At 40.3% G+C, this 72,089-nt stretch overlaps 1 protein-coding gene and 1 long non-coding RNA gene across 2 annotated transcripts; one reads left to right on the forward strand and one right to left on the reverse strand.

The window, feature by feature from the left end:
• The first annotated feature begins 17,769 nt into the window (after window positions 1-17,769).
• Window positions 17,770-18,685, forward strand: LOC133780675 (uncharacterized). Its single transcript, XM_062220262.1, has 2 exons — window positions 17,770-18,119; window positions 18,580-18,685. The coding sequence occupies exons 1-2, from the start codon at window positions 17,790-17,792 to the stop codon at window positions 18,586-18,588; spliced, it is 339 nt and encodes a 112-aa protein (XP_062076246.1). The 5' UTR covers window positions 17,770-17,789; the 3' UTR covers window positions 18,589-18,685.
• A 6,012-nt stretch (window positions 18,686-24,697) lies between these two features.
• LOC133780676 (uncharacterized) lies at window positions 24,698-27,908 on the reverse strand. Its single transcript, XR_009869502.1, has 3 exons — window positions 27,609-27,908; window positions 25,994-26,059; window positions 24,698-24,942 (listed from the first exon to the last, which is right to left on the reverse strand). It is a non-coding gene; the product is annotated as an uncharacterized LOC133780676 (long non-coding RNA).
• Window positions 27,909-72,089: the final 44,181 nt, after the last annotated feature.

Consider the following 72,089-nt stretch of genomic DNA (forward strand, 5'->3'; position numbering starts at 1 on the left):
TCTGAGGTAACCAGAACTCACATTTCTTGAAGTTTGCAAATTGTCTATGTTCCCTCAACCTTTGTAGAACCAACCTTAGATGCTGCTCATGTTCTGACTCTTACTGAGAATAAAGCAGAATATCATCGATAAATACGATCAAAAATCGATCTAGATAATCTTTGAACACTCTGTTCATCATATCCATAAAAGTAGCTAGGGCATTAGTCAACCCAAAGGACATGACTAAGAACTCACAATGCCCATATCTGGTGCAAAAAGCAGTCTTTGATATATCTCTCTCCTTGATCCTCAGTTGGTGATAACCAGATCGAAGTATCTTTGAGAATACCATCTTATCCTGCAACTGATCAAACAGATCATCCATCCTTGGTAGAGGATACTTGTTCTTGATTGTTAACTTCTTCAGTTCTCTGTAGTCAATACACATTCTCAGCCTTGCTTCAAAATATCAAAGGAAAAAGAAGAAGAAAAATGATCATGAGGAAGAAGGAGAAGAGGCTCTGTTTTGCATATGTTTTCTACAGCCTTCCTTAGTTAAATATATCCCTTGGTCAAGTGACCAAAATGCCCCTAGGTTAATAATTTCCTTTCAAGGCTAGCAAGGGTAAAATCGTCCTTTCCCGCCTATCTCGTTAATTATAACTAACATCCTCCAATTCCTGTTATTCCCAATATTCTCAAATAGCAATAAATCATATCCCATTACCCTATAATTTTCGGTAATGTACTAAGCATCAAATTACCCCGAGACTCACCCCGAGCCCAGAAAAATAACCCTGTTACGACCAAACCGCTAACTTGTATTCAAAGATCGTCTCATACTGAATAGCTAGAACAAATCCACGTTATAATGGGGCCTCATCCATAATTCACCAACATGCATGGAAATATACAAATATGCCATCAATGGGCCAAATTACTAAAATGCCCTTATAATAAAAAAATGGACCCACATGCATGCATTTATCATCATATAATAATATAATTCACATAATCATTTAATGGCATAATAAATCAATTATGGCCCTCCCGACCTTCTAATCCAACCATTAAACCTCATTAGGGATTTTGGGTCGTTACAACTATCCCCACCTTACAGAAATTTTGTCCTCGAAATTTACCTGAACAGCTCGGGATACTGACTTTGCATATTTGACTCCAGCTCCCAGGTCGCTTCCTTGACCTTGCTGTTCCTCCACAATATCTTAACCAGAGGTATCATTTTTTTTCTGAGGACCTTGTCCTTACTGTCTTGTATCTAAACTGGTTGTTCCTCATAGGAGAGATCTGCCTCAAGCTCCAGATCCTCATAACTCAAAACATGGGTCACGTCAGATACATATCTCCGAAGAGTTGAGATATGAAACACGTTATGCATGACCAACAATGTCAGTGGTAAGGCCAACTTGTAGGACACCTGATCAATCCTCTTCAGGATCTCAAATGGACCTACAAACCTAGGGCCCAACTTTCCCTTCTTCCCAAATCTTCTCACCCCTTTCCATGGCGAGACTCTAAGGAAACCATAGTCTCCTACCTGGAACTCTACGTTCATGCATTTGGGATCTGCATAAATTTTCTGTCTACTTTGAGAAGAAAGCATTCGAGCTCTAATCTTCTCAATAGCCTCACTGGTCCTCTGAACTGCCTCAGGACCCAAGTATCTCCTTTCACCTATTTCATCCCAATGAATGGGAGATCTGCATTTCCTACCATACATCATCTCATAAGGTGCCACTCCAATGGTAGACTGATAACTATTGTTGTAGGAAAACTCTATCAAAGTTAGGTAGTTACTCCAGAATCCACTAAAGTCCAGCACACATGCTCGCAACATGTCTTCTAATATTTGGATCATCCTCTCAGATTGTCCATCTGTCTGAGGATGATAAGCAGTACTGAACTTCAATAGTGTTCCCATGGCCCTCTATACACTTCCTAAAACTTTGAAGTGAAAGTAGGGTCCCGATCTGACACGATCGACCTCGATGCTCTATGGAGGTGCACGATCTCTCTCACATAGAGCTCTGTGTATTGGTCAACTATATATGCAGTCCTTACTGGTAAAAAGTGAGCTGACTTGGTGTACCAATCCACAATAACCCATACTGAATCATGTTGACCAATAGTTCTGGATAACCCCACCACGAAATCCATCGTGATGTCCTCCCATTTCCACTCTGGGATATCCAAAGGCTACAATAATCCTGCCGGCCTCTGATGCTTAGCCTTGACCTGTTGACATGTCCAGCACTTAGTTACATACTCTACTACATCCATCTTCATTCTGATACATCTTCGTGGTGCCTAGATGCAAAGAGTAAGGTGTAGTATGGGATTCATCCAGAATCTCCCATCTCATAGCAGTGTCCAATGGAACACATATCCATCCTTTGTATCTCAACAAACCCATATCAGACACTATGTAATCTCTGGACACTCCAGCCAAAACATCCTCTCTAATCTTGATAAGTTGTAGATCACCCAACTGGCCCTCCTTGATTCTTTCCAACAGTGTAGACTATAGCGTAATATTGGCTAATTGGCCCACTAGCAACGCTATACCAGCTCTGGTCATATCTTCTGCTAACTCTCAGGCTATCAGCCTCGCACTATAAATCTGTCCCGGACCCTTCCAGCTTAAAGCATCAGCTACCATGTTGGCCTTTCCTAGATGATACAAGATTTCACAATCGTAATCCTTTAGTAACTCCAACCAATGCCTTTGTCTCATGTTCATGTCTTTTTGTGTGAAGAAGTACTCCAGGCGTTTTTTGGTTAGTATAGATCTCACACTTCTCTCCATAAAGGTAATGTCTCCATACCTTTAATGCAAATACTACAATCGCTAACTCTAAATCATGAGTGGGGTACCTCTGTTCATACCCTTTCAGCTGACGTGAGGCATAAGCAATCATCTTCCCTCACTGCATCAGAACACAACCCAAACCTTTATGTTAGGTATCACAGTAAATTACAAACTTCTCCTGATCTGTTTGAAGACTAGGAATTGGAGTTGTAATCAACCTATGCTTCAATTCCTGGAAGCTGTTCTCAGACCTGTTTGACCATACAAACTTCTTATTCTTCCGTGTCAACTCAGTCAATGAAGTAGCGGTCTTAGAGAACCCTTCCATGAAACGTCTATAATAACCTGCCAACCCAAGGAAACTTCTAACCTTAGAAGCACTCTTTGGCCTTGGCCAATCTCTAACTGCCTCAATCTTAGCTGGGTCCACTTTAATCCCCTCCTTACTGACAATGTGCCCAAGGAAAGTTACTTGAGATAACCAGAACTCACATTTCTTGAATTTTGCAAACAATCTGTGCTCCCTCAGTCTCTGTAGAACCAACCTCAGATGTTGCTCATGTTCTGACTTCGATTGAGAATAAACCAGAATATCATCGATGAAGACGATCACAAACTAGTCCAGATAATCCTTGAACACTCTGTTCATCAAATCCATAAAAGTAGCAGGGGCTTTAGTCAATCCAAAAGACATGACTAAGAACTCATAATGCCCATATCTAGTGCAAAAAGCAGTCTTTGGTATGTCTCCCTCCTTGACCCTCAACTAATGATAACCAGAACGAAGGTCTATCTTTGAGAATACCCTTTTACCTTGAAATTGATCAAACAGAGCATCTATCCTTGGCAGAGGACACTTGTTCTTAATTGTTAACTTATTCAGTTATCTGTAATCAATACACATCCTCAGAGAACAATCTTTCTTCTTTACAAACAGAACTGGTGCACCCCAAGGTGAAAAACTAGGTCTAATAAAACATAAGTCTAACAGCTCCTACAACTGTACTTTCAATTATTTTAACTCTGTTGGGGCCATTCTGTAAGGTGCTCTAAGCACTGGCTCCATCCCTAGTTCCAGTTCTATCACAAATTCAATCTCTTTGTGTGGTGGCAACCCTTGTAGATCTTCTGGAAACACATCCAGAAACTCACAGACTAGTCTGGTCTCTTCTGGTCTCACTGGCATGACCTGAGTGGTGTCAACCACACTAGCTAAGAATCCTATGCAACCTCCTTGCAATAGATCTCTAGCCCTCAAAACATATATCATAGGTATACGGGGTCCATGCACAGTGCCAACAAATACAAAGGGATCCTCACCTTAAGGCTCAAAGGTAACCATCTTCCTTCTGTAATCTATGGTTGCCCCATACTTTACTAACAAATCTATGCCCATAATCATGTTAAAGTCATTCATAACTAACTCTATCAAATCCACTGACAACTCTCTGGCCTCCACTGTCACTGGCAAAGATCTGACCCATCTCTTGGATACTACCAACACCCCAGCGGGTAATAAGGTCCCGAACCCCACAGTATAATAATCACATGGTCTACACAGTCTATCAATAATTCTACTAGCAACAAAAGAATGTTTAGCACCAAAATCAATAAAAACAGTATAAGGGGTTCCAACACTAGGCAGTTAACCTATAACTACTGAGGGTGAAGCCTCAGCTTCTGCTTGAGTCAATGCGAACACTCAAGCTGGGGCCAAGTTGTCCGCCTTCTTGGGTTTTTCCTTTCTTGCTTTTGGGCAATCTTTCTTGAAATGTCCCACTTCCCCACATAAGAAGCAAGCCTTTGCCCTACATTCCCCCAAATGGCGCCTCTTGCACCTAGGGCACTCTAGATAAGTCTTCTAGGCCTCACCACCACCCTGGAAACCCACTGAAATACCATGTGGTCGCCTGCTAGGACCTGGAGCTGGGAAGGTATCAAGAACCTTCCTCTTCTATTCATTGGGGCCTCCGCCCCTACCTGTACCCACAAATGGAGATCCTTCCCTGCTAAACTCTATTCTGACTGCATTGTCCCGCCAAATCTTGTTCTATGCACTCTCAGCTATGAGCCTCTTTTCAACCACCTGTGCATAGGTAGTAACCCCAGCCACAGTGGTAATACGAACATACCGGGCTAATCTAGGTTGTAGCCCCTAGAGAAACCTCTCCCTTCTGATACCATCAGTGGGCACCATCTCCATGGCAAACTTTGCCAATCTGTCAAACTTCAGAGCATATTCAGTCACTGATAGACTAACCTGAAATAATCTAATAAACACTTCCCAACTCAGGACATTGATGTTTATGGTTTAGGATTTAACTTCCCACCAAATTTGGGCGTCCTCCCGAAGCAAGTATGTGGCACAAGCCACCCTTTCGTTACCAGACACCCTCATAAAGTCAAGGACTCATCCACTGCTCAAGCTTTGCTGGATCTGCACTGCCCTCAAATATTGGAGGTTGTTGTTTCCTGAACCTTTCATAAAGAGGTTCTCATTTACTTCCAGCCTCTGGCAGCTGTACAACTGTTTGCACCGATATAGGTGGTACCTCTGGCAAAATGTTCCCTACAGGAACTTGTTGTCTCAGGAGGCAGATTTCTTCTTCCTGCCTCAATACTATGGCATGTAAGTCATTAAACAGCTGCTACCAGTTATCAGAAGCTGGCTGTGGGATCTGATTCTGGTCATTCTCTTGGCCCTGACTCTTATTCTGGCCCTGATCTTTTTGGCCAACTAGTGAATCTGTCTGTCTTGGAATCATACTATCAACTTATACTGTGCTGAAATAATCAATGCGGCCAGTTAGGCAGTGATAACATGTAATGACCCACTAATCTAGACTTTTGGACCATTAACGAAACTATACATACAAATCCTTAATAAAACTTACATTTGCGAAAATACCGTAACTTTATTAGAAACTTGTAGAAATAAGAGTTACTTTCATAAAATATCAAGTAGGATATGGGATCCCGTTGTCTTAAAAACAAAACATAATTTAAAATAAAAGGAGTTACATAGCAAGTGCGGAAAAATACACGTAAAACCATAAAACAAGACTACATCCTCGAAAATCGAACTATCGACTCCTTGAATCCGTTCATCACCGATACACAAACCCCAAGCATCCACGAACCTTACCGCCACTATAGCTATTTTCCTGCACATATAAACAAAAAAGAATTAGCCTAATGCCCAGCAAGGAAAATCTACCACATAATTCATATACATAAATTTCACAAGAAACATAAAAACTTAACATAACACTTATATCATACACATACTATAATGGCCATTATTACTTGGGGTCCCATAGACTAATCAAGTCATATGCCCATTAGATTAGTGGGGTCCTACTAGCTAAGTAGGTCATATGCCCATAATCTATTTGGGGCTTGTTAGTTAAATGGGTCATATGCCCAAGCCTACAAACATACATATTTCATAACATATTTTATAACATATTTCATAGCGTAAAACATAAGATAACATAAGCATATAGCATATAGATTCTATCCTATTTTCCTTACCCAAATACCGAGATAAGAGGACAGCGCTGGGACTTTGGAACACCCCTAATAACCATTATGAAAGGGTGAGTCTAATGAAGAAAAGGAAATGAAAGGAATGGAAGGAATGGAAGGACTAAACCATTGAGAAACATACTTACCAAAAACTTATGTGCAAGCTCTTAGATTTCCTAACCAAAATAAAGATTAAGGTTAGAAGGCTGAGTAGAAGACTATCGGAAAGAAAATAACATAATACCAATGAACTAAGGTGTAGAAATACCTTGAAGACTTGTAGACCAATCTAAACCTCGAACCGAAATACTATGAAACCTTACTTCCCCAAGTGTTTGATAAACTTGTGATGATCAAGCTTATGATTTCCCCACCCAAGTGTTTACACTCTCACACTCACCTAGCAACTTGCATCCTCTGAACTTAGAGCAAAAGATGAATAATGGCTGGGTACTAGGTCCTATTTATAGAGTTTAGGAATGAAAGGATCTTAATTTAACTTGAATAAAAATAATGGCTTTTTAAGTGAAAATAATTTGAATTATCGTTCAGCAGAGGCTGAAGACTCGTTCAAAAAGGTGCTGGACTTATCAAGAGGTTGAATGGCTGAATGGAAAATGATTTCAAAACTTTTCAAAATACACTGAAGGAGGCGATATATCGCCCCTGTAGGTGATATATCGCCTGGGCCAGTATGCCCGAGGCAGTCGTGCATCGCTTCGTGTTTTCTGTATCTACGTGCTGCGATATATCGCCCCCTATAGCTGCGATATATCGGCACACGCTGATTATTTAAACACGAAATTACACATTTTTAGCTAAATTTGAATGGAGTAAACAACCTTGACTAAGCCCTCAACATATTCAAAGCTGCTGACTGACCTTATAGCATTCAAACTTTACCCCTTATTAAATTTAATCCTCAAAATACTTAATCCTTAATCACCCATACATAACATGTGCTTAAAATCCTATTGGTTCCTATCTAAACCTTATAGTATAATACATATTATCCTTAATATCAACCATATTAATCAAACCTTAGGTTAACATTAATATTCTTAAACTATAGGTTAAACTTAGAAAATCTACAAGTACTACTATGAGTGTCCAAATAATTCTCGGTCTGAACCAAAAATCCACAGTCATAAAGATAATACTATAAATACTTTAATACTACTATCTAACTAGCTAAGTAAAGTTCTTGGACTCTACATAACAAAACCTATTGCCGCCTCACGGTTCAAGATGAAATAGATATTCATCCATGTTCCACAATTATTCAAATAAACAAATGGATGCATGATCATATCATTTAGCATATAACACGTATCAGTTAATAATTCACAATGAACAATACTAATAAGCATGTTCTATCAATATCAATGCTAATAAGCACATTCTTGCTTGTGATGCAATAGACAGGTAAAGCATGTATACTTTATTTAAGTAGTTAAACATATAACAACATAAATAGTTACCAACCTATGAGTCGAGCATGTCTTCAGTGGTGAGTGTACATGCCTAGCCAGTCTATAGGAACCATAAACCTTGGTAGGCTCTGATACCAAAGTGTAATGCCCTGGTTACTCCAAGACCGTTACTGTGAACTTTAAACAGTGCATAACTCGCTAAATGAGCCATTTGGTTATAAATGTGCATCTAGGTGTCATTTATAAGGTAAAGTGAAAAATCTCAATCAAAAGGAGTGGATATATTTTATTTAATACATAAAATTTTACATGGGCTCATAAAAACATTTATAAAGTTATTTACAATCCAAAATGGTCATTACAATGTAAAAGTTACAACCCGCCGACCTAAGCGGCAAAAATAGGGTCAACCCCTAGTTCCTCTAAAAAACACCTTGGCTGTGGTGGTCAAGCGGCCGCATATGTACACATCACCACCTAAGCTCTCCACTCAAGGCTGGGTGAGATTTTCTTTTCCTTTACCTGCACCACATAGCACCCGTGAGCCAAGGCTTAGCAAGAAAACTTAATACTGCATGTATGTAATATCAAGATTTTGGTAATCATGCTGGGGCTTGTAACCCTAATCAGATAATGAGTCACACTTTGGGCTCCGCACCCTAATCAGATAAGTGACTATTAAGTCATATTCTGAATCGATGACTAATAAGTATATCTATGGATAGATGACTAGTAAGTCTATCTATGGATAGATGACTAGTAAGTCTATCTATGGATAGATGACTAGTAAGTCTATCTCTAAATAGATGACTCATAAGTATATCTCTGTATTGATGACTGATAAGTCTATCTCTATTAGATGACTGATAAGTCTATCTCTGTTAAATGACTTATAAGTCTGTCTCTGAGGTCCCATGCCTTCCTAGCCATGTGACGTATCAGTCACCTAAGCTTATAGCCCTGGCTCTATGTAACTAGCCTTTAGACTAGACAAGCGCTTTTGTTTTCATCGAAGTTAAGGTCGGTCAAGCATTTCATGCTTATGTTGATAATGCTTATGTCGATTAGATCTAATCTTTTTGGCTTGCGTTAAACACGCTAATATCGTTCTTGACTCATAGGTCAATCCCATATGATCAGTGCTCAGTACTGCTATCAAACTTGACTAATAAGTCACAGCTTCATAGTCATTACTAACACCATTTCCGATTCTGACTAATAAGTTAGTACCATTCACAGATAAGCAAGATTGCTAAGAATTTATAATGCAATCAATGTCCACATATAGAGCACTCAACATGCCTCATCCATAGTTTTCTTACCTCTGGTTCGAGCGTGGAATAATAAAAGAATGACCCTTGAGAACGATCGATCCTTAAGTCCCTTAGCGGTCACCTAGTCATAACCAAATATGAAATCCTATCATTAAAATGAGAAATAAAAGTTTCCCAAACAAAGACCTAGCCTCCAGGACATCAAATTCTACTAAACCGAGTAGAAGGAATGATCCTGAGGCGTAAGGTTTGAGTCCCCACGATTAAAACACCATTCTAGCCACAAATACCCTTAAGAGTCGCGGCCCCAGCCCACTGAGTTGCGGCTCATCTACCAAAAATAGAGGCACTAGTCTCCACTGCCTGCACCACGTGCCACGACCAGCCTCCAAAGTGTCGCGGCCCCAAGGCCCTCAGCTCCATCTCTCTTCTTCACTAAGGTCGGGCTGCGGCGCACAAGAATAGGACTGCGACCCCACCTGGAACCTAGCCAAAACCTTCATTTTTCCTCTTCTAAATCATTCCAAAAACCTACTCAAACATTTCAAAACTTATATTTTAAACCAAAAACCTCATCACTACCTTAACCTCATCAAAACCCAAGTTTTGAACCATTTAAAACTACCTTAAATAGCCACTTCTATAATCAAAATCCAAAGTTTCAAACTAACTCAAAAACAGAGCAAACTAGAAAAACAAACTGAAATCCTTACCTTAAACTCATAATTAAACCCCCTTCAATGGCTGAACACAAACCTAAACCTTCAAGCCTTTCTTCCCTATCTTGAATCCTCATTTGGAGCTTCAAAATTTCAAAGGAAAAAGAAGAAGAAAAATGATCAGGAGGAAGAAGGAGAAGAGGCTCTGTTTTGCTTAAGTTTTCTACAGCCTTCCTTAGTTAAATATATCCCTTCGTCAAATGATCAAAATGCCCCTAGGTTAATAATTTCCTTTCAAGGCTAGCAAGGGAAAAATCGTCCTTTCCCGTCTATCTCGTTAATTATAATTAATGTCCTCCAATTCCCGTTATTCCCAATATTCTCAAATAGTAATAAATCATATCCAATTACCCTATAATTTTCGGTAATGTACTAAGCATCAAATTACCCCGAGACTCACCCCGAGCCCGGAAAAATAACCCCGTTACGACCAAACCGCTAACTTGTATTCAAAGATTGTCTCATGCCGAATAGCTCGAACAAATCCAAATTATAATGTGGCCTCATCCATAATTCACCAAGATGCATGAAAATATACAAATATGCCATCAATGGGCCAAATTACCAAAATGCCCTTATAATAAAAAATAATGGACCCACATGCATGCATTTATCATCATATATTAATATAATTCACATAATCATGCATATAACATTTAATGGCGTAATAAATCAATTATGGCCCTCCCGGCCTTCTAATCCAACCATTAAACCTCATTAGGGATTTTGGGTCGTTATAAGCACGTTCTGATATTCATAACAATTAACGATGCTAATAACCATTTTCTGGCATTCATAACCATATAACAATTTTCATAAACATTTTTTGGCATACATGTATCTATGATAGCGGTAATGAGTGTCCTGACCTACATGTTCATATAACAATGTTAATAAGCATTTCTTTTGCATTCACAAACAATATCAGTGCTAATAAACACATCCTTTTATGTCATGCAGCAGTCAAGGGCCAGGCCCTATCAGTATATATCATGCTACTTAATAAGGAATTTATATCCTATTTAAGCAGTTAAGAAAATAACCACATAAATAGTTACCGAACCCTGAGTCTAGCTTGTCTTTAGTGGTGAGGGTAGATGCCCAGCTTGCCTTCAGGAACCCGTAACCTTGGCACGCTCTAATACCAAGTTGTAACGCCCTGGTTAGCCAAGACAGTTACACTATGTATTTTAAATAGTGCTTAACTCGCAAAATAAGTCATTAGGCCATAAATGTTCATCTAAATATGATTAAGGGTCCAGGGTTAAAAATTTCGGCCAAAAAGGATTGGATGTTTCATTAAAACATTAAGTTGTACATGGGATCCCATAATAAACGTTTACAAAGTTGTTTACAGTTCCAAAATGGTCATTACAACTTGAAAGTTACAATCCACCAACATAAGCGACAAAAATAGCGTTTAACCCTAATTCTTCTGAGAAACCTTGGCTGTGGTGGTCAAGCGGCCGCATATGTACACGTCACCACGTAAGCTCTCCAACTCATTGCTAGTTCAACTTTCCATTCCCTTTACCTGCACCACATAGTACTCGTGATCCAAGGCCCAGCAAGAAAATTTAATACAAGTGGATGAATAATATATATAGATTCAGATGTATATCTAGCACGCCCAGCAGTAATAACATACCCATGCATGCATACAAGTACAAATAAATGATTATAGAATCATTCTAGGGCCTGCACCCCTAATCAGATGACCATAGAGTCAACCTGGGGTATTATGCCCTACTTAAGTGACCATAGAGTCACTCGGGGCCCTTTGCCCAAGTATATGATGAATAAATCACACTAGGGCTCAACGCCCTAGGATCTGGGACTAATAAGTCACCCTAGGGCCCATTGCTCTATCTTTTGTATAACCAGCCTTGGAGCTGGCCCAACGTACCTGACACTTTAGTTTTCCACGACCATTTGGTCGGATGAGTGTATAATGCCCTCCTGATTAGGTTTAACCATATTGACCAGCGCTTAGCTCGCTATTTCCGCACTTGACTCATAAGTCAATGCTTTACGACCAGCGCTCAGCGCTATTGCTGTCCTTGACTAATATCTCATTTCTTTTCGACCAGCGCTGTTGTTGTCCTTGACTCATAAGTCTAGCCTTTCTCAATTATATAATGCTAACAAGCATTCATTATATAGCAAATATCCATATACAAAGCACTTAGCATGCTTAATCACTATTCACAGGCATGATTATAATCATGAGCATTTACAAGGGTCCAAGCCCTAATCAAATCTATAATCAACATTCGGGCCAAGCCCTAATCAGGTACATCACATATTGGGTACAGTTTTTTTAACTTTGGTCCGAGCACAAGTTATATATAAATTATCCTTGTGCATGATCTTGTCCCAAGCCCCTAATGATAACCTAGTCATAACCAAATAATAATCTCATATGACTCAATCCTTAAAATAAACTCTGGGATCACACCCGTGCTCTCGGGACTTCAAATCTCACCCAATGGGGTGGTGGAACCATCACCCAAGCCCCCAATGTCTTCCCAAGCCCTAAAAATAGGCTTTGTTGAAACTAGAATAGCGTAGGGACACTGAAGATAGTGCAAGGGTGCCATCCAAGTCAGGGAGCCACCCTTGCTTTTCCAGTGCCTAGCACTGGGGTGCCCAGGACAGCGCTAAGGCGCTATCCTTATAGTTCAGAACCTTCTGGTTCTTCCCCTGCGTTTTCAGCCGAGTTGAAATGACCAAAGCCTCATCCAAACACCATCCAAATGTACAATTTGACCCCAAAACCTCATCAATACACCAAACTCATGAAATCACAAGTTTAAACACAATCAAAACCCCACTAATACTCAAAATCACTACTTGAGTTTTTGAAACGCAAGAACACCACCAGAACACCACCAGAACACTTAGAAACTCAAGGAATCAAAGGATAAAATCATTACCTTGGATGCTATGAATGACCTTACATTGATGCTATACCAATTCCTAGTTCCAAGCTTCCAAAATTTCAATAAGTCCAAGGCTCCACCCAAAGAACTTAGAGAGAAAGAGAGAAACGTGTAGAAGGAAGAGAAGTTGTTCTATTTTTAATAAACTCTGTTTTAAGGTTTCCCTCAGCTGAAGAAACCTATGGTTTAAGCCTCTATTCAGCACAAATGACCTAAATGCCCCTAGGGCCAACTCAATCTATCCAAAGCCCTTCAAGGGAAATTTTTTCATTAGCCACTTACCTCGCTGATCATAATTAACGCCTCACAATTCTTGTTATTTCTAATATCCTCAAATAATTACCAAATAATTTCCCCATTTCCCGATCTCGGTAATGAACTAAATTACCAATTACCCCAAGGCTCACCCTGAGCCCGGTATTTGACCCTGATATGACGAAACTGCTACTTTGCTCACTAGGATCGTCTCGTGCCGAATAATCAAAATATGTCCACATAATAACGTGATCTCAATCCATATACACACAAATATACAAATATGCCCTCAATGGGCCAAAATTATGAAAATTCCCTTCTAATAAGAAAAAGGCCCACATGCAAGCTGATACAGCCATATAATAATAATACCACTCACATAATCATGCATTTGATCACATAATAATAAAATAAACCAATTATTGCCCTCCTGGCCCCCTAATCAAGGCACAAAGCCATATTAGGGAATTTGGGACTTTACAATTGCTATATCTTCTCATTTCCATTTTGGAATGTAAAGCGGTTGAAGTAGCTCTGCTGGCCTTTGGTGTTCTGCCTTGACTTCGAACATGTCAGACATCTGGCAATAAACTCAACAACGTCCTTCATCATTCCAGGCCACCAATATAATGCCTTAAAGTCTTGGTACATCTTTTTCGACCCTCACTACAACATTTTTGACCAAATATTACGGCAAAATCTTACATAACTTTAGAAGTGTTATTAATACATGCAAAATAAAAATACACAGACACAGTATACGCGCCAAATGAAAAGTAACAGGCGCCAAATGAAATTTTACTTAACAAATAAAAAAGCAAAATAAAAAATGAAGAAGGTTTTCTCTATTCTCTCGTTCTCTCAGTCTGAATCCCTAATCTCTCTCAATCTCTTCCCTCTCTCCCTTAGGCTGAGACCCTTCATCTTTGAGCTTCCAACCCATTCCCCTTCATCTTGTTCTGTCCGAATAGTTGAGCCCAAACATCATTCATCTATGTTCTTGAAACCCAAAGCCTGTTCTGCGAGCTTGAACCCAGATGGCTCCATCTCTGTTCGTGAACCTAAACATCTCATCTCTGAGCTTTAATCCAAACACCTTCATCACCGTTCACGAACCCAAACGCCTCATACCCAGAATACCCAGATGGCTTCTCCTTCTCCGTAATAACTACTTTTTTCTTCTCATACAGTCAGAGCAGGAGGAGACCTCAAGATTGACTAGACTCTCTCTGGTTTTGTGGTGAAGAAGGACTTGTTCATCGTTTTGTTGCTTCAGCGAATGGACTGCGATAACAACAAGTAAATCCCTCTTTCTTTTTTTATTTTTATTTTTTGATATCTATGATCGGTTTTCGTATCTGGGTTTTGCTCCGAATTGCATTTTTTTTTAGTTTGTTCTTGGTTGTGGTTACTATACTTGATTCTTGGTTTCTTGATATCTATGGTTCGGTTTGTATTTAAGATTTTTTTATTTAAGTTAAATGTGTGGAGATGATATGACTTAATCTGCAGATTTAAGGAGAATGAGTGCAAATGAATGAATGGACTATGTGATTTGGTTGTTGGGTCATTTTGCTTTTGCCTTTTATTTTGCCCTTTTATCACGTAAATCTAATGGTCTATGTTTGGATTATGATACCCTTTTAGTAAGAATTTTTTGTAGCATTGTTCTTTTATTTTTACTGATTTTTTATTTTCCTTCTTCATTTTGGAATGCTAGTACTGAATACCGTCGTTTGATTTCCAAGCCACCGCCATCCATTGTCCAAGCTGCTGCCATTCGTGGGTGTTATTTCTGATTTTTCTTCTCTGATGTGTTGTAAATCATTAAAGCAGAAAGGTAGAAAGAGACCATGGCTTCTCCTTCTCCTTCTCACCTCACAGCTATCCCACAATGCCTCTCAAAACCCTCCATTTTCCACTGTAAGTAAATCTCTCTCTTTCTCTCTGTATATATAATATATATACGTATATATATGACACTACTAGTACCCTTAAGATGAACTAGTATGAGAAATAACTTAAACCCTTAATTTCATTGCTAAATTTGGTAGTAAACTCGAAGCCAGTCGAGCTCCGTGTGAGGTCGAGTTTGGAAAATGAGAGCAGTGGCACTGAGGATTCTGGTCACTCATCATCAAAACCTCTGAAGGTAAGGGCTTCATGCATTTTGGTATCTAGCTAATTATCTCTCATTATATTGTTTATTATCTTTTACTTGCAAATCACTTATGTTTTCTTAAGAACATGGTTTTAGTAGCTAGCATTTGGACATGTTATTGTGCTATTTTGGGCAATTTTCATGCTGTTTAAACTTCATGATAAAATTTACTTTTGATGTTCTGTCTTCTTTGTAAGATGGTGTAGATTTTCTTTCTCATGGTCATGATTTAGTCTTTTGGGGAATTTTAGTTGGCACTTCAGATTTGATTGGCTTACAATATTCTTGTACAGTTAAAGAGTACACAAAATTTGCTGCATGAGCCAGTATGTCTCTTTTCATCTCATCTCATCTCATCTTGCAAGTCATTTATAATTTAAGTAGTTTCTTTTTTTGTAGAGTTAATTATGAGAAATTCATAAACATTGTTTGGTAAATGAAAATTGTATTGTTGTGCTTTACTAACTCTGTTAGATCATTCCTTTTATTCTGTTAACTTTCAATTTTATACATATTTGTAAAATTTGGGCTCCTTAATATATTTCTAAAATTTAAAATGTATTTGAATGAATTAGTTTAGTGATAGTGCTAGTTCTCTCAATATCCTATCTTTCCATATCAAGTTGGAAATTCATGTCTATATCATTTCACTGGTAGTCCTGTGCATATTTTTTAGATGCATTCATACTGATATTGATTGGCATTGTGGCTGTTAAGTTGTCAGTTGCAATTTGGTACAAAAGAATAATGCAATTTGGTACTCGTTGGCTTGCTATAGTAGTATAAACCATGCACGAATATAATATTTATGTCCTTTAATATTAATAGTGCTTTAATATTGTTGTTGTTTTATTTGGTGATGTCATATTGCTAATATATGTATCTATCTCTGTATTTTTTTTCACCCAAGCTGAGCTTCGTAGCTTGAAATCTCACATGAGTCATGGCCTTGATATTCTCGTGTGATTTTCTTCTTTTAACAGAATTTTAAAAGATTGATGCTCTCTCTATATATATATATTTTATGTTCACTAGGAAAATGAAAGTGGTATCTTTGAGTTTGGATTACAATTCACTCGTATAGAATTGGAAGAGAATTATGTAACTCTTTTTTCTGGACTTTTCTTTGAACTTTCTTTGTTTCATGTACAAACCTTGTTGTTTCTTTTTCATAGTTTAGTTAGCAAGAGAGTAAATAAAAGGTTGTGCTTTTTATGATTGTTGTTGTTTAATTTGATGAATGTGTATATATGTCTATTTGCTAACTCAGGTAGCTGGAATTTATAGTGGTTATCTCTTGTTTATTTCTCTGAATTAGTATATTTTTTGAGTTATTTTATTTTGTTTCTTAGTCATTGAGTTGTTATAATATATGGCTTCAGTGTATTATAGTTTCTTATTTGGCCTTTTATTTTCTTGAGTTATTTGATTCCTTCTAGCTTTTCCTTTATTCTGAAGTTGTTTAGAGAGCAATATAAGGGAATTATTTTCTAAGTAGTTGCAAAGAGAAACAATAGAAATAGAAAACAAATTAAGAAAACAGGGCATAAAAAACAACTAGATGATTCTTTTTACTGCAATATGTGGAAACTTTTTGTTTGAGCAGTAGTTTTTATTCCCCTGCCCCATACGTTATTCTCATAATAGAGGGGATTTAGAGCAGTGATTGGTAATCCACCAATTCAAAATAAAACCAAAACTTCCCCATTAGTTAGTTACAATGCCCCAACACTCGTACTTTCTCTCTCATTCATCACCACTGTCCTATACATATACATAATTCCTCTTGTTTTAATCTTATTGTGCTGTGAAATCATTTTCCCTTGCTTATACTCTTTATGCCTGGCATAATTTTTCTTTTATCATTTCATCTCTATAGGTACAATGTAGCAATTAAGTGTGCAACTATTACTCTTGCTGGGCACTCCTAACCAAAGTAGAATTATGAATATAGATTACTCTCTGTCATTTTAGATTTTTCTCTTAGAAATCCAAGTCTCTCATCTTTTTTTTCTGCAATTTTGGGTAAAATCTGAATCTTTCTATTTTATTTCAATCTCTTGCCCTAACTTCTCTCTATTCAATTCTATTTCAGATTTTGTTTTTAGAAATTGGAAAATGTTGTTGAGCTGTGGGGTAAGCTCTTTTCACTCTGCTATTGTGTGACTTAATATGATTAAGATCTTGAGGTAATATCATTGATTTTGTTATAATTATTTTATTTTGATGTTAATATATGTGTTGGCTATTGTGTGACTTAATATGATTAAGATCTTGTTTCCTAGTAGTGTATACAATGGAATAATACCAAATTCTGATTATATTACTAAGTTATTGAGAATTCAGTAGGAATATGCTTGCTCTTATAAACTCTAGTTAAGATTAAGTTGCATTGATTTGTATTTCCTTGTTTTAATATCAGTAAAGGACATATAGCTATTTTTTTTTATTATTAGAAAAAAAAAACTTTGCTTGATTATGTTTGTAATGTATTAAGCCTTTGCCTTGCTTTATGAAGAAAGTTATGAAACACTTTATGTCTTCATTGCTCCCTGTTGTCTAAAAAACTATAATGTCTTAATGGCAGCAAGTTGTTTGACAAGTTTGATTTTATTTGCAATGTATTCTCTTTTCTTATTTATAGCTTTGGTAAGTTATAGTTTATATGATAGTTATGGGATTGGATTTGCATTCACTTGTTATATTATTTATTTATTTTAGCTTTCATCTTGCAGATGTTCCCAAGCTTTGTTTGAATCTTCATTTTTTTTTCTATTATGCTTATTTATATTTTGATATTTCTTTGCTAGTTGATTTTCTGGCATTTCAGGAACTTGTTACTGCTTGGGTTGTCATCTTGGCTTGCCTTGTCCATGGGTTTGTTATAGTCTTAGTTGCTAGTGAAGCTCATGCAATAACTCTGGCTGTTGAGGGTTTGTTAGGAGTTGTGTTTACAGTGGCTGCATTAACAGATGAAGCAATGGATGTTGGTGAGGTATTTTTTTTTTTTTGCTATAAGAGTTCTCTGATATGTCTACAAATTAGTTTATGAATTTTGACCTATATCTAATTTGTTCATGAAATTGTTTAAAAATCATGCTTTAAAGTTTAATTAAGTGCTTGTTCTCTTTGTTTAATTAACCCTGTTCAATCCCCAAATAACATCCAGCCATTTACTACAATTCTGAGTTGTTTAAGTTCTTGGCACAATGTTCCAGTGATATTTCATTATAAGTCTGTAAAAATTATAGTATAGCATTCATTCATTGCCTTGTGAAAGTAGATGGCACGGGATCTCAACGTGTCTCATATTATAATATGTAAAAATTATAAGTCTTTATGTTTTCATTTTATAAGTTTTTATGTTTCCTTAAGGACAAAAAAAAATTGTTGTTTTTACATAAGCTTCTCATTGCTACATTGTATATTTCATTCTCATATATCCTCATCCTCAGGTACTTTGACCGCGATGTTGAATGTGTCTTCAAGTTCTTTAGAAAGAGGTCAGTGATATTTTTTTCTTTTGTGTTGGAAGCTTTCTCATCTGCTTCACTGACTTGCTCGCTTATTTAAATCTACTGAGTTTCATTATTTGAGATTGCTACTTTTAAAAGAACTCTCACATATCTTCTACTGACGGAGGATTGAATTTTGATTCCTGACTGTTGATGGGTTGATAATGCTAGCCCACTTAAAACTTTAGATGATCATATTTTTCCTGAATTTAGCTGTAGTTTTTTGTTTATGCTTCTACGCCATGTTGTTGTTTCAGTTGTCGTGGTATTGTTCTTGACAGTCAATTTTTGTTGGTAGTGAACGTCATTTCAATATTTTCATTTGTGGTCAATAAATTAGTTGAAGTGGTATATATGTGGTTCTTATATTTTTTTCTAGAAGTCCTTTTTTTCCCAGTTTCGTTGATTTCTTGAGTCATTGGTGTTTCTAGGATGCTAGTCCATATTGTATATTAACTGGAGAGAAGCTTCAAAATCAAATTCTTAATTTCTGTTTCCCTGATGCAGCTGCCATTATATTTTAACTCCAATGGTTCTAGCAGTGTTTCCAGAAGATTTAGTGTGACATTGTTGCTTTTGTTACTCCTTATTTAGGATTTATTTATTTTTTAAATGTTAAGGAACCTACACCAATATGTGTCCGGTGTTACATTTTCAATATCACACAAATATTTTCTATAAACTTTCACGTCTGAAGGGCATAGCTAAAAAATATATTTTTACTGCTGCTATAAACAGAATGAATACACATATATTAGTAGATAACTTATGCTGTAAGCTTATAACTGATCTAACTCATGAAACTCAGAAAGTAGTAGTTGGTATGGAGATTAAGAAAGTGTTCCTTATAGAATAACTGCTCTTGGCTCTCATATTTTTGTGTGTATGTGTGTGTGTGCATATAATTTAAATAAATGAAGAAAAAAAGAGAAAGAGAAAACTGTATCTTGTAAGGTATATGCTGTAACAGGGCTGTGTGATCTATTTGGAGAAATATATCTATGAAATTTCTCTAACCCGGGCTAAATACATGTTAGTTTGGATTCCAAGTGGGTTAATGAAATCTTTTACAAGTCTTTGTTAATTTTTAAGCATCTCCATTTTTTTTTTGTCTTTAGCACATATAATCATTAAGCTGTGCAAAATAGCTAGTGGTATGAGGTTCTTCTCATTTGATGTTCATGCATATCTATGTAATAATCTATTTGGTTTTAAGGGAAATAATATGTGTCTAATGTCCATATGTGCTGTTTTAGGTTCAGATCACTTCCAAGACTTGTCAACCAGACCTAAAGGGATATCATAGAATGTGAGAACTTTGTCTTCCAAAGAGTTTGTGGCTGTTTAACTAGTGAAATAAGAATTGAAATTTCTTATCATTGATACATTCTGTCTCTAGATGGAAACCAATAAAACCACACTTGCATAGATGAGATCACTTGAATGTGCTGTCATTTCTCAGATACTGTATTGTGCAGTGACATAATATATCAAGTGACCGATTACAAACATGCATAGGCACACACTGACACGTATACTTGGATTGATTGATAAAAACTAATAATTTCATTACTTGCAACATAGAAACCTAGAATTACAACTTTCATACATTTTTAATTAATACAAGGAAATTTGAAACTGATTTTTTTTTTTAAAGCCCTAGAATTACCACTTTAAGTAATTGCTGGTGTGATTCCATTATTACACTCAACTATTACAGGTGTGTAGATGTGACTGGAGCTTACAGTGTTCAAAAGACAGAGCTTAACATAAGCTTGACGACAATAGGCCTTTTTTGGACTACAACTGACTTTATTACAAAGGGGATTACACATGGACCTGTGGAAGAAAGGGAAACAAGTATATGACAAATGCACAACAAATGGACTCACAACAAAGACAAGTGCACAAAGGATGATGAATTGAAGGATGGAGTAAGTTTCATGCATGGTTTACTTTTGAGTATCTTGTAATGTTTTTGTTTTTCATTTTTGAAGTAAAAAATGTTCAAGATTATAAAACTTTATTATGTTATGCTTTCAAACTTAAGTTAGAACTAAGATCTCATGAAGTAGACACATTCATAGTTTGAATTAGTTATTGTTTAATGTAATACTTATGGTTTATCAATATATTGATAATTACATTTTATGATTAATTTTGATTTTTTTTTTTTATCAAAATACAATAATGAAAATCTTTTAATTAAAAAAAAAACTTATAAGTACCCTTATCACAATAAAAAACCTTAATATGTTATGATTTAGAAACATATTATAAGCGTAACAAATTGTTATGATTTATATAATATAACAAACTAAAAACGCTATCAAAATAATCAAATGTAACAGTTGAAAAGTGTTATGCAAAAAGTATAATATTAAACTTCAAATTTATAACCAAATACTCTAACTAAATGTTATTATTTGAATATTATAGCAACTAAAAATGTGTTATTGAATAGTTTAAGATAACATCGAACATAACATTTGAATACTGTTATAGAAAAGACAGGACTTTTAATAACAGGGGCTACGTTAGCGTTTTCAGAAGCGTTATCAATACTCCCGGTTAGCAGTTTTTAAGTGTTATGAATACTGTTTTTCTTGTAGTGCCTGGATGTAAAGAATAGTGTGTTGTATGCGCCTCCTTCATAATACCCTCCTTAATCTCATCATTGTTAAGCACACAGATCCTATCCTTTTATCACAGCAATCCACCGTAGACAAAGTGAAGTCCCTGCTATCACCTTTTCGTACCAACGCCTCCTGCTTTATTAGGGCTTCATCCACTTTCTGTCATTCTCTAATCTGTTCTAGTAGGGAGGATAGTAACTTGTTGTTTGCTAGGCCTCTTGTCATGAACTCAATACTGACATTTATAATCTCTCTCTGCAGAGGCACCTCTATTGTGCTCAGGGTTAAAATGCTCCCATGTCCTTGCCACCACATTGGCCTTGCCTGCGTGGTAAAGAATTTTGCAATCACAGTCTTTCACTAGTACTAACCACCTCCGCTGTTTCATATTCAGTTCTTTCTATGTGAAAAAGTTTTTTAAACTTTTGTGATCAGTGTGATGTCTCCATATCTTTAGTGCGAACACCATTGCTGCTAACTCAAGATCATGGGTGGGATACTGTTGCTCATAGTCCTTGAGTTGTCTAGAAGCATAAGCTACCACCTTCCCATCCTGCATCAATGCACACCTTAAGTCGTTCTTTGATGTGTCACAATACACCACGTATTTCCCGCCCTCTGTGGGAACACAAAGGATAGGTGCAGGGGTCAACTTGTCCTTCATAGTTTGAAAGCTGTCTTCACATTTCTCGATCCATGAAAACTTCTTATGTTTGCAGGTCAAGTTGGTCAAGGGTGTGGCAATCTTTGAAAACCCCTCGAAAAAATTCTAGTAATAACCCACTAACCCTAAGATGCTTCGAACCTCTAAGGCATTCTTTGGTTGGGGCCAGTCTTTAATGGCCTTAATCTTTGCCGAATCCACTGCTACTCCATTCTTGGACACTATATGCCCTAGGAAAGTCACCTGTTACAACCAAAACTCACACTTAGAGAACTTGGTGTATAATTGATGCTCTCGTAGTCTATTTAGGCTCAACCTCAAGTGCTCTTCAAGTTCCCCCTTGGTCTTTGAGTAGATAAGGATATCATCTATAATTACTACTAGAAACGTATCCAAGTAGTCCTTAAATACCATGTTCATCATATCCATGAATGCTGCTGGGGCATTATTGAGTCCAAAAGACATCACTAGGAACTCATAGTGTTCTGAAACCCGTCTTAGGAATGTCTCCCTCCTTTACTTTCAACTGATGGTACTAGGATCGCAGATCAATCTTTGAGAATACTGCAGCCCTTTGCAGTTGATAAAAAATGTCATCTATTCTAGGCAAAGGATATTTGTTCTTAATGTTGACCTTATTGAGTTCTTGGTAATCAATGCACATTCTCATGCTTCCATTCTTCTTTTTCACAAATAGGACTGGTGACCCCATGGCAAATGACTAGGTCTTATGAACCCCTTATCCACAATTCCTGTAGCTGGGTCTTGAGTTCCTTCAATTCTGCAGGTGTCATTCGATAGGGTGCTTTAGTTATTGGTGTTGTTTCTAGTGCAAGTTTGATAACGAATTCAATTTCTCTATCTAGGGTAAGCCTTGAAATTCCTCGGGAAACACTTCCGAAAACTCACAAACGATATGAACATTCTCTAGTTTCAATGCTACCTCCTTGGATTTATCCACCACACTAACCAGATATGCTGAACACCCATGCTACATCATATTCCAAGCTTCCAGTGCCGATATTATGGGTGTACGAAAACCCGCCACTTCTCCCTTAAAATAAAATAGTTCTCATTCTTCTGCTCTGAACTCCATGGTCTTTTTTTAAAGTCAATCATCGCTCCATGTTTGGCTAACCAATCCATGCCAAGTATGGCATCATAGTGTGGTATGTCTAATTATATATGATCCGTTGAGCACTCCTTGCCCTCTATTGCTATAGGTGCTGATTGTAACCACCTAGTTGACAACATCATGTCTTTTGACGGTAACATTGTACTAAAACTATGCTCAAACAATTTACAAGGCATACCCAATTTATCAATCATAGTCATAGCAACATAAGAGTGAGTCACTCCAGAATCAATAAGGACTCTACACATCATACTAGAAATAGGGAGCTGACCTGTGACCACGGTGTTACTGTTGGCTGCTTCCTTTTAGGTCAATGCAAAAACCCTTGGTGGCACTAGGTTGCTATTACTACTCTGCCCTGCTTTCCACTGTTGTCAATCTTTCCTCATATGGCCTACCTGACTGCACTTGTAACATTTGTTGTTGTCGACCTGACATGTTCCCACATGTTGTCGTGAGCATTTAGGGTAGTTGGGGTGCTCAACTTTGTTGTTCTGGTGATACCTGCAGTTATGATCATTATTGTGACTGTTGCGATTGTTGTCGGGGTAATGACTATTGCGATTGATGTTATTTGTGGCTGGGGGTCTAGGCCTCTTGTCAGTGCCACTTTTTTTCCCTTCATTAGTTTTCCTTTTATTGCCCTCATAGAAGCCCTTGTTTCTGTTGGCCTCCCTTTTGGCAGCACTGTCCTTCCATATACGATCCTTCAAGTATTCCTCTTTGAGTGCCTTATCCAATACCTCAACATAACTGACCACCTCAACACTAGTCATCTTAACATCCCTAGAAATCATTGGCTTGAGTCCTCTCAGAAACCTTTGGACTCGCATGGCTTCGGTTGGTACCACTTCAGGTGCAAATCTAGCCAACCTATCGGATTTCTATGCATAGTAAGTAATGGAGAGGTTCCTATGAACTAAAGTCACAAACTCGTCCACCCTGGTTGCCAATACAACCGCATTGTAGTTCTTCTTGCCAAATGCCTAAACGAGGTCTTCCCGGGTTTTTTTATTCAAGTCATGAGTCTGTTTGACCACATCCCACCATATCCTTGCACCCAACTTGAGTAGGTGGGCTGCACATAAAATGCTCTGATGATGGTTCAACTCGATGTGATCAAAGATGGCCTCTACTATTCTCAACCAATCCTCTGCCACCATAGGGTCAGCTTTCCCTTCGAAGCTAGGTGGGGCTTGCTTTGTGAAGCGCTCATAGAATGGCTTAAATCCATAAGCAATAGGCAGTGGCACAGGTGGTGGTATTGGAGGCTAAGGTTGTGCCACTGGTACTTGGGGCACTTGGGGTACTTGCCTTGCTTGACCCAACTCCTCATCTCTCTGTCTTAGTTGTTCCCTCAACCTTGCTATCTCTGCAGCCAAATCCACAGTCGGTGCAGGTGGGGTTGCTGGTTGGGTTGATGGCATTCCCAAATAAGGAATTGTTGTGGCGTTAGATCTTATGGAGACACCTTTTCCTCGGCCTCTCCCTCTTCCCTTGCCTCCTCATCCTCTTGTCGACATTATGAGATTCAAAGCCACCAAAAGAAAATCATAAGAGAGGATAAATAAAAAATGGTTTGGTTTGTCACGACCCGGATTTTCAAGACTCGATAATGCGGAAATATAAATGTTTTCATTTAACAAAATGTCTCAAAAACCCATAGAAAAAAAAAAACTTTTTAAAAAGTCGTATGGCCATACTTAACATTTAGTTACAAACATGTTTTATAAAGAGTAGAGTGAGCCTAGTTTAGGAAAATTACACAACATTTCCAAAAATAAAACGGCTTCCCAAAAGGTCGGTCCACATGTACATTTGCAAGGAAGACTCCAGCGCTCACTGCTCTGCCTTGCCCTTGCTCTTACCTACAACATGAAACAACTAGGTAAGCGAAAACGCTTAGTAAGATCAACTTTCAAACAAAGCAGATAGAGAAATAGGGATCCGGACCCTACACAATCAATTTCAAGAGCGCTAAAGCGTCCTGGCAAACTTATGGTCATGCCTGATAACCAAGGATAAATTAATTCATATCTAGATAAAAATCCTGCACTCAGAAAAATCCCAGAACAAGCAGATATATTATATCACAGCTAATTCTTATCAACAATTATATCCCTGCACTCAGAAAATCCCAGAGCAAGCAGATATATTATATCACAACTATATCTTACCAACAATTATCTCCCTGCACTCAGAAAATCCCAGAGCAAGCAGATATATTATATCACAATATAATTCGAGACCAACGCTCGACAATTTCCAACAATTCATGCGTAACGCGCCCTCCAACATAATTGCTAATCTGTAAAAGAGAACCGAGTCTCCACACTAAGATCTAGCCAATAAATATTCTCATCAAGGATAACTATCGTGTTACCTAGGGCATCGCTACTTATTCAAGAGTGTAATCCAATTTACACGGTTTTACAGAGACTTCTATGTTAATCAGTGGTGCTGGTGAGCAGCTGCCCCTAGGGTGTTCAACCTCACTCAATCTTGGCAACCCCTAGTATCTCTAGGCACTCTCACGGAATGGCCAATATTCACGGCTGCTATCCGGGAATAACTTATCAGAGCACTTGCTCGGATTCTAACCGTCCAATGATTAAGTAAGTATGAGGGCCCCTAGGTCCCATTTATCTTGGCGCCCCTAGGTTTAACCAGCTTATCCTCATCTCATGGCCACTCGTCGCGGTAATGAACCGGACATAAATAAAATCAAGCAGTGTGACGGGGATCAACCGTCTAGGATATGACGGACTTCTACCGTTCATATTTTCTAAATCAGCACTCACTAGACTAACGTCTCTAAGCAACTTTCTATGACAGCCTATATATATGCATGTATCCCTATACTAACATACAAGACAATAATCATTTCATGTAGCAGCCATACAATATAAGTTGACTTACTTGGAGTCCTTAGCGCTCAGCAGGGTTTCACCCTCCAACGTTCAGTCCAGTTACGCTTAGCCAATACTGTAGTTATCCATACAGTATACTCGGATTAATTATGGCACTCATAATTCATTATTATTATTTTGGGCAGTTTGGTCATTTTAATAAAAGTCATTTGTAAGGATTTACAATCCTTATTTGGTTTTAAACCTATTAAGGAAAGTTATACAAAATATTCGAGACTAAACCCTAAGTCTCGGGGAGACCTATCCTAAGGTCTCGATACCTAGGCTCGGGTATCACAATGGTATTTCCCCACAACCCGCTAAAAATCTTACTCTTTCAAGGTATCGCTATTAACCCGCACTTTCGACTAGTAGGTTAAAATATGTAAGATTTTAGCCGGTATTATATCCAGAAAATACAAATAAATTCCTTAATTATTTTTAAAGAAAATAAACTCTTTAAATTTTCCTTTTTGTTTTCTTAAGGTTTTTAATATCAAAAAACCTTTTTAAGAAAAATTGCCTAATTTTTCTTAATTAGGAAAACCGTTATAAATTTCTCATCTTGACTAATTAATTTTCCAAAAGCAATTAATAAATTTTACTTACTAGGAAAATAATTTATTTAATTATTTTCTCAAAATATAGGGTTTTAAACCCTCTTTTAATTTATTAACTATTAATAAATTAAATCTCTTATTTTTAGAAAGAATAAAAACTCTTTAATAAAAATAATTCATTTAAAGTCAAAGGGATAATTTTAGTGAAAATATGATTTCAAGACTTACCAATTTATATCTTGAAATAAGCAAAATTTTACTTTTGACCTTATGTTCCAAAATCTCATTTTTACACTAAGTGTGAAAAACCTAATTTTTACATTTTTAACTACATACTTCGTTAGTTCATATCTTGAAATTTACTTACCCAATTGTTACCAAAATTTCCCAATTCCATTTTTGTTATGCCATTTAGGTCTTTGTAAAATATTAGGTCAAAATGAGCATTTTTTATTGGTGAAATCATTTTCCAACAATGAGGTAAAAAATGACCTTATTTTCAAGTCCTTATTTTTTCCAAACTTTGACAGTTAATAACTTTCAAACCGTTTAATATTTTCTTACCAAATTTTACAGTGGACTAATAGGTTATGCCAGAAATATGTCCACAAAATTTTAGAAAAACTGGGTTCATTTGCCCTATACAGTGGCTGTCCAAACTTGGTTCCGAAAATGAGAATACAAAAAAACAGTTTTTTACCTAAACTTTGAAATAGCATAACTTACTCATTTCTAAACATTTTTTAGTGTTTCAAAAGCTCAATTTTATGTACTCAATCTCAACAACATCACAGTACAATTTAATTTTACAAAAACAATATACAGTGGCTGCTTGACCCCTTGGAAGTCACAGCTCAAAACATGTTTGGTTTTAGGGTATCCTACAAAACCCTTGGGGGTTTTGGTTCCCATTTTCAAAAATCAATACACATGCATCATAAAAATTATTAAACAACTACCATAACCTTATTACATCATCAACAAGAAACTCTAAGCATTAGATATACAAAATAATGCTTAAAACTAAAAACCCTACAACAAAATCATCAAAAGTAAACTTTTTACCTCTTTGGTGTTCTTGCTTAAGGTTTGGACCTTCCTATAAGCTTTGACTCCTTCAAAACCTTTCAAAAACCTTAACAAACTTCCCCCAACAACATAGTCAATTAGCTATTTGAAACTCTATGCTTAAAACTTTACAAAAACCTAGATTAGTGAAAGTTTACCTTAGGGAAAATACTTCCTAGACCAAGACTTAGCCTCAAAGTTTCCTTGGTGTTCTTGGGCTTGAAAAATGGAGAGAACACTTTGAGAGGTCTTCAAAAAAGATGATAGTGAATGAGAGATGGAGAGTGATCGGTTCTTAGTGTGGGAATTGCTCACAATACTCTTCAAAATATCACAATGTACTTGAGTGCTTTTCTACCCACTTGCCCACTTGACCTCTTAATTAAATGGCATTTAAATTTTATAAAATTTGGGTTCACACCACTCTAAAATAGCACATGGCCAGCCACCATTTTCCATATATGTGACCATTAATTTTTTTTATTTATTTTTTATTTTTTTATAAAGGTTAATAAAGGTTTATAAGAAGAAAAGTCCAAATTGACTTTTGACACATTTTTTCACTCTTATTAAGTTTTAATCACCAAACTTAACATTAATTAATTAAATTAAATGTCTCTCACATTTAATTTAATTAATCACATAATAAAATTTAACCTAAGGTCCATTCATGGAATAAAATTCCCCAGACCGGCAAAATTAGGCATTTAACACAAAATGCCCTAAAATTTCCATTTTCTTTTAGGTTTATTATTTTTGACCAAACTTTAACTTTTATGAATGTATTTTATGCCCAAAATATAATTGCCATGATTTTTCGTTTTATTTTCCGAGATTTTTACCCGATCAGGGTTTTTGTGTCGGTCTAGGACCGAAAGTCTTATCTTGACTTTTAAAATCACAAAATTCATATTTTGGCTAGCAATAACTCATGGAATACTTACAAACAAAATATAATATTATTTAAAATAATATTCTTAACCCGGGGGAAAAATACCGACCCGAGTCGTTTAAAGGTACCCGAAAACGTAGGACGTTACCATACCTACAATTTATAAAGGTTTCGTCCTCGAAACTTAAAACAAATGAGGATACAGCTCCCTCATCTTGTCTTCTGTTTCCCAGGTTGCCTCTTCAATGCCATGGTTACACTACTGCACCTTTACCAATGGCACCGTCTTGTTCCTCAACACTTTTTCCTTTCGGTCTAGTATCATAACCGGTTTTTCCTCATAGACGAGCTGAGGATCCACGCTCAGCTGCTCATAGCTGATTACATGCGAGGGATCACGCATGTATTTTCTCAATAAGGATACATGAAACACGTCATGCACCTTAGACAGGGCGGGCGGAAGAGCTAAACGATAAGCTACTTCCCCGATCCTCTCTATGATTTCGAAAGGTCCAACGAACCTTGGGCTAAGCTTTCCTTTCTTCCCGAATTGCATAGCCGCTCGTAGCGGAGCTACCTTCAGCAGCACATTATCGCCAACCTCAAACACCAGGGGTCTCCTGCGTCTATCAGCATCTTTGCGTTGTCGATCAACCGAAGTTTGCAAGCGTTGCCTTATCCGTCGGATGTCCTCTGTAATCTGATCAACCTCATCCGATCCGAGAAACTTTCTTTCACCAGTCTCGTGCCAATGAATCGGTGATCGACATTTCCTTCCATACAACGCCTCATACGGAGCCATCTTGATGGAATCATGATAGCTATTATTGTAAGCGAACTCTATTAGTGGAAGCTTCTCATTCCATGACCCTTGAAAGTCGAGCACGCAGGCTCTTAGCATATCTTCCAGTGTCTGAATTGTTCGTTCACTTTGACCGTCTGTTTGCGGGAGGAAAGAAGTGCTAAACTTCAGTTTAGTACCCAGCCTCGTTTGGATTCTATTCCAGAATGTTGAGGTAAAATGCCCATCGCGATCTGATACGATGGAGTTGGGTACACCATGCAGTCTCATTATTTCTGCAATGTAAATATCCGCTAACTTATGTGCGCCATAAGTTACCTTGATCGGCAAGAAATGAGCAAACTTAGTCAGCCTATCCACGATAACCCAAATGGCATCGTGCCCCTTGGGAGTGGTTGGTAGACCTGTGACAAAGTCCATAGTGACCATCTCCCACTTCCATTCCGGAATTTCTAAGGGTTGTAACAATCCGCCTGGTCGTTGATGCTCGGCCTTTGTCTGCTGACAAGTCAAGCAGTGTGCCACATATTCTGCCGTCTCCTTTTTCATTCCAGGCCACCAAAATTCAAATATCCCATAAAGTGTTTATTAACCATAAATGAGAAGCCATCAGTTCTTAAGGGTTCTTACGAAAAGTCTCATCTTATTCGTTAAAATTTTATTGAAAGGAAATACAAGACGGACTCTAGTCCTCAATCGTGGACTGGTCCCCTGAGCTGTAGTCAAAGACGTCCTCTGAAATATTGAAGTAATCAGGAGCACTCACCAATGCCCTCATCCTAGCCATATCCCCTTCCATGTCAGCACTGTCTCAAAGCATTCCTCCATCCCTTCGTCATCATTCTTAACCATGACTGCCTCCAATCGGTGGAATTCATAATTATCTATGAGGTTGTAGATCTTGTATTCGATGATTTCAAACTCAAGGTCATCCTGAGCGACATCGTGCCATTCCATGGCCAACTAAAGGAGAGCCTGATGATATATTGATAGTGCCTCCCTTAACACCCAGTATTGTTATATGGGCCATAGCAATACCCCTCTTTTGTTCATCATTCCTTGAATACGATCGCAAACCAATGCCGTCGTTTTTAGTACATCAATCTTCCAATAGTTGTGATCCTCGTCGAGTTTAACCTTAGGTATCGCGCGAATCTCCTTGAGTAACCGTTTCTTAGTGGTTCTAATAATAGGAGGCATCTTTCTATACTGCAATTACAAACTACAAAATTTAAATGCGGAAAGAATAAAGATAACATATAGAACAAATACTTACAACGTGGTGAGGTGAGATTTTCCCATCTTTAGCGTGTATGGGGAGGGTCCTTGGAAGCCTGAATGACCTGACTCTGATAGAATTTGTAAAAGCGCCCTATTTTATTACTTTGTAAAACGTCTCCCATCTCATAAATATTTAGAAAATACCATTTAACCTATGAAATTCAGTGAGGCCTTGATAAAACTTGCAAGTTGGGTCCAATAATTTAAAATAAAAATAAAGTGTTCTTATGCATCATTTAAAGAAAAATAAAATTTAAGTCTCATTGATAGGCTTAAAACTAAAGTCCATAACATAATTCTTTAAAACTCGACGCTTATGTCAATCATTTATTCGTTCATAGGATACCCCCACGCCATATACACCCAGACGTCAGAACTCCCCACATCACAGCGCGTGCCAAAGAAAAACCCTATTTACTACTTGAAAGGGGGAAAGTAAGGGGGTGAGCTAAAATCCCACTAAGGAAGAACAAACAAATACAACAATATTCAAGGAAACACAATAAGAACATATTCATATCGTAAAACTCATAGCATAGCATATCATACTATAGCTATATCATATTCCTTTCATAATCATATCGTATCACCTTCATAATAATAATCATACATCATAGCCACACATCATAACCATACATCATAATCACACTCTTTGTGATAATGGCATCGCTATTGTCCATGTCACATTTTAAGGTAACCAGTAAAAGCATAAAACTGAAAAGACCTCCTCTGTGAGGTAAATAGGATCTCAGGTCCTTGAATAACCTCGCTGCGTTCGTCCTATAAGTTACGTCATATCCTTAGTAACTCCTTTCTTGTGTCGCATTCAGTATGCTAGCAACCCTTTGATTTTTCATACAGCATACAAACACATGTTATCCATTTCACATCACAACAAAGGAAACACATGTTGCATTATTCACATCATAACATCTTAAGATAGAATTCTATATTTCATATTACATGGTCCATCATCATACATAGCACATCATTTTTCCTCATAACAAACCAATCTTACCATTTCATTGCATAAACATAAAAATTATATCAACTTCCTTACCTCAGGTCCGAGCAAAACAAAAATGAGAAAATCTTCACAATGAGCCTATAATCATAGTCAAACGTCGTCTCTTAGAATCACATAACAATACTCATGTCCAACGCATATACCCCACGTGTGCATGGGCCATGCACACGTGATACAAGTTGTTCAATAATTCCAAATAGACACATTTTCTTACATAAAATCGTAAAAGAATAATGCTAATTCTACCTATTAACTCTCCATGGTTACAAAGTAAAAATCATATGATTGAACAATAGGCATATATTTGAACGTAAAAATTCATTTGCATCCAACATGCATACTTGGGAGCATTGTTAAAATGTAACATTTTAAAACGATAATTCCTACATGCTTATTTCTTGCTTTCTCAAATAAAATTCAGCAACATTTCTAAATTACCATTATTTGTTTCCTTAAATCCCAAAGTTTGATTAAACCATTTAATTCATTACATTTACTTTATAGAATAATTCATTTAGCTATTTCCTAATTTCTCATAAAATAATAATTCCATTTATTATTTTAAATAGCATATAAAATAACAAAATTTGTAATCTTTTAGAAATACTTAATAAATTTCTTCTTTCCTTTAGAGAATATTTTTTTCTAAATTAATAAAAATTACATGATTAAATGTGAGAATTTATAATTTAAAGTGTGGGAAAAATATATTTTCACTTATATTATTTAAGACTTGAATTATGTAGGTGGAAGACTCATTAATTTTAAACAAAACATTTATTTTAGTTTAATGACTCAATGTTTCAGCAACTATGTATTTTGTTTAAAAATCACAAGTGAATTTAAACCAAAATATTTTTCTCATTTAAATAAAAAAAAAAACTGCACCAAAATAATAATGTGAAAATTCATATTTACATTTTAAAAATATCCCTTTTACATATACATAACTTATGGCATAATTTATTTGATGTACCAACATTATTTATCTCTCTTGACGCCATTTTTTGTCAACTTAGAAATGAAGAGCAATTAAAAAAAATACGAGAGGAAATAACCAATAATAGACACGATTTTTACGTGGTTCAGTAGTTAAAATGTGCATAGTCCACGAGTCTGTGTTATATTCACTTTATGGATTTATGTCAAAGCAATCTGTAAACAATTTTACAGAGTCTTCCCAATACAAATTTCTCAGTCCTTACAAATGAATTGCTCCACACTATTTATAGAGTGGTTTCCGAATATCTCCTCTCATATTTCAGGAAGTTATTATACAAATCAATTAAATAAATTCAATTAAAGATAGGGATTTTATAACAATAAAGATGTTCACACTCAGCTCGCGCCCTTGAACATTCAATTCACACGCCTTTGAGACCGATCAACCAACACGAGCTCGCTCTCTCGGTTCGCCTCGACTTTTAACAAGTAACATTATTCAGATCATCCTTTTCGAGCTCACAATGCCCGTGCTCAAACCTTCTTGTCTAATGGCAGGAATCAGGGAATTTATACAAGTGTTGAACCACTGTCATTGTAGCTTCGAGCTTGACATATAATCTCGGAAAAACTCCGAGACCATGTAGTTTCCGAGCTCACCAAATCTGATGTTGTCGCACTTACTGCACAATGAGGTTGTTCTTGATATTTTCATTAAAGCCGATTATGACGAACCTGCTTATTTCGAGCTTACACTTTACGAGCCTAACTTTCGAGATCAAAATTTATATTCTCGAAATTTGGGTGTAACATTTTGCCCACTCAAAAGTATCAGTTCGAATCCTATGAGACGGAAACTTTTGAACAGCTACCTCCAAAAACTGAGCCACCCACCAAACTCAAGTATGGACACGCGTCAACCATGGATTGCGCAGTCAGAGTACTCAAGTACTCTTTTCGTCTGCCCACGTCTTCTCATATTTTAGCTTTTTGCCGCCATTGTCATATTGGCACCCTGTCCATTAGATCAAGTACCAAATCAAACCAAAGCCCCTAATTTTTTCGAACTTTGACCTCCCTCTGGGACATATATATAGTCGCGTCATCTTCATCTTCCTCACTTTTTTATTCCAATTTTCAGAAAGAAGAAAATGAACCAGAGCTCTCTTCCTCTTTTTTATATGTTCTCTAAGCCAAAGAAACAAAATAATCTTGGCATTTTTAATTCCGTGGGATCATTCTTGCAACCAATCCTTCAATCGACGATTTCTCTATATCCGCAAGTTTCTGTGTGTATGTTTCAGTTTTTTGATTTCTCATGCATTTTTATGTTCTTCATTCATTTTTACGTACTTTCTTTTTGTATGAATATATGCACTAGTTAGTAGCCTTAGCCATATTGTTTAGCTGATACTACATAAAAATAGGATTCAATTTTTATTTTTTTCAAAATCATGGGTTTCAAACCCAAATTTAGTGCAAAAAATGCAAAGGTAGGATTTTTCGAATAATAGTGTATCGTATAAGCCAAGAAATGGAGGTTCTGAATTAGGGTTTTTAATCGCACAAATCCCAAAATTATCACCTGTTTGGGTAACTGTCAGCTTTATCCCTGAAAATCCGGGATCCTTAAAATGAATCCAAACTTCCCCACTCTCGTGTTAAGTACATGCTAGAAACCCAAAATTTACAATAGTTTGGGGTTCCACTTCGAATTCAATTTATCCTTTCGAGACCTCATCCTCGATTGAGATTACTTTGTTATCTCATGCTTTTGAGCTCGAATCACCAAAACTGCACTCTGGGATTTCTTGCCTGCCTGCCTGGCCCTCACCCTTTTCTTTCTTGTTAGATGGCACAGAACTCTGAGATTCAGTGGGGGTTAGTGCTCGCAATTACTTACTCTTCATCAACTCCCAGTCCAGAGTCTCCCTTCACTCGGAACTAGCGCTTAATACATTACAACCACGAGAGGTGCGAACAAGAGGAGATCCGAGACTGTTTTCGACGTTAGAATGACGAGGTCGAGGAAGGAAAAAGGAAGATACTCCGGGTTGCGATTTATCCAAATCTAGACCCTGAGATCAGACCTATCCCGCTCGATCCCAAACTCAAAGTCACCATTGCTTACGAGCCTGGTGCACTTTCCTTCTTGCTAATAGAGGACCCTTCGAATCGTCCTTCCACTTCTCGAGCTGCATCCACTCCCACCCTGCAAGAGGGTTTTTTCGAGGCTGAGCATTATTGGAGCACAGTCACCTCAACGGGCTAAATTTCTAAGCTATTAGCTTGCCACAACCTGAAACTTTCCAGGGCACTGATGTGTCCACCTGTGACTCCGAGCGAGCGGAGCTGCTTTGCCCAGGAATATGGAAATCTCCACAGCAAGATTAAGCTCGTGGCCTGGAGTCGTGAGCACATGAGGGCTGGGGCTCTGCTACCCCTGAAATCCTATTTTAAGGATTTTTTGGACTTTGTTGAGCTTGCTTCCTTCCAACTCCAGACCAATTCATATAGGGTTCTTTTCGCCCTCAGGTTCTTGTACCACGAACTGAAGTGGAAAGGACCCTCACCCCAAGAGATTTTGTATCTCTTCTGTGTCAAAAGCAACCCCTATCGAGCTAGGAGAGGGGATGGCTTCTACTATTTATCGAGCTATCGGAAGGAGAAGAAACTTTTCGAGGATATGCCAAACCATCCTCTCAAATTTAAGCTCGCGTTCTTCTAGACAGATTGTCTCGCTCCTTCTAGATTCTATTCATTCCAACGCATTCGTAAGTACTCACACTTATACTTTACCTTTTTGTTTAATGATTAGGCTTAGAATAATAACATGTAACCATCTCTTCATCCAACTATCACCGTCCCACCCCCTCAGAGTCGATGGTGGAACATTAGGAAACTCTGCTCCAACTGCCCTATGGTTGGCGTTCTTTATCTTATCTTCTCCATGAAGAGCGGCTCCGAGCCTGTGGCCTCTTGGAGCAAGACCAGTCTACAGATGACTCTGCCTACAGCAAGTACTTCAAGTGGGAACACATGCCACTTCCCACTGAGAGACTTCCCCTGAGACGGAGGTCTTCGAGCTCACGGGCCCGTCCCTCTGTGGCTCACCGTCATGATTGCCCTGCCTCGAGAAATGACGCCCAAGATGAGGCCTCGAGCATGGGTGGCGGAGGTAAAGTAATACTTAGTTCTACCAAGTGGTCCCCTTCTCTTTATAAACACAAATCCGACGTACTTGTCCTTTTTGAGGAACCTAGCCATAATTTTCATGCTTGGTCTGGGGTAGATGAGAGGGTACATAGGTTTGATAGTTGGTTAGGTCAGTACCAAACCATGTATAGTTTAAACAAGGTTTGGGATGGGGTCGTCGTTCAATACAAGACCAACTTATTATAGAGACCTTTCAAAGTTGTCTCCTACATATAGAGAAGGGACTCCCCAAGCATCCTCTGAAGATAGGGGAATTTCTTGGTCGCCGAGCACAAGCTCGGTAGAGAGTAACAATTAGGCTTCTTTTGACCTTAGTCCTGCTTCTTTTGTAATTTAGGCTTGATCAGTAATGTGTAAATTGTGTATCTGCAGGCAACATGGACTCCGGCTTGGATAACGTACTGAATCGTCCTATAGGGGCGAAGGCGAGTAAGCGCCAGAGGGCGTCACAAAGAGGGGGGCGGCCCTATAAAATTCCAAAAAGAGCCAAGGTGACTCCTCTAGCCCCGTACTCCCAAGGCCCGAGCCAAGTTGCTGTTATAGACCCCGAGGTCAGGGGACCTGCAGAGGCCTCTCTGGCCATGCCTCCTCTTGAAGTCTAGACCCTTCCACCAGCTCCTGCCCCGCAACCAAGACCGACCCCCACAAGGGAGCACTTCTTCACGGTCGTGCCCCATGTGCCCGAGTTCGTGGTTGATAACGCGGCCGGGCCACAGGGTGTTAACCTAGGGTTCGAGATGCTGACCCAAGCTGGTCAAAGCCTAAGTAGCTTCGCTTCTCCCCAATGGGAATTTCTAACCTCATGCAGTGATGCTAACTCCATTTTTGACAAAGGCGACGAGCTCATCATATCGGTAACACACTTTTCCTTTATTCCTATGATGTCTTAATTTGAATATTGCCTCCACTGACTTGGTTTTATTTTTTCATATAGGCCTTTACTTCCTTTATTTATCATAACTTCATGCTGAATAATGAGGTAACCAGGAGCAAGGCATTGGCCCAGGAGGCCAGGGATGCTGAGCTGAGACTGGCAGACGAGTTGAAGGTTGCCCAGCAGGAGATAACGTCTCGGGACGTAGCCCTTTGGAATATGTCGAAGCTCGAGGTGACGCTGAAGATGACCCTGAAAGAGGCCGAGAACAAGAATGTCGTGCTCAAGGCCCTCCGAGAACAGAATGCCCAGCTGGAGGAACAAAAGGTAGCCACTTTAGGTATCATCAAAGGTGAGAAGGCTCGCCTCCTGGAGGAGTTCAAGGCTAAGAAGGATCATTCCATTGATATGGCGATGTATCGAATCTGGGTGAACAACCCCGAGCTTGATACAAACTTCCTAGACACCTTCGAGGCCAAGTTCGTTGATAGATGGAAGACTTGCCTTGATGAGGAAGATGCCAGGCTCGAGGCCGAAGAGACCGCGGAGCATCGGGAACGACTGGGGAGACCGTGAGAGCGTCAGGAACGGCAAGGGAGAAGGTGTCGGCTCCATAAGTGTGGAATCATGGGCTGTGTCCAATTATTTTTTGTAACTCATTTTATATATATGCCCTTGGGGAAAAGACAATACATAGCTCACTTTAGAGCTATTTCATTATTATTTAGACAGTAGTTTTAATCCTTATGCACATGATTTTCTTGCTCGAAAACCTTCATGCATTCGATTTTACATTCAACTTATGCTTTAATAGTTTTTGCTTTACATTTTCGGGTCGAAATATTCCAAGCATAATATACTAAAGGCTTGCTTTTATGTTTTTTTATTCGTACAAACACATTCATTGGATTTAAGCTCGAGTTTCAATGCATTCATGCACAATTTACTCGATATATCCATGTCCGACCTCATTATTGTCAAGGTCGATCATTACTTTTACCATGTCCTTGAAAGTACTTATATGGCATGTAATCTTAGTAGTTTAGTTATATCTTGCTTTTCCTAGTCACTTTTTCTCTTCCTCAAGGTTGTGAGGTCGAAACTTATTTTTGCAAAATTTTCCAGCCTCGGAATCGACTTAATTTGCAGTTGATTTATTTGCTATTCCAACTTACTGCCAATTAGTTTTTGCTGGTTTGTTCCAAACTTATTTAGCTCATGCCTGATTTGTAATCCATACACTTATAATTTTTATAATCTGGTTATGTCCAGACAATCTTAGCTTCCGTGTTTGGTTATTAATCCATACACTTATAATTTTTTCAATCTGGTTAAATCCACACAGCTTTAGCTCTTCAATCTGGTTAAATCTAGACAGCTATAGCTCGCGTGTTTGGTTATTAATCCATACACTTTTAGCTCGCGTATACACTTATAACTTCTTTGTCGAGTTAATGATCCAGACATTTTTATTAGTATACGTGTATACTTAAAAATTTCATGTCGGGTTAATGATCTAGAAATTTTTATTCTATGTTATTTATTTTTTCAAACTTATGGTATGATTGTATACCACTGATGCCCCCTTAATATCCTATGAGTGTGACCATAGGTTATTGAATTAAGAAAGTTTGCAAAAAATACAACATTTAACAAAGAAAACAACTTTTGAGCTGAATTTAACATTTTATTAACAAAAGTTTGAAAAATAAACAAGCTTGGTTACAACATAAACACCATTCCTACATTATTGATAGTAAGGTCACAGCTGTTCACCATTCATAGCTCGCAGAACCAACTCTCCGCTCAATCTCGCCAATTTATACACCCCAGGCTAGATGATAGACTCGATCTGGTAAGGTCCTTCCCAGTTAGGTACGAGTACCCCAGTAGACGGGTCTCATGTAGCGAGAAATACACGTCTTAGTACCAGGTCTCCCAATCTGAATTTTCTTTCTTGAACCTTCTTATTGAAATACCTAGTATCTCATTGCTAGTATGCAACATTTTTCAATTGAGCTTCATCTCGTCTTTCTTCAATGAGATCTAGACTTTCTTTGAGTTGGGATTGGTTCGAGGCCTGATTGTACGCATGGCTTCGTATTGTAGGTATTTCGACTTCAATAGGAAACATGGCCTCGCACCCATATGCTAGGGAGAAGGGAGTATGCCCTGTTGAAGTTCGAGTTATGGTTTGATGAGCCCACAAGAGATGAGGTAACTCCTCAGACCACCTTCCCTTAGCCTCTTCTAACCTTTACTTAATGGAGCTTTAAGGGTCTTGTTGACTGCTTCGACCTGACCATTTGACTGGGGATGGGCGACGGAGGAGAAACTTTTTATTATCCCATTTTTTTCGCCGAAATGGGCAAACTGGTCACTGTCGAATGGGGTACCGTTATCCGACACTATCTTTCTAGGCATGCCATATCGGCAGATGATATTTTTTACCACAAAGTCTAAAAAAAATTTCGAGGTAATAGTGGCCAAGGGTTCAGCCTTGGTCCATTTGTGAAATAATCGATGGCGACCACAACGTACCTCACTCCACCTTTGCCAGTTGGCAAAGAGCCTATAAGGTCGATTCCCCACACTGCAAATGGCCATGGGGAGGTCAACATGGTAAGCTCGATAGGTGGAGCTCGTGGAATCGAAGTAAATCGCTAGTATTTATCACATCGTTTGACATACTCAAACACGTCTGCCTTGACTGTGGCCCAGAAATATCCTTGTCTTATCACCTTTTTGGATAAACTATGCCCCCCGGTGTGATCTCCACAAAATCCTTCATGAATTTCATCCAAAAAATTCTTCGCCTCGTGTGGAGTTACACATCAAAGTAATGGCATTGAATACCCTCTTCGATATAACCTTCCTTCCACAATAGTGTACCTTGGGATCTGATACATCAACTTTCGAGCCTCGTTCTGTTCTGCAAGGAGACTTCCGATTTTGAGGTAATTGATTATTGGGGTCATCCAGGTAGGTTGAGAATCGATCATGCATACGTCCTCTTGATCAGGCTTGTTGACACTCAGGGTCGATAGAAACTCTACCAAGACCACGTTCAATGTATTGGCCTCGCTGGTTGTAGCGAGCCTGGCCAATGCATCTGCATTTGAATTTTGTTCTCGGGGGACTTGCTCTATAGCATAGAATTCGAACTGTCCGAGCACAGTTTTTGATTTCTCTAGGTACGCGGCCATTCTTATGACCCGAGCCTAATATTACCCAAAAAATTGGTTGACCACTAGCTATGAGTCACTATAGCAGTGTATAGCCTTTGCTTTGAGTTCTTTGGCTATTCGTAGTCATGCTAGTAATGCTTTGTATTCAGCCTCATTATATGATGCCTTTAAGTTGAACCTTAAAGCTGATTGGAATCAATTTCCTATTGGGATAATCAATATAATGCCTGCTCCCAATCCATTTTCATTGGAGGATCCGTCGACATAAAGTTTCCACAGCTCGTGGACTGCGATTACAACTCCATCATTCGCAATTTCAGTACACTCGATAATGAAATCCGCCAGGGCCTGTCCCTTGATGGTCGTTCTTAGGTGGTATGTGGTCTCGAATTGTTCAAGTTCGACAGCCCACTTTAACAATCTTCCAGATGTCCTAGTTTGGACAAAACTTGTCGTAGTGGCTGGTTAGTTAGCACATGAATAGGATGTGCTTAGAAGTAGGGTCGGAGCTTTTGAGATGAATGTATCAGGATAAGAGCTAGTTTTTCCATTAACGGGTATCTCGATTCTACCCCTAGTAGCCTTTTGCTGACATAGTACACAAGCGTTTGTACTTTTTTCTCGTCTTGGATGAGCACCGCTCTAATGGCGTGTTCGGTTGTTGCGAGGTATAAATACAAAACCTCTCCCGTGAAAGGTTTCGACAAGATTGGTGGATCGGCGAGGTGCTTCTTAAGGTTCTGAAATGGGAGCTCACACTCCTCTGACAACTCAAATATTTTGCCCCCTCTCAAAAGGTTGCAAAAAGGAAGGAAACCGTTTGTAGATTTCGAGATAAACCTACTCAATGCCGCCATCCATCCAGTTAAGCTCTGGACATCCTTGTTCTTCTGAGGTGAGGGCATATCTATCAATGCCTTAATCTTGTATGGATTAACCTCTATCCCTCATGCATTTACTATAAACCCGGGAAACTTTCCTGAAGACACTCCGAAAGGGCACTTCTGTGGGTTAAGTTTCATGTTATACTTTTGTAGTACATTAAAGCATTTTGCGAGTTCATCGACATGGTTATCATTATGTTTTGATTTAACTAACATATCTTCAACATAAACTTCCATGTTATTTCCAATCTGCTCAGCAAACATCCTGTTCATGAGCCTTTGCTACGTGGCCCCAACATTTTATAGCCCAAAAGGCATGACATTATAGCAGTACAACCCTTTATCAGTTACGTAGCTCATATGTTTTTGATTTGGTGCATGTATGGCGATCTGGCTATATCCATAATAAGCATCCATGAATGACATGATGCCATGACCTACAGTGGCATCTACGAGCTTATCTATCTGAGGTAAGGGGAAACAGTCTTTAGGGCATGCCTTGTTAAGGTCTGAGTAGTCGATACGGGTTCGCCATTTACCGTTGGGTTTCGGGACCAACACTGGATTGGCAATCTTATCAGGATAAAAGGCATCTCGTATGAATCAATTTGCCTTTAACCTGTCGACCTCCTCTTTGAGAGCCTTCATTCTATCATCGTCCAAGAGTCTTCACTTTTGTTGCTTCGGGGGGAAGCTTTTGTCAATGTTAAGGGCGTGGCTTATTACATTTAGACTGATTCCCACCACATCCGAGTGTGACCATGAGAACACATCCTGGTTTTCTTTTAAGAAGCATATTAATTACTATCTCGCATCTTCAGAAAGACTCTTACCCACCTTCACCGCCTATGTAACATATACTGCATCGAGCTTAACTTCCTTGAGCTCTTCCAAAGGTTTGAGATCGACCCTCTCATCTACTCTAGGATCGATCTCCTCATCAATTTTAAAAATGGTTCCATTTATTTCTTGGATAACCACTAGAGCCTGCGCACTTGTCTGACTTTTTCCTCTTATGGAAATGATGTAGCACTCCCTTCCTGGGAGCTGGTCCCCCTTCAACATCTGCGATGCCACTAGAATTGAGGAACTTGATGGCCAAATGCATAACGGATGGCACTGCCCCAGTCCAACCAGAGCGGGTCTTCCGAGCAGTACCTTGTAGGCTGATGGGAGGTCCACCACTACAAACTTCATCATCTTGGTTACTGAGACTGGGTAGTCTCCCATGGTTACTACGAGCTCAATGGATCCCATACAGGCGATCCCTTCTCCTGAAAAATCGTACAATGTTGTTGCACATGCTTTCAAATCGCAAAGTGCGAGTCTCATCTTTTCTAAAGTGGCTTTATAAAGGATATTCACCGAGCTCCCGTTATCAATCAGGACTTAGCGTACCCTCTTGTTCACGAGTTAGAGAGTTATGACTAGGGGAACATTATGAGGAAATTGGATGTGTGATGCATCCTCTTCAATAAAAATTATGGGTTGAGTCTCAACCCTCTGTTATTTTGGAGCTCGTGGTTCAGGTTCGTAGGGAGAACTATCTCTAGTCTTGAGCTCATTTACATATCTTTTCTAGGTGTTCCTACCCATACCTGCAAAATGAGGTCCCCCCGAGATTGTTACTACATCCTCTCCATCAATCGGAGGGGGTCTCTCATCCTCTCGAGCTCGGGAGTTATTGTGTTGGGCAGGTTGCGTGACTGCTACCCTCTGACTCGTTGATGCTTGATTAGGATTTCAGTTTCTGACGTACTGTCCAAAATATTCCCTCGGGATCAATCCTTCGATCTCGTCTTTCAATTGTCAACATTCATCTGTTGTGTGTCCGATATCTCTATAGAATTTACAATATTTACTTGAGTCCCTTTTTGCCTTTTGATTCCTCATGGGATCAGGTCGTCTGAATGGGACCTAGTTTTCATTGGCCAGGTAAATATTCTCCCGAGACTCATTGAGCTCGGTATACACCTTGTATACAGAGAAGTATTTATCCTCTTTCTTCGTTTTACCTCCATCAACCTCGGGGTTATTCCCTTCGTTCTTCTTCCTTTTAGAAGGGTTATCCCCAGAGGGTTTTGAAGTTGATGGGGCCATTGAGGTCGAGGCAGAGTTCACATTTTTCATTGTAGTTATGGGTTGAGAGGTCATGTTCAACGCTAACCTCACCTCTTCTACATTGACAAACCTTTGGGCCCTCCAATTGAACTCGGTTAGCGACCTGATATGTTTCCTTTCTAAATCTTTCCAAAGGGGACTTTCTGGCAGAATACCTGCTCTAACAGCCATCAGGTGACCGCTATCATCGACGTCCGAAGCTCGGGCCACTACTAGTTTAAACCTCGTGAGGTAACTCTTTAATGACTCATTTTGTTGTTGTTGGATATTGGTTAAAGCCTCGGCCTCGAGCCTGATGCCAATCATAGCCTTAAACTGCTTCTTAAAGTCTCCAGATAATTGATCCCAGGACGAGATCAAATGTCTTATAAACTTCTCAAACTAGTTTTTTGCTGGTCCTGTAACTGTGGCTGGGAACAACATATATCTGAGCTCGTAGCCAACATTGTTGGCTCGCATGATGGTGTTGAAGGTACTCATATGAATATACGGGTCTGATGTTTCCATCAAATGGCGGGACATGGGGTATTCTGAATCCCTGAGGAAATGAAGTGTTGGAGATATGCAGGGCAAATGGCTCGAGTTCCTCATCGGACTCTTCAACTTTGTTCCTATTAGGCTCGTCTTGTAGGAGCCTGAATGTTATTTCTAATTGGTCAATCCTTTCCTGGACTAAATCCACTTGGGTTCGAGCCTGGACCAGAGGGTCTGGTTATCGTTAATAAAAACTCCAGATCTCTGTCTTGGTATAGGGTTATATGCTGGTTGTTTTCGACCATTCAGATGGTCACGCAGATCAAGGTTCGGGGGATTATCTCACCCTCGATTATGGTTTAGATGATCCCGTAGATCAGGGTGATTCCCTGTACACCTTGGCTCGGTGTTATAAATGCTTACGGACCGAGTGTAGTTCGAGCTTTCCCTTACGTAACCTGTAGCTCTCTCTGGATGTGTGGCTCGGTGATTACAAGGAGGGTCCCCTACTGGCCTTCTTGTTCCTGCAGTTTGTGATCTTGACATTTGGCTTCCTGATGGCTGAGGAGCCCTACAATCTCAAGTAGCCTCTCTTTCGTTCCCCTATCCAGGCCTAGCCTGTCGGTTTCCATCTCAACTGTCGCTGCGAGATGGCCTTTGTGCTGCAATTCGTGGGACCTCTTGGACTGGCAAGGGGTGCCTTATTGGTGATGGTGGATGCCTTATGGGAGATGGGGGTTGTCTCCCATTGTTGGGCCTGGATGGCCATGAGTTTTCCCGGACAGGCTCTAGGTTGTTTCTTACAATATTAGGATTCGGGTTCTGACCCACTGGAGGGGTTCGGTTATTTCCCATTCCTGTAGGCAAGTCTGCAGTGGGGTTGGCAGTGGCCTCAGTCCGGGTACTCCTTCGGGGACTTGGCTGATTTGGATGTGATGCCTGTTCAGCCCTCCTGGCGGCCATGATTCCACTGGGGCGTCCTCTAGGCCTCTGGGGAGGTGCCTGGGCGTCAGCTGCATGTCTGGCTAATTCCTCATTGCGTTTTTTTGCCTCTGCCATCTGTTTGCACAGTTGGCGATTTTCAAGTTCCACGATAGGAACATACCTCTCAGGATTGTAATAGAAATCCTTGTCAGGCCTGGGGGCAGGCGGCCCCCGAGAGTTGGGTGAATCATTCCTCTCCTCAGGGTCCGGATCCACCATAAGCTGCTTTCCAGGTTGCCAGGGATATTCCTCAGTATGAGGGGTCTGTTCCTCGGGTATCTGGGCAATGGTCGCCCACCAGTACTGGGGTTGTTTGCAATGACCATTGATGATTCAGGAGTTTTTCTAATAAAACAGGCTCATGTCTTGTTTAATGGCTCTCAATAAAAGCACTAAACTGTTGATGTTGTTTTTCGTCAACTTAGAAATGAAGAGCAATTAAACAAAATACTAGAGGAAACAACCAATAATAGACATGATTTTTATTTGGTTCAGCAGTTAAAATCTGCCTAGTCCACGAGTCGGTGTTATTCACTTTATGGAATTTTGTCAAAGCTTTCAGGAAGGAAATTTTACAGAGTTTTCCCAATACAAATGTCTCAGTCCTTACAAATGAATTGTTCCACACTATTTATAGAGTAGTTTATCGAATATCTCCCATCATATTTCGGGGAGTTATTATAAAAATTAATTAAATAAATGCAATTAAATGCATATAGTTACTACGTACGTGTATAAATCCCATCATATTTGGGATTTAACAACAAATTACAACCAATCCCTTAAACATAGGGATTTTATAACAATAAAGATGTTCACACTCAGCTCGTGACCATGAACATTCAATTCACACTCCTTCGAGACCGATCAACCATCAAGAGCTCGCTACCTTGGTTCGCCTCAACTTTTAGCAAGTAACATTGTTCATATCATCCTTTTCGCGCTCACAATACCCGAGATCGAACCGTCTTGTCTGATGGCAGGAAAGAAATTGGGGAATTTATACAAGTGTTGAACCACTGTCATTGTAGCTTCGAGCTTGACATATAATCTTGGAACACCTCCGAGACCACGTAGTTTTCGAGCTCACCAATTCCGATGTTGTCGCACTTACTGCACAATGAGGTTGTTCTTGATATTTTACACTTCACGAGCCTAACTTTCGAGATAAAAATTTCTATTCTCGAAATTTGGGTGTAACAATCTCATTTAAAAGACATTTCTTATTTTTAATCAAAAATTCCAGTAACAAATAATTCATTCAAAATCACAAACTTTGATTAAAAACCATATTTTCTTAATAAAATAGACACACAAATCTGCATGTGTTAATTTGATAAAAACACCATTTAAATGTCAAATAAAATACATTTTTATATACTGAAAAATCAAATATTACTTGAGACATCACATGTGCATTTCAAAACATTGGTTCACCAATATGTTCACCAATTATAAAAAATAAAAAAAATAAGCAAGCATAAATAACATGAAATTCATCTTTAATTCATGCTTTTATAAAAAATGCTCAAACCATAACCTTCATGTATCATCAAATTATCATTCATAAAAGACTCAAGATAAAATCTCAATTTAACCAATTAACCTAGCATGTTTCTTGTAGTTTCCCAAAATTTTACTTAGCTAGATAGCAGTAGTAGTAGTTAGCATAGTTTGTAGTATGTTAATTGCCGTGGATTTTTGCTCAAGCCGGGACTTAGTTGGAAACTCATAGCAACAGTTATGGATTTTATAAGTTTAACCTATAGTTTAGATTATTAATTATAACATAAGATTTGATTAATATTGCTGGTCTTAGAAATATTATTTATTATAACCTAAGGTTTAGATAGAATTTATAAGAGCGTAACACTTCTCATAATCATGTTTATCAAGGATTTAGGTATTTTTGATGAATAGTTTAAATAAAAGAAAGATCTAGAAGCTCTAGAACCTTCCAGAAACTGTTAGTATCATGTTTAGACTTAGTCAAAGTTGTTTTATCAATTCAAAATATGCTGAAAAAGTGCAAATACGTGTTTGATATATCAACGTATGTCGATATATCGCTTACGGGAGATATGAAAAACACGTCGACTTCGCACGAACGAACGAACGAGACTCGAGAATATGGGGGAGGCGATATATCGGCTATAGGGGGCGATATATCGGCTCCAACTCACATTTTTGGAAGTTTGTGGTTTTAAATTTTAAAATAGCCTTAACTGCTTAGACCTGTCGTTGAACGATTTTAATCGTGTTCTGGGCATCTATTGAACGAAAATTCAAATCTTTGTCATTTTAAATTCATTTATTTATTAAAATTAAAAGGGATTAGTTTCACTCCTTGAACTCTATAAATAGGACCTAGTACTCAGCCATTTTCTTCATTCTTCAAGCATTGTTCAGAGCGTCCAAGTTGCTAAGGTTACTATAGAGAGAAACACTTGGGTTTTGGGTTAAAAGCTTTATCAATCTAAGCTTTTCTAAACACTTTGGAAGTGAGATATAGTAAGATTTCTATATCGAGGTTTAGATCAATTCATAAGATCATTCAAGGTATTCTTATCCTTAAGTTTAGATTTTCATAGTTCTTTAGTTTTCTTTTATTTTCTTTTCCTAACTCTTGTTTATGATTCTTGATTAGGTATTTAAGTTTCTTGAAACTTAAGGTTCTTTTCGATAAGTTTGTACTCGGATGGTTTAGTTTTCTTTTTCATCTATTTTCTTCAGAAACTCACCATTCTTACTGTTGGTTTTAGGAGTGTTCCAAATCATGTTCTTGTCTCCATATCCCGGTTTTTGGTAAGGAAAATAGGATGGATTATATGTGTTTATATGTTTATGTTATGATGTGTTTTATGCTATAATATGTATATGTATAAATATGTGTTGTAGTCCTTGGGTAAATGACTTGCTTACATAGCAAGCCCCAAGAATATGTTTTATAGTCGCTTGGGCATATAACTTGCTTAGATAGCAAGCCCCAAGAATTTTTTTCATTTTCATGGTTTAGAGTTATGATTTACCCTACCTCGATTAGTAGACAGAGGACCTAGATGGGTTATCATATACTACCATGTGATCTAGCCCACCTCGATTAGTAGACAGAGGACCTAGATGGTTCACATGCCATGTTAATGAGTTAATGGCCATTAATATTGTAGTCCTATATATGTTATATGTTTTTATAGTTATATGTTTTATATTATATGTTTATGATATAGTCTTATGTTTATGATTTATGACATATGTTGTTAGTAGATTGTCCTTGTTGGGCATTAGGCTCATTCCTTTATTTTTAGCTTGATGCAGGAAAATGAATATGGAAGGCGGAAAGATTCATGAAAGCTTGACTTGTTTGTTGAGGATGAATGGATTGAATGGACTGCATGAACGATCGATGATGATGTTATTTTTAAGTCTTTTGAATTATGTTTCTTTTGTAATTTCGCATGTAGTTTTTTTTAGAACAATTGATTTAAGTTTATTGTTTATGTTTTTATGTATTAAACAATGGGTACTCATACTATATTTTATATTTCATATTTTACTTTGTATTTTGCACAATATTTATTTTGAGGTTTTAAATAAAGTTATGTTATTTCTTATGTATGTTTCCAAAAATAGTAGCTATGTCTAGTAATTTTAATGGTCCAAGGTCTTAGAAATAGTTGGGTCATTACATTTCTAATGAATATAGGTGACATAAAATAAAATTAAAAAAAAAACACAAACATGCATCAACACCGTATAGGTCGAAACCCTCAACATCATCCCATATTTTCTTTTTGAATTTTACAAGAGCATGAAAGAAAACATCACGAACCCTAAGCATATTCCTATTTCCCAAATAACATGACCAAGTTCATAGAACATAAAAAGATACATATACAAAACCCAACATACAATCTCTACATATGCCTTGGTCGAAAGCTACATGAACATAAACATAAAATACCAAAAGCATCCTATTTTAGTAGACCAAAACCAAAACCCTTGCATGCTTTTACATAGAAATTTAAAATCAAACAAACCATAGAATCATATCATAGGGAAAAACCCTAGGTGTCATAACATCAATATCACCTTGCTCATGATTCTAAGATCAAAACAATACCTATAACAAGAGATCAACATAGTTTCATTGTCAATATCAATCCATACTCAAAACCATATACCATCATTAACACCAAATCAAGCACACAAAAAATAAAAGTTGATCCATTACGTCTCTTGATTGTAGAATCAAGAGCACAATAGTGACAAGAACCCTAGAGTACAATCACCTTGAATACCCTATCACCAATTTCGAACCACAAGCAATGAGAAGAAGAAAATTTACCAATGAGGGGGAAGAACATATTTAATGGAAAAATCAAAATCAAAATAAGGATCAAGACCATACATACCAAGAATTTTTAATTCCCTCCTCCCTTCTTTCTCTTCTTCCTTTCTCTATTTCTCTCTCTAGATCTCTAGCTCTCACGCACACACTCTCTCTCTCCTCCTAGCCGACAACACCAAGGGTGAAATGAGCTCTTTTCTTTCTTTCTTCCCTTTTTATCTAACCTAGGGAAATAACTAGTCCTAATGGGAAATGGGTAAGTTTCCTCTTTTCTAATTTTCATTTACTTCGTTTTTAATTGATTTTTCTTAATTAGAGGGAATAAAGAGTACATAAAAGGATGACAACTCTTCTTCCTATTTTAGCTATAATCATCCAATCAAATTGATTTAAGACCAAACCAAATTGGAAAAGAAATCATTCATTTCCCACTATGCCTTACATGCCCACTCCTCTTCCTCTTCTTTTTTTCTTATTTGCTTTTTTTTTTATTCCTTTAATTAAATAAGATTGAAATCCCTCATTTGCAGGGGTACAAAGGTTTCTCCCACAATTTTTCTATGTTTTCATATTACAACATCTTAATCAAGACTTCAAATGCAACTCTTTTGAGACATCACATACTTGTGGAGTGCGAAGACTCATTTGTCATGGGGAGTTGGCTGTAAGAGTACTTAGCCCTACTCATGCACTTAAGTTGTTTGAAAAAATGCCTAGTAGAATAACGTAATTTTGAAGAATAACTATTAGAAATTGATTTTCTTTTCTAATATTTTCATGTAGTTTGTTAGAATATATTACCAGTGAACACGCAACATAAAAGCTATTACCAACATTTCAACTGTATAATTCTCTAACTCTAGTATTGCTTGTAACTTCTTTTTCTTTTACTCTTTATTATCTATTAAATCAAGCAACACATATTGAAGTGGTCGCTCTTTCTTTGTTTGAGATTTTCATGGTTGCTAAATTTGTTTGTATGGGTTGTGATTGGTGAAGTTGCACCTTTAGTTTACATGTTTTACAATTGAATACATACATATTTAAGATGTACCATGATAATATTCATAAGCTTTTTCTGTGGATGTTGTATCCTCTGCACAAATTTTTGTATAATATTACAGGGTAAGTAGGCTTAAAAGAAAATATCAAGATGATTTGTTCCATATGTTTAATTATAAAATTACTTTTACTCACAAAGCTGGTATAAATCAATACATAATATTACATTTATTTGATTTATTACTCACAAAGGTAGTAGAAAACTGAGCAATTTTATTGATTATGGGTTGCTACTTGCAACACTTGCACGTTTTCATTCTACACACTTACATGTGAGCACTAATAATTTTTGTTTTGTTTTCTTCATCCGCAAGTATTTATATGTTGTTTGAAACTTTATTATGAATACTATAATCTTTTTATGACCACTGAAATTATTTGAGGGAAGTAAGAGAGTTTACAAAGATGGATCTTTTAGAGGAATGCAAGATCTTGTTGTGCACAATTTATTTCATTATTGTTGATTGCAAGAGGTATGTATGCTCCCTTATTTATTTTTTACTATTATTATATAAATGTTAGAGGAGTTTGAATATCTTAAATAATCATCCTTAGTGAACTAGGTTATGAGATTAAAATTGTGTATTGTGGTGATAACAGAAGGTTAAGAACTTGTGTGTTTTAGTGAAGTAGGTTCTGGAAAATTTGTTTGTATGTTGTGGAGATATAAGGAAGAAACTTATTGTGTGTTATTTGAATTATTTAACTTGTTGTTGACAGATAGTTAAGTCTCTATTTTAAGGAAAATGCATAGCTATCCTAAAGTACACATTTTCTACTCTTAGTGCATTTCACTTTGTTTAATTAAACTTGTGTCCCTTTTATACTTATTATGTCTTTGTTTGGCACTTGCTCAAGCATAAGTTGTTGCACCATAACTCTTCAAAATGTTCGTACTTCCATTCATTATGAATTTTTTTAATTATTACCATGCCATTAATTATTTCTTTATGTTTACTTTTTTTTTTCTTATGCATATTTTGTTTTGCTGAGCATGGTCTCATCCATTTTAATTTCAAGAAATTCAACTTCATGGTATGAGTTATTGGGCTCATTGTACTTTAGCTACCTATAGAATGAGGTTTTTATTGGTTTATTTCAATATCAAATTCATAATTAAATTTTCTCAAAGAGGTATGTTTATTTTATTATTGGATTGTGTGTTTTTTGGATATTTTTCGCTCCATTTGTTATGTAACCTATTTATACATATATTTTGAGACAAATATCCATATATGTCGCCTATTAATTTTATTAATAAAGCTAGTGCATCACGTCTTTTATGTTGTTGAATAGAACAAGTCTTTCCAAACAACTTAGATTTCACTTTATTTCATTTCATGGAGAAGAGTTTCAATTTATATGTAAATACCTCTTGGAGAAGGCCTTTTGTATCTTATTATGCCCATCTCACCCATAAGAACTTGTACAGGTTTTATATATTAAATGACATAAGCTCATCTACTAGTAAGACATGAATTAGTTTGTTCTCAAGATATATCGTTTGTAATGTGTAAATGGGACCTTTTATTTGGTTAATGGACTGGAAAAATAATTTGTGCTTTTACTTTTTCTTTTTTTGATAGAGCATTTGTGGAGAATAATTTCCATGATAAATTTTTTCTTGGTTTGATCATGGCTAATATGTATTATCTTTATTGTTTATTTCTCAGGATGGAACAAATCAATCTGCATTAGAAAGACATGGGCAATGCAAATCAAGTTTTGTTAAAGAATAAAATATTTATGTAATTTTATCTAATGATGGAATAACAATTCATTAAATTTGTTCTTGTAATATGATTTTGTAAAACATGTAGTTTATTTAAGTAATATATAAAAATTTACTTATATATATATTTTTTTGCTCAAGGTCAATTTGTTGTTTTTTTTTCATTTTTGTGTAAGTAAAATAGTGTTATATAAGATAGTATATACCACAATTGAGTTTATCTAAATATCTAGATAATGTCTGTTGACCACTGTGGATGCGCAAAATTCCACGCTTGTAAAAGATCCAAAGCACGTGATAAGGTCCCATAAACGCCTAAATACATGCCTGAGCCGCGAGGCCCTCGGGCCACCATCATCTCACGAGGAGGCACGTGAGGCTATTCTCAGCATGCCTAGCACCCATGCACTTCGACAGAACCATCGTCTCGCACCTGCCTATTCTCGGCGCACCCAGCAAGGCCACATCTCGCGCAAGAGCCCTTTGCAAGGCCATTGTCTCGCACCTACCTATTCTCGGCGCACCTAGCGAGGCCACATCTCGCGCAAGAGCCCCTTGCGAGGCCATTGTCTCGCACCTACCTCCTCTCGGCGCACACAGCGAGGTCGTGCCTCGCAAGACTATCGTCTCGCACCTCACGCATCATAAAGTGCCCCAAGTCTCGGGCGCCTGTCCCAGATGGCCTCGTGCCTTGGGAGAGGAGGCATCTCACACATCATACAGCACCCTACGTCTCATGCACCTGCCCCAGATATCATCGCGCCTCACGAGAGGAGGCATCTCGCGCCCAAGAGTGGCATGCCTCGCGAAGCACGTCTCGTGCACATAAGGAGTGCACCTCGTGCCCAGGAGGGGCGCGCCTTACATAGCCTCATGCCTAAGACTCTACGAGATGGCTTTGAACCCAAGCTCACCCGCAAGTTGGCCTTGTGCTTGGGCACCTCGCAGGACCACTCACACCTCGCCCGTTTAATCCAACCAGCAAAGTCATTGTCTCACAAGCCTTTTTGAAACATGCGCCTTGCTAACGAGGCCCTACCTTACTTTTTAGGGTAGGTGTCAACAATGAAGTTTACCTCCCATATGTATCCTTTCCAGTCAATAAGCAGCTTGATGCTTGGATAGACATGAAGGGGCTAGATCAACATGCACATCTTTAGAAGGTGAAAACATCCACAAGGTGCAGGGTACACGTATGGGTATGGAATGTACGTACCAATCAAGAGGTGTATGAATACAAGGATAACACCCACATCGAGCAAGTAGTGGGAGTTGGACATAGTACCAAGGTAAGAGTACTTTTTCAGATCCCTGATGTAACATGCCGGCCTTGAGGGCATGTTACAAGCTAGGATGGTGCTCGGTCAGATGCACACGCGAGGGCTGCAAGCTGGTGAGCATGTTGATGCTTAGTTTGTACGGCAGTGGTATTTTCATAAATATCTTCAATATTGCCCGGAAATGGACAGGACTTGGTAGGTTCCATATAGAAGGGTCAATGAATGCTATGGTGGAATCAGATTTGGGAGATTCGAAGAATTGGCGAGCTAAGAGCCAAATATGTCTCCCAAGCAAAAATCATATATGTTCCTAGTAGAAGGCTAAAAGCTCAGAAGGCTCTTTGTAGGGGGAGCACCTGGTGTTAGCTCTCCATCACCCCCTGGCGCAGGTGCGTCAAGTGAGCTACTACTAGATGGGAGGACAATTAAGGCGGGCATATGAGGACCATGAGGGGACTCATATGTATCCATGAGTAGGAGTCCTCATGGACATTACTAGGCCACCCCAGTAGTGCGTCGAAGTGTGCTGCCAGAGGTTTAGGGGTACGGTTCCCTTGGCTTGCTGGGATGCCGCTTGCATGGAACGTGGCCCGAACCTTCGAGAGAGATCGTGGTGCACCATGGCTATGAGTCTCGACACGATATGGCATGGGAAGTCATTTGTGGGACATGTTAGCATACAAGCATTGGAGGGTGCACTATGCTTGAGTAGGACGGAGGTCCAGTGTGTGCTACTAGTCTGGCAGCTAGTCTCAAGGGCCTGCCAACATGCTTGAAGGCATGGTGCCTTGAGGATTGGACCATGGATGTATGGAAGTCCTTGGTCTGTGACATGAGCTATTCGAAAAGTATCGAATGGGGCATGATGAGAGGTGTTGGCATGTCAGCTTGGTGTTGGCTCTTGGCCACACATGCTACCTTGGCTTACAAATGTCTGGGTGAGCATCGGTGTTGGGATTTGCCTTGCCATAGTGAGAACCTGTGGACAGTGTGAGTGCCTTGGCTAGATAGCCTTGATGCATGGTTGCACTCATAGATGCTTGAGAGCATGAGTTAGTGAGAGTTGTTCGAGAGACGGTAGTGTGTAGAGGCACACAGTCGCGCGAAAAATGTGCCCATTGTTATTTGAATGGTTGGAAGGTTGACCATGGCTCAAAGGAGTCAAGGTGCCACACGAGCATTTCCGCTGTCAAAATGTCAGCCCGTGACAGTTGGTATCAGAGCCAGGTTCACCTCAAGTTGGGGTGAACCTGGTTGGCCCATCCTAGAGGGGATGTAGGTGTGACAAAGGATCAGAAGGTCTGGATACCTGAACAGATGTTGTTGAGCCGTTTAGTCTCCTAGAAAGGATCAGTAGGCTGAGACGGGATGAGACTTGGTTGCTCTTCTTCGTGGGAATACAAGACATCCTAGAGAGGGGAAAAATTATGGTTGCTTCGAATCAAAAAGTTATGTGATGCTAGAAAGACAACAAACACGTGCAATTGTGGAGAGGTGCTACAAAAGAGTTGGAACTCATTGACATGAGAAAAGGTTTGATCAAGAGGTCAAGGTTGTATGCTTGGTTCACTAGTTCAGGTTCGCTTGAGTGACAATGTAAGTCGCACGGAGTGTTGTTGTTGAAAAGGGAACTTGTACGCCAGACGCTTGTTAGTCACGACAGTGATCAAAAGTGGAAAACTTTGAGGAATCATATTAAGATGAGCATGGAATGCTTCAGTTGCTACTTGTGTGCCAAAGGGCATCACATAGAGACCAAGGTGACAGTGGCCACAATTGTCAGAGGATAGTTGTACTTGGAAGTGTTTGCATGTTATCTTGTTCTAACCCAGAGGGGAGGCGCCGAGACAATGGAGTGGGACGTGTTGGCTCAAATGGATGTTAGCTAGTGTGAGCAACACTAAGGCATTGTAGGAGATGCTAAGTTGTGGAATATATGCATCAAAGGCCAGCGAGGCCAAGTAAACCACGCGTAGTGGTCAGGATAGTACTAGAGTTTCTTGAGTACTGTAGGGCTACGTCAAGGAAACTTAGTATTGGAAGAATGCTTAAGGAGACCGAGATGGTTCTTGGATTAAAATGTGGGCCAGAGGACCTTGCTATTGGGACTTAGTGACCATAGAAGCCTAGAGAAGCTGCCTGGAGGGCGAGATGCTAGTATAGAGCATATGGATAGCTATGTGGACAGTGCATGCATAGGGGAATCGACAATGGTACTACACGAAGTAGTTGAATCGAGAGTCACATCCTGTGTGGTGCACTTCAATCTTTGTTGTGTGCAGGAAGAGATGGGGTGGTGAGACGTTCTTGTGTGTGGGCAAGTTGTCCAGGATGCCAATAGTTGAAGTGGGGGAGAGACCTTAACGGTTCAATCATCCAAATAGCAGACCAATGTTCCATTACAAAAGCTTCAAGATGAGTTATCATGGAGATCGTAAGTTGTTCAGAATGTAAAGTCGAGGAGACTCAGAGACAAAGACATAGCCAGTTACCTAGGGTGAAAGTCATCAGGACTCAGGTACTAAGGTAACATCAGTGCAATGTTTGCCGAAGGTGAAAGTCAGCAGGACTCAGTTACTAAGGCAACATAAAGATGTCGAGGGGCTAAGAGTTAGAATGACCAAGGCATTAGTTCAAATCATCTTCAACAAAGATAAATGGAATGAGGGACCGCACGAGACAAAGTGGTTAGCTTGTGAGCTATACCTTGAGAGGTACACCTCAAGAAGAGAAGTTATTCCCAAGTTAAAGTGGGGGAGCCCACTAATTCATATGCCGAAGGGAGATAGCGGATTGGGACAACTTCAGACCTCAACGGTGAGGTAAAGTGCAGTCAAGTTGGTCAAGATTCAGCAGGCCGTCTAGAGTTAGGCAAGGTTGATTTGGGGGCAGAACTTGAGGCACGATGCTGAGAGTCAGCATGAGCCCGAGCCAGAAGGCAGTGCAGTGGTTTCAAGTGATGTCAGATCATTGACCACATTGTAGAAGCTCAAAGTAGCAATTATGCTTATGGTCAGGAGTGGCCATTTCGCAAAAAGCCATGGGTATGCAGTAAGGCCGGAGGGCCAAAAGTCTTAGAGACTACTTTGCGAAGTTTGTGTGCAAGGGTGCACTAGATACTGCATAAAGGATACAGTTGGCATGAGTGCCACGTTGAATAGAGACACGCCTTCACTGGAAGGATGTTTGGTAGGTGTTGTTGGGAACGGTTGGTTTGCGAACTTCACCTCGAGGGGTGCACCTTAATTTCCTCCTTGTCTATAAGAGTAGGCATTGGAAAATTGGCAGGAAAGCAACAATCAAATGATGTGTTGGCATTGGGGTCAGTGTTGCAAGGGCTGCTTGGTTGACTGAAGGGACGTAGTGATGGACTCAAAGGAGTTCATGTGTGCAAGGAGTATTCGAGTGCAGCGACACTACTTTATTGGAGGATTCTGAATAGCAACGGTAGCATGGGGTCTTGGATCGATTCTAAGAGTGGACGTGGGAGATCATCACCAAGTCAATGATTCTACAGTGGTAGAGGGACTAGTGCAGACTCAAGATTCGAAAGAAGCATAGAGTGAGCTTAGGAGTCGTGGCAGGAAGAAGATTGGCTAGCGACCTGTTGATGAGAGCATCAAAAATTGAAGTAGGGGAGAATGTAACATGCCGGCCTTGAGGGCATGTTACAGGATGGTGCTCGATCAGATGCACACGCGAGGGTGCAGGCTGGTGAGCATGCTGATGCCTAGTTTGTACGGCAGTGGCATTTTCGTAAATATCTTCAATATTGCCCGAAAATGGACGGGACTAGATAGGTTACATATTGAAGGGTCAATGAACGCTATGGTGGAATAAGATTTGGGAGATTCGGAGAATTGGCGAGCTAAGAGCCAGATATGTCTCCCAAGCAAAAATCATATATGTTCCTGGTAGAAAGCTAAAAGCTCAGAAGGCTCTTTGTAGGGGGAGCACCTAGTGTTAGCTCTCCATCACCCCCTGGCGCAGGTGCGTCAAGTGAGCTACTACTAGTTGGGAGGACTATTAGGCCGGGCATATGAGGACCACAAGGGGACTCATATGTCTCCATGAGTAGGAGTACTCATGGACATTACCGGGCCACCCCAGTAGTGCGTCGAAGTGTGCTGCCAGAGGTTTAGGGTCACGGTTCCCTTGGCTTGCCGCGATGCCGCTTGCATGGAACGTGGCCCGAACCTTCGAGAGAGATCGTGGTGCGCCATGGCTACGACTCTCGACACGAGATGGCATGGGAAGTCATTTGTGGGACTTGTTAGCATACAAGCATTAGAGGGTGCACTATGCTTGAGTAGGACGGAGGTCCAGTGGTGCTACTAGTCTAGCAGCTAGTGTCAAGGGCCTGCCAACATGCGTGAAGGCGTGGTGCCTTGAGGATTATACAATGGATGTATGGAAGTCCTTGGCCTGTGACATGAGCTATTCGAAAAGTATCGAATGGGGCATGATGAGAGGTGTTGGCACGTCAGCTTGGTGTTGGCTATTGGCCACAGATGCTAACTTGGCTTACGAATGTCTGGGTAAGCATCGGTGTTGGGATTTGCCTTGCCATAGTCAGAACCTATGGATAGTGTGAGTGTCTTGGCTAGATAGCCTTGATGCATGGTTGCACTCATAGATGCTTGAGAGCATGACTCAGTGAGAGTTGTTGGAGAGACAGTAGTGTGGAAAGGCACACAGTCGCGCAAAAAATGTGCCCATTGTTAGTTGAATGGTTGGAAGGCTGACCTTGTCTCAGAGGAGTCAAGGTGCCGCACGGGCATTTCCGCTGTCAAAATGTCAGCCCGTGACACCTGACACGTACTAAAGCTGATCACCACTCCTCCAACACCACAACCACCTGTACCACTATGACCGGTGTCACTCCTTTGACACTCGTACCAAAGAAGAAGTGGAGGCACCCCCACGGACCCTAACTATGTACTCGAGCCGACACCACTACACCTGATATCACTCTCTTGAAAATGTGCTTGCGTACAATCTGGTCCCCCGGACAACAATGTATCAGGGGCCATTAGAGCCCACTATAAAGGGAACCCCACTTCAACATTTAAGGGGGTTGGAAAAAACATTGTAGCTTTATACCAAAGAGAAATGCAAGTTCTTTTCCTCATTTCCTTCTGCAACTATTTTCTAAGTTTCTGATTTGATTTTTGAAGTTCTCCATTTATAAGCACTATACTTTGATTTTTCTAACTTAACATCATTGACAAGTTTTCACCGTCTACAATTTGGCGCCATCTGTGGGAAGAATAAGTGCCAAGCCACTATTCTTCCATTGATTCCGGTAGGAAAAAATGCCAAGACGTTCTAAACGACTGAGAGAGCCACGAGAGGTGGAGGTCAGCTGAAAGCCTCCATGAAGAATCCTCCTCCACCCAAAAATGTGGAGGCTCCAAAGGAGCCCGAGGTCCACGAAGATGAAAGGGAGGCCTCATCCCCGACCGTCCCTCTTGATGAGAATCGTCCAAGGTCAAAAACTACCCCTGCAAGAGATGCCGATGAGTTCCCACCCCTTAGGCCGCCGCAGGTGCCGATCTCCGGCCGGCAAGATCCGTTCCCATCGACGCGCAGACCTGACAAGCATCCCCGGGTCCATTCCGTGAGCTCGAGTTCTAGATCTTGATTTTACGAAGAGGAGATACGTGAACTACACCGTAAGAACCAAAGGATAGAAACCACCTTAGAGAACATGCAAGAGGTGTTGAATGGCCTGCTACAAGGGAAATCTAACATATCTCTCCCTAGGCGAAAAGAGAAAGGTCAAAAGGGGGCAAAGACCATAGTCCCAGTGGACGATGCGATTACTCGGCTCTACACCAGTAATACCCCCCGAACAAAGCAGCATGAACGTCCCAGACCACCAAAGCAACCCCAAAGGCCAGAGCAGAAGAATAACGCTAGCCCTCGTAATGAAGTCGAAGTCACCTCAAGGAAAACACCCTCGGATTTACGAGAGGAACTCAACAAGAAAAGGGCAGATAAAAGGACTACACCTCTTATGGCACCCCGGGAAGGCAAAGGAAAGGGAGATGCTAACCCGTCCACGTTGAGAGACTCCTTGAACAAGAGGAGACAAGACCTAGACACAAAAATGAGGAGTTCGACCATGGATCGCCCTTTATTATGGAAATCCAAGCCGTTGAGGATGAGTTTACCCTCTATTAAGGAAATCCAAGCCATCCGGCTCCCAGCCAACTTCAAGGAGCCTCATATGACCCCATATGAAGGAAACACAGATCCCAAGCATTTAACGATCTAATGAAGTTAAGGGGGATTAGTAGCGGAGCGAGGTTCCATTGCTTTGCTGTCACATTGAAAGGACAAATGGTTCAAAAGACTTCGACCAGGGTCCATCAGGTTGTGGCAACAATTTTCTAATGAATTTCTCCAGCAACATCACGCCGTGCGTGATTACACAATGCCAGCCACCAGCCTCGCTAATATGAAATAAGGAGAAGATGAGAGTGTGAAGAGATACATCCACAGATTCAATATAGAGGCAGCCAAGGTATGGAGCTTGACTCGTAGAGAGATAAAAATGGCCATCATAGCCGGAGTACGCCCGAGAAGCAAGTTATGGGATAACATGCTCAAGAAAGAGGTCAAAGATTTGGACGATTTCTATGAGCAGGCACAAAAATATATTTTCGTAGAGGATGATCACGAAAGCCTTAAGGCTGGAAAAGACCAGTCCTCACCAAAACCCTCAATCCGGGAGAGCCAAAGCGGTGCAAAGAAGAAGAAGGTCTATGAAGGAACAAGAGATGATCGGCCTCGGAAGCCCTAGCGCACTGATGAGCGCAGGCAAGGACCCTACACCTTTTATACTGACCTCACCCATGCTAGGGAACATATTTTTGTCACGAATCAAAACCAGGTCCCTTTCAGAAGGCCCCAATCAATGAAAAAAGACTGGAAAAAAAGAGACCCCAGTAAATATTTCCAGTATCACAAAGATATCGGCCACACCACCGTAGAATGAAACCATTTGAAAATAGAAATTGAAGAGCTTATACGCAGGGGACATTTGGCCAGATACATTCGCAAAGAGAGCCAAAGGCTGGAAGAAGGGGTATCTTCTCCACGGGCAAGAGAGGTGGTCCCGGAGGTACAAGGAGAAGTCAGGACCATTTTTGGAGGGCCAAGATTTGGAGGCGAATCAAGGAATGGGCTAGACAAATATGCCAGGGAGGCCAGACGAAGTCCCCCAGCATGCGTCTTAAGCTTGGAGCAATGCCCCCTGAAGAGTTTCAAGGGTGAGAATGACTCGATAACCTTCACTGAAGAAGACGCACGAGGTGTACATTTCCCTCATAATGTCCCCTTGGTGCTGACTGTCCAACTTGTTAACATGAGGGTGCATCGGGTCTTGGTGGATAATGGAAGCTCTGTAGACATCCTGTATCACCCTACTTTAGAGAAGATGGGACTGAACATCCGGCACCTGGAGCCTTACAATACCTCCCTTTACGGATTTGTAGGGGATTTGATACAGGCTCTAGGTGCAATTGAGTTAGCCCTCACCATGGGGGAACAACCCAGGCAAACCACCATAATGGGAAACTTTGTTTTGGTGGATTGCACCTCAACCTTCAATGCGGTATTAGGGAGACCCTCCCTAAGAGAATTGAAGGCGATAACTTATGTATACCACTTAGCTATGAAATTCCCAATCCTGGGGGAATAGCAAGCGTTAAAGGAGAGCAGAAGGAAGCAAGGGAATGTTGTAACACATCCCTCTGCACGTCCACAAAGCCATCGGTGCCTATGGCAATGGTTATGCATGAAGGTGCAAACCAGCATGACTTGGATCCGCGAGTCATGGAAGAACCTAGAGCTGAGCCGGTAGAGGAGGTTGAAGAAGTCACGGTCATGAATGAGCCATTGAGAAATTTGAAGGTAGGAATAAACCTTACGGGTATCGCGAAGGAGAAGCTTGTAGAATTTTTGAAAGCCAACCTCAACGTATTTTCCTGGAGTCACGAGAACATGGTAGGAATAGACCCATCAGTCATGTGTCATCACTTAAACATCGACCCAAAAGCAAGGCTTGTGAGGCAGAATAGGAGAGCACTAGACCCAGAAAGATACGCGGCCCTAAAAGAAGAGGTTGACAAGTTGAAGGCAAATGGGTTTATTCGAGATGCATTCTACCCAATATGGGTATCAAACCCAGTGTTAGTCCCAAAGCCCAATGGAAAGTGGAGGACTTATGTGGACTTTACTAACCTCAATAAAGCCTGCCCAAAGGACAACTTCTCGCTTCCTGGGATAGACCAGTTAGTAGATGCCACGGCGGGGCACGAGCTACTTAGCTTCATGGATGCATATTCCAGGTACAACCAAATACCCATGAACCCGACTGATGAAGAACACACTTCGTTCATAATAGACAAGGGGCTTTATTGCTACAAAGTGATGCCTTTTGATTTAAAGAACGCATGTGCTACCTACCAAAGGCTGGTGAATAGAATGTTTGCGATTCAAATAGGAAGGAATATGGAAGTATACATGGACGATATGCTGGTAAAGACAAAGAAGGCAGAAGAGCTCATAAACGATCTTAGGGAGATGTTTGGCACCCTCCAAAAGTTCAGAATGAAGCTAAACCCGCTCGAGTGCACCTTCGTAGTTTCATCAGGGAAGTTCCTGGGTTTTATGGTGAATTCCTGAGGTATCGAGGCCAACCCTGAAAAAATCAAGGCATTGCTGGAAATGAGCCCACCACGAAGCAAGAAGGAGGTGCAGTGCTTAACAGAGAGAGTAGCAGCCCTCAATAGGTTCATCTTCAGGTCCACTGACAAATGCCTCCCTTTCTTCAACGTCCTAAAAGGGAGCAAAAAGTTCGCTTGGGATAATGATTGTCAGGAAGCCTTCACTAAGCTAAAGGAACACCTTGGAAAACCACCCCTTTTGGCCAAGCCAGAGAAAGGGGAAAAGTTGTACTTGTATCTAGCCGTATCAGAGCATGCTATAAGTGCCGCCTTGGTCAAAGGAGAAAAAAAGCATCAGCAGTCCGTGTACTATGTGAGCAAGCGGTTGGTAAACGCAGAAACCCGGTACCCAGAAATAGAGAAGTTGGCATATGCCTTGATAGTGGCTTCTCGAAAGCTGAGACCCTATTTTCATGCTCATGCTATCGAGGTGCTCACCAACACCCTTTTGCGTTAATTCTTGCACAAACCGGAAACTTCAGGAAGGTTGTTAAAGTGGTTGATTGAATTAAGTCAATTTGACATCACTTACACCCCGAGGACCTCAATCAATGGGCAGGTACTTGCAGACTTTATAGTCGAGTTTGCACATCGACCCCATGTGGAGGGAGAAGTAGAAGAGAATGAACCGACGCATGAAGGGGAAAAGAGCCCTGAAGAATGGAGCCTCCATGTAGATGGGGCATCTAACGAAGGAGGAGCTGGCACTGGCATAGTAATGACGGGACCTGAGGGGCACAAGATGTATTGTGCCTTAAGATTAAGATTTGAAGCTTCCAACAATGAAGCAGAGTACGAGGCACTATTGACTGGCATGCAGCTAACTAAGGAGTTAAAGGTAACCCATTTGCATGTCTTTAGTGAGTCACAGCTGGTAGTGTTTCAGGTGAAGGGTGAATATCAAGCTAGAGGCCCAAAAATGGTTGCATAACTCCCCAAGGTGAAAGGGTATTTGGATCAGTTCAAAAAATACACCATAAAATAGATCCCGAGGGAGCAAAACACAAATGTCGATGCTCTCACAAAACTCGCCTCTACTCGAGACGAAGACATGCTTGAGTCCATCCCAGTCGAATTCCTCTCCAAGCCAAGCATAGTAGAAGAAGAAAAGATCCATATGGTCAATAGCCCTGAGGAGTCATGGTTTGCGCCCATCGTGATGTACTTAAATGACAGGACCTTGCCTTTGGACAAAAAAGATGCCCGCAAGCTGACTTACAAAGCCACCCAATACATCCTAGTAGACGGAGTCTTATATAAGAGAGGCTTCTCTACCCCGCTCCTACGGTGCGTAGATAAGGGAGAGGCTTTAAAAATTCTGCGAGAGATACACGAAGGGGAATGTGGAAATCATGCTGGGGGGCAGCCCACGGCAAAAAAAGCCATCCTCCAGGGGTATTATTGGCCTACCATGGAGAAGGACGCGAGTGATTTAGCGAAAAGGTGTGATAAGTGTCAGAGGCATGCAAATTACCCCAGACAGTCACCAAATGAGCTGGTGAGCATGACCAGTCCATGGCCCTTCGTTGTGTGGGGGAGTGACTTGACTGGAGCCTTGCCAGCAGGAAGAGGAGGAGCAAAATACGCGGTAGTAGCAATTGATAATTTTACTAAATGGGTGGAAGTCGAGCCTCTAGTCAACATAACGGTTAAGCAAATCACCACCTTCGTAAACAAATTTATCGTCTGCAGGTTTGGAGTACCCTACAAGATAATCTCCGACAATGGGACGCAATTTGAAGAGGGAATGTTCGAGGAATATTGCAAAGAAAAGGGAATCAAGAGGATTTTCTCCACTGTAGTACACCCACAAGCCAATGGACAAGTGGAGGCCATCAACAAGATCCTAAAATGGAACTTGAAAACAAAGTTAGAAAAGTTGAAAGGAGCTCGGGTCGAAGAACTTCCCAATGTGCGTTGGGCTTACAGGACCACGCCTCGTTCCACCACTGGAGAGATGCCTTTCGCCTTGGCTTATGGCTGCGAGGTTGTCCTTCCAATGGAAATGAAGATTAACTCCATCTGCACACAAGCATATGATGACCAGGCGAATATCACAACATTAGCCTGGAATTTGGACCTGTTGGAAGCTAGGAGAGAAAGGGCACAACTGAGGCTAGCAACATATCAACAACAAGCCGCAAGATACTACAATTCAAGGGTGCGAGAGAGGGCGTTCAGAGTTGGAGACCTCGTATTGCTGAAAGTCCTGCCCAACACTCGAGATCTGAGCACGGGTGTGTTAGGAGCAAATTGGGAAGGGCCTTACCAAGTTGCCCAGGTTGTGCCCCCTAACACCTACAAGCTCAAACGCTTGGATGATACCATGGTACCTAGAGCATGGAACGTAGAACATCTAAAGAAATATTATCAGTAAGACCCCCATGTTGGGGCACGACTGTTATGGTTCTGACTAACGTGCAAATTAAATGTAATAGCTATAAGTTTAACTTGGATTCCTTGATATGTAGTAAGAACAAAGTCACATTCAGTTATCATGTACTTCACTTGCTTCCAATGAATATGATGTGACATAAGATGAACATGTAGTAAAAGTTCTTGTTTAAGCAAGATAATTATCAAGATGCGTGAATGGAATGATCAAAGTGCTTGCCAAGATAAATCTCGCCAACCACTTGGGGGGCAGAGTATATAGCAAAGAAGAGGATCCTAAAAGGACCCCTTATCAGGAGGATCCTAAAAGGACCCCTTATATCAAGAGGATCCTAAAAGGACCCCTTATCAGGAGGATCCTTAAAGGACCCCTTATATCAGGAGGATCCTAAAAGGACACCTTATATCAGGATCGTAAAAGGACCCCTTATATCAGGATACTAAGCGAGACCCTTATATATCAGGAGGATCCTAAAAGGACCCCTTATATCAGGGTCCTAAACGAGACCCTTATATATATAAGAAAAAAAAATCCTTACAAACAAAGAAGAAGACCTTGCAAGGCATCACCTGAGTTCACGAGGATTAGCTACCCTTATGAACATCAAGGAGGTCAAAAGGTCCTACAAGAAAAGCCTCCTGATAAAGGCAGATGCCTCCACGAGAGGAAAGGCCTTAGGAAGAGCACCCACCAATAAACCTAGAGCATCCACCAAGTCGTCTAGCCAAAAAGGGTCCTAAAAGAGACCCTTGCAAAAATAGAGGAACAAAAGCGAATGATCACACATGTATATATATATATATAAAAGAGTTTCGATAATGTAATAGAACTCAGAGAAATTAAAAACAAAATAAGGCTCAAATGAGCATACAACCACATTGAACTGAACGGTAAAAATTGTAGAAGCAAGATCTTAAGGCCTCCTGCCGTAGGCGTTCCACTCAGCCACCATGGCAACGACGTGCTCACCAAAGGAGGAGAAATCGAAGTTAGGGTTTTGCCTCCATACTCCGTAAAGGGGGCGCTGTATGGATTTATACTCGATATCAGCCAAATTCACCTCTAAGGAAGTGACCCTCCCCTGAAACATTGCGATTGTGGCCTTTGCACCCTCAAGATCGGCCTCTAAGCGAGTAACCTTCTCTTGTAGCATCACGACCTTGGTAGTCACCCTCTTCTTCTTTTTTGATGATGAGCAGGCCTTTGCCAGGGCCTTCTCAAGCTTAAGGTTGGTTTCAATAAGTGCCCTCTCAAGCCCCTAAACCTTGACCGTTAGACGGTCCCTTTCAACATTCGATGAGGAGAGGTCCTGCGCTGAGTCGGCAAATCGTTGGGCCACTGTATAAGTCTGCACAACAAAAATAACAATAATGATGATGAAAAAAAAAAGGGTAAGGCCGATGCAAGATGCATGAACTCACCCAAGTGGCGGAGCGCACAAGAGTCTCCCCGAGCTCTGACATGCCGGAACTCTCGAGACCTATCCAATCAGCCTCAGGAAGATCCCCGACGACCTGGATATACCGTTGCCCATAAGAGGTCTCCATGCGGCCCACCCAAGGTGCCCCCTTCGAGTCAAGGGCACCTAGCTGGGTAGGGATAGATGACCCGCTCACTGAAGGAGGAGGGCGTGTAGGAATATCGGGAAAATGAGCCCTTGACGAACCAGGATTGAGGGAAGCATTGTAGTCCTCGGAAAAGGGACACACGAAGCCCCTCGGCATGGCCTATTGATCATGGGAGTGAGAGGCCATGTCATGGTCCATAGGGGCTAAATGAGGGCACCCCCTAGGAGACAGAGATGATCGGCAAGGTCACCTGTGTTCTAGGGAGACCTCCTCAGGCACACACTCTGCATCACCCCCATCCGAGTGAGGCTCAGCTAAAATCGTCTTTTTCTTCTGCTCAGAAATATGCCACAGTGGTTGAGGATGGCTTGTAATGGTTGAGGTTGGTCACGGTGAAGAGACGGGCATCCATTTTCTTGACAGGGTCAACATCGAGAATTTTGTCCATCGCATCCGCCTCCGACTCGGAAACATCAGGAATGATGAAGTTCTCTACACAATCAACATAGTTGCCAATATGAACATAAGTTCTGAAACAGTAAGTTAAAAAAAAAACTTGAAGTACTTACTAGGAGATGAGCAAAAGTGCTCACGAACAGAAAAGGGACCTTTCACGAAGAAGAAAAGTCCTGCTTTCAAGTCCCTGGGTTGGACACAGAACCCTCTATCAAGGAGACCTAAGAATTGGCTTTCTGCAGGAAATAAAAGCCTTTGGATCTAGGAGTGGTCATGAGGTTGTACATGTAATGCACCTCTTGAGCCGAGGGAGCACGCCCGTTAAGCTCCATAAACGCCATGAAGAGGCAGCTCAAAGTTAGCCAATTGTTGGGTGCCAATTGGAGCGGAGCAAGGTCAAAATGGTTGAGAACCATGAAGAAAAATGGGTGTAATGGAATTGTACCACCCGCCTTCAAGATATGCTCACTCATGGCCACATAGCCCTAAGCAAGGTTATCAGCTTGGCACTTGTTCGAAGGAACGTATAACTTATACTACTTGCCAATACGGTATTTCTCTGATAATTCTAGCAATTTGTTTTCAGACACGTGGGACACTATGGTAGATGCCAACAGGGGACCAGGGACTGGCTTCTCAGGGGCCACCTGTCACCGTACTCTCTTTGATATATCTACAAAACCAAAAGAAAAAGGTGAGGTAGAAACATGGCACTTTACCCTCCATTTTTTCTTCCTAGCAATAGTCTTCCACCGAGGCACTGAGTGTGAAAGCGCTAAGCAAGGGTAGACCAAGAACAAGGGTTGAGGAGAACCCGGGATGACCCCATGACAATCATAAGGGGAAAACGAGGCAGGAGGTTCAGGCGGGAGATTTCCCTCCATAAACTCCAACTCCATCTGCAAATCTAAAAGGGTCACCCTAAGGTTCACTATATGTTCGTTAAGGTCGAGGGGGAAAGATACTTTGTCGCCCCTTAGAACTGAGTCTATTTCGCTCTCCACCACCCAGATTTTACATCTAAGTTCATCCATATGCTCAAGATGACGTATATAGGCCTGCCTCAAAGTGTCATAGTCTTGGTGGGGGTTGTCTTCGGGGGACTCCGACTCTGAAGATAAGCCTACAAACTCAACCCCCGGAGGAGCACCAGATGATCCTTCACATGCCATGGGACCTCGTCTCATAAGTAATTAGGGTTCATGTATAAATGAGAGGATTGCTACAAAACACAAAGGAATGGGCTCAAAACCTCTAGGCACAAGCACTCTAAATGACCAACTACGGGGTATGAACGAGGACATGAAACTGGGTTAACTCACGACGAGCTCTGGCTGAAGCACCCCATCCCGAGTGGTGCTAATTTAGACCCATTAAACATAAGGAAGAAAGAAAGTATACCTCAAGTAAGTAAAATCGGGCGCTGTCGTGGTCAAAAGGAGGTCGAGGGTCCAAAACACCGTCGCGATTGAAGAGAAGCAAAGGGTCGAAAATATGTGTCTGCAAAAACAAAAGAAAAGGGTGTTTTAGCCCTCAAGTATCTGCATGGATATTGGCATACAAGAAATAATGTCAAATAAAAAAAGAAGAAGATAGCAATAGTGAGGTTGTGGGGGATTGAACCCGTTACCTATTGAAAGGAGCAAGGATCCCAAAACAATTAAGATGAAGAGGTAAAGTGTAAATAATAGGCTAGATATGAAGGCCTATTTATAGGAGCCACTGGCTCATCCTCGCCATCAAGTCCAATGCATGATCTATGGTAAAAAAAAGGGCCAAACACCTACATTGGGATCCGCGAGGAAAAATAATAGGATCACATCAAATCTCAATTAATAACAAGGATCATCACAAACACCACCTATGCTTTGGGGGCCTATTTATAAGAACCAAAGAGAAGAGTCTACCAGAACACCTAAAGGTCCTTTCCTAGACCAGGGGGCAAGTGTGGATGCTTAAAATTTCATGCTTGTAAAAGATCCAAAGCACGTGCTAAGGACCCATAAACACCTAAATACATGCCTAAGCCGCGAGGCCCTCGGGCCACCATCGTCTCGCGAGGAGGCACATGAGGCTATTCTCGGCGTGCCTAGCACCCATGCACTTCGACAGAATCATTGTCTCGCACCTGCTTATTCTCAGCGCACCCAGCGAGGCCACGTCTCGCACAAGAGCCCTTCGTGAGGCCATTGCCTCGCACCTTTCTATTCTCAGTGCACCTAGCGAGGCCACGTCTCGTGCAAGAGCCCCTCGCGGGGCCATTTTCTCACACCTTCCTTCTCTCGGCGCACCCAGCGAGGCCGCGTCTCGCGCAAGAGCCCCTCGTGAGGCTATTGTCTTGCATCTACCTCCTCTTGGCGCACCCAGCGAGACCGCGCCTCGCGCAAGAGCCCCTCGCGAGGCCATTCTCTCACACCTACCTATTCTTGGCGCACCTAACGAGGCCACGTCTCGCGCAAGAGCCTCTCATGAGGCCATTGTCTCGCACCTGCCTCCTCTCGGCGCACCTAGCAAGGTCGCGCCTCACTAGACCATCGTCTCGCTCCTCGCGCATCATACAGCGCCCCACGTCTCACGCGCCTGCCCTAGATGGCCTTGCACCTCACGAAAGGAGGCGTCTCGCGCATAATACAGCGCCCCATGTCTCGCACGCTTGCCCCATATGGCCTCGCGCCTCGCAAAAGGAGGCGTCTCGTGCATCATATAGCGCCCCATGTCTCGCGCACCTGCCCTAGATGGCCTCGCACCTCGTGAGAGGAGGCGTCTCGCGCCCAAGAGTGGCATGCCTCACAAAGCACGTCTCGCGCACATGAGGACTGCACCTCATGCCCAGGAGGATTGCGCCTTACATAGCCTCGTGCCTAAGACCCTGCTAGATGGCTTCGCACCCAAGCTCACCCGTGAGTTGGCCTTGTGCTTGGGCACCCTTTAATCAAACCAGCAAAGTCATTGTCTCACAAGCCTTTTTGAAACATGCACCTCGCTGATGAGGCCCTACCCTACTTTTTAGGGTAGCTGTCACCAGGAAAGTTTACCTCCCATATGTACTCTTTCCAGTTAATAAGCAGTCAGATGTGTGGATAGACATGAAGGGGCTAGATCAACATGCACATCTTTGGAAGGTGAAAACATCCACTAGGTGCAAGGTACACGTATGGGTACAGAATGTACGTACCAATGAAGAGGTGTCTAAATACAAGGACAACACCCACACCGAGGAAGTAGTGGGATTGCGACATAGTACTAAGGCAGGAGTACTTTTGCAGACCCCTGACACGCACTAAAGCTGATCACCACTCCTCCAACACCACAACCACCGGCACCACTATCCCTGGTGTCTCTCCTCTGACACTAGTACCAAATAAGTAGTGGAGGCACCCCCACAGACCCTAACTATGTACTGGAACCGACACCACTACACCTGCTACCACTCTCCTGACAATGTTCTTGTGTACAATATGGTCCCCTGGACCACATTATATCAGGATCCATTAGAGCCCACTATAAAGGGAACCTCCCTTCAACATTGAAGGGGGTTGGAAAAAACACTGTAGCTTTATACCAAAGAGAAATACAAGTTCTTTTCCCCATTTCCTTCTACATCTATTTTCTAAGTTTCTGATTTAAGTTTTGAAGTTCTTCATTTATAAGCACTATACATTGATTTTTCTAACTTAACATCATTGAGTTCTCACCGTCAACAACCATGATTTTGGCCAACTCTAAGTAGATGCAAAAACGACAATAAACCTTGAATAGAAAATAAATAACACAAGTAATTTTATAGTGGTTCAGCCCCAATTTGTTGGTAATAGCCTAATCCACTTGGAGTTGTGATAATTGTATCCTACACTTAAGATCAGATGAACCTAACAAACTGAGTTTCTTAAGTGTAAGTAGAAAAATACAAATTTTCTCTCTCTAGAGAATACAAGCTTTCTCTCTCTAAGCTCTCTAAGAAAATGCCACAAGAATGACCCTAGTAACAGTCCCCGAGTCTTAAAATTAGAGAGTCTCCAAGTCTCAAAAAGATTTGATCCCCTAAAATGATACCTTGAGTTCTTTATTTATAGGCTCATGATCGTACATGAGAAATATTTCGTTTGACGGGGTCCATGGTTGTTCCAACCAACCTTAATTAATAAATAATAAAAAAATTTAAATTAGAAAAATATAGCTATTACCTCAGGATATTTGAGAGATTTCCGTGGCGATTACGCATAATTCCGGTTGAAGCTGTTACTGAGATTCTGATCCATCGATCGACCAAATCCATTCCCCGAAGTGACTGTTCGGGCATGGCACATCACTGGTTGACCATGGGACACCACTTGTCGACCATGGCACACCACTGGTCGGCCATGGCACATCACTGGTTGGGCATGGCACATCACTAGTCGGCCAAAGCACACCACTGGTCAGCCATGGAACATCACTGGTTGGGCATGGCACATCACTAGTCGGCCAAAGCACACCACTGGTCGGGCATGGCACACCACTAGTCGGCCAAAGCACACCACTGGTCGGGCATGGAACATCACTGGTTGGGCATGGCACATATCTAGTCGGCCAAAGCACACCACTAGTTGGGCATGGCACATCACTGTTCGGCCAAAGCACACCACTGGTCAGGCATGGCACACCACTAGTCGGGCATGGCACACCACTGGTCGGGCATGGCACACCACTGGTCGGGCATGGCACACCACTAGTCAGGCATGGCACATCACTAGTCGGCCAAAGCACACCACTGGTCCGTCATGGCACACCACTGGTCGGCCAAAGCACACCACTAGTTGGGCATGGCACTCCACTGGTCGGGCATGGCACATCACTGGTTGGGCATGGCACATCACTGGTCGGGAAAATCACTCCTGACCAGCTAAATTTATTTCCTGACCAGTAATATCACAACTCCCCATGTCGACTCTCAACTCTCAACCTTCCTCTAATTTTTCATTTACTGATCATGCATTGCCACTTGTCTATCTGATTGACACGTCACTGAACAAAATTTTGTAGATAACATTTGCCCCCAAGTTTATTATATGATTTTCTCATATGATAAAATTTTTCTCTAGCTGATAGTTATTCACGTCGTCCAAAAAAGCTCGGCCAGTTAAATCTCTAAAAATTGAATACCCAGTCAGAAATTCAGAGAATATCCTAGCAGTTGCCTCCTCATGATGACTCATCAGTAACTTTAATATTCTCTGCGTCCCACACTTCCAAAATATGACTTTCTATACTCTCCCGCCTTTTGAAGTAAACCCACGATTGAACTTTTCTGTCCATGAAAATGGTAGCTATCAGTTCCAATCATGGGAAAGAGAATACTAAGGGTTTTAGGGTAATTGAAAAGTTCATCATTTTCCTTTAAATAGGCCCATGCATGCCTATCCCTCTCAAGCCAAAAAGAACATCACAAAAAATACTCCTCCTTGCCGTGGCCAACTCCTCATCAAAGCTTCGTGTCTCTCCAAGCAATTTCAAAGGAAATTCTCAAAAAATCCAAATCTTTTCTACCCATTTGAGTAAGTTCTCTTTTCTTGATCTTTACTTTCAAGCATTTTAAGCTTTAAAATTCTAAACAAAAACTTGTTAGAACTTGTATATGTCGAAACCCTCCTCTTGGAATTGTTGTGATAAATCTTTGTAAAATAGAGATTTTGTGGCTATTTTAGTGTAGTTTAGGCTTTGGGTTAGTCAATTTTTCCTTCGATTTCATGAAATTTTGAAGAAAAAATGATTTCCCATTCCACATTGTAGTTTCATGTTCATGGGTTTAAGATGAACATTTGATATTTTCTTAAGACTTGTTGAAACCTTGAAGTTCTACTTTTTGATCTTATTTGCATAGCCCAAGAAAAAGAAAATATGTTTATGCATCACGTTATGCTCCATACCCTTCATCCCATCAAACTTGTTTCTTTTGCCATTCCTAGCCGATCAGATTCCTTTGGCCCCTCGGAACCCAAATAATTTCTTAGCTGCTTAGACCTCTGTTTGGCCCTCGGGTGTTTTGTCTCCTCGAGCCCTTAACCGCTCAGATCCCCACTTGGCCATCGGACACGCACCCAGACTCTTGGCCACACACACAAATACTCGATCACACACCAGCTACTCGAACACACGCAACCGCTTGGACATGCACCCCTGCTGCTCGAACATACACCCTAATGCTCAGACACCACCTAGCCGCTCAAACACCACCCAG

This window comes from Humulus lupulus, chromosome 5 (assembly GCF_963169125.1).
Source record: "Humulus lupulus chromosome 5, drHumLupu1.1, whole genome shotgun sequence".
Lineage (NCBI taxonomy): Eukaryota > Viridiplantae > Streptophyta > Magnoliopsida > Rosales > Cannabaceae > Humulus > Humulus lupulus.

What these genes read in the sequence shown, in the direction of transcription:
- LOC133780675 (XM_062220262.1), top strand. Translation starts at nt 17,790, where the DNA reads ATGATAGTTATGGGATTGGATTTGCATTCACTTGTTATATTATTTATT.